The sequence below is a fragment of the Oryza glaberrima genome, chromosome 3, assembly GCF_000147395.1.
Source record: "Oryza glaberrima chromosome 3, OglaRS2, whole genome shotgun sequence".
Classification (NCBI taxonomy): Eukaryota; Viridiplantae; Streptophyta; class Magnoliopsida; order Poales; family Poaceae; genus Oryza; species Oryza glaberrima.
Window position 1 is genome coordinate 7862221 of NC_068328.1, and position 50570 is coordinate 7912790.

Here is a 50570-nt window from a genome sequence, read left to right on the forward strand (position 1 = left end):
GACTTGCATGGGATCTACTCATGGATTGCATCCCAACTACAAGGTGTTGTACTCCATCTTTTGTTGGTCTTTGCTTCCAAAGGTTGGAGATGCTACTGCTTTGCCATCCAAGCATGCTCATCTTCTCAGTTGCATGCGCTACAATCAGCCTCCCTTCAGTGTGATAAAATTGATTTGGTATGAGATCGCCAACACCATTCTTGAGCCTAAGTGGGGTTGCATCTATGCTCCTTTCATTATGAAGATGATTGAGACAGTCACCGGGGTATTCTACATCAAAGATGGGCACCATAATTCTTTTCGCCCTCGTGCTCCACCTTCCTCTTCTCCAGTGGTCCCTCGATCTGTTCCTTCTACTTCAGCTGGTCCTTCTACTAGTGCCCCACCAAGTTCCTCGAGTTCTTCTCCCATCAAGAAGGCACTTCAGGCAATTTTTCTGTATGTGTGCTAAGACTGCCAAAAAAGTGAAAAAGATCGAAAGGCATCAGAAGGAAGATAGAAGAGAGGCTGGGAAAGAAGTGTCAGATGATTATGAGGATGAGATCTATGTTGATCCATTTGAAGCTTATGAGGCAGCCCGCAACGTTGCCGGTGAAGGTCCATCCACCTTCTTCAATGAAGAATCTTCCCATTCTGTTGATGATGATGATGATGATGATGATGATGATGATGGTGATGAGGGTGACACCGAGGCAGCTGCTGAGGATGCTCCCACTGATGTTGATGAGGGTGACACCGCTGCTCAGTCCGATGAGTCTCATCTCTCCGGCGATACCGAGATTGTTCCCTCTGATGGAGATGAGTGATCCTCTTCTCTTCATAGTTTCTCGCCTTTTTGGTGCCTTGATGCCAAAGGGGGAGAAATTGTGAATTGAAGGGGGTCATTTAAATCCTTATCCTTTTTGCTGCCTTGACTGTTGTCTGGTCATTTGACCGGAAGTTCCGGGTCCTATGATCCGGAGGTTCCGGCCAGGCAGATTTCCTCTCTATTATCTCTCTCTATATGGACATGTAATCGTATTCTATTTTGGTTGGATGTAATGTCTGTTAGATGCTTTATTATCCTTTATGTCAGTAAGTTAGACCATATGGATGTTGCATTTTGATGTGTTGTTGTGTTCTTTTCATCTTTTTTGAGTGATTGCCATGTCATCTAGTCTTTCTTTTTGCATCACTCATCATTCAAGCACTTTCATCTACATCTCTTATTTGATGAGGGCAGTGTGAAGTTTCTTTTGAGCTTTCCTTCATCTTATGCATAATGTTTTCATTTCAAGTTCTTTATATGCATATCTTTAGGGGGAGCTTCACACTTCTCTCATCATTCAAAATTTAAATTCTATTATCTTTTTGTGTGCTTTAACCATGTTGTCATCAATCACCAAAAAGAGGGAGATTGAAGATGCACTTAAACCCCCTAGTGGGTTTTGGTGATTAATGAAAAGGTGGTTAAAGAGGACTAACGTGTTTATCAAGTTTATTCACAGGAGTTTAGTCCCAAAGCGAGTTGTGATGGCTAAGAATGCAAGGAGACCCCCCAATTTGAATGTTCCTAAGTGCAAAAAACACCGAAGGTGATTAGACTAGGTTTTTCACTTTCGAAATTGAGTTTAGAAAAAACCGTACTATTAAGAGGGGTTTCAAGTGTGGTTCTAGGGTATACAAAGTGCTCTTAGTCATATCCATAAGTCAAAATATTTTTGGAATCATTTTTGAAAAATGATTTTCTCCTCGGGACAGAGAGGGCTACCCGGAGGTTCTGGCCGGAACTTCCTGGCGCCGTTTATTTGCAAAAAATTTCCTAAGTACTGCCCGGAAGTTCCTGGCACTTTTGCCCGGAACCTCCTGGCAGGTTTTCAGTTCAAACTTGTGAGTAACGGCTAGATGACGTCACCTAGTTGTTATATATATGGATTTCGTCCCCAGGTCACCCTTTGGCCATTCCACTTCTGCTCATTCTTGTTCTAGGGTTTTCTAGCCACTCCCAAGCTTCCTTTACTTCCTCCACTCAAATCTAGAGCCTATCTTGTGAGATTGAGAGATTAGATGAGAGAGTAGGAGTGTTTTGGAGATGGCTTGAAGATTAGGTTTGATTGAGCACTTTGGATACCTTGTGGGTTGTCACTTGGGCTTATTACTCTTGGAGATCTTCTCCTAGACGGTTAGGTGTTGCCCGTGAGCTTCCAAAGATCTTGTGGATGTCCCGGGAAAGTTTGTGAAGGTTTTCCTCACCTCCGCAAGGAAACGAGGTAAGTGAGTAAAGATTCTTGTGCTGAGTTTTCAGAGGTTGTCCTAGGTAGAGCAACTTGCACTTGTGGTCTTTTCTAGAAGAAATTTTGAGTTGGATCTTGGTGGTCACTCAATTCTAGAAAATGACCTAGAAGTGTTGAGTTGAAGGCTGTGGACCTCTTCTGGGATCTTTGCATAAGTGAGGCAAGGGGTTAATCGAGACCCGGCTCTTTGGAGCACCTCAACGGAGAGTAGGATTCATGTGATCTAAACTTCGGGAAAAAATCGTCTTTGTCTCTCTTGTGCATGATCTTTGTGTGAATCTGCTGATATTCTGCAATCTTCATCTTGTTCCTCTGTGTGCCTAAACTTCTCTTGCTAGGACCTGTTTTTCATCTCTGTTTTAATTTATCTCTGCTACCCGGAAGTTCCTAGCTCAAGAACTCCGGAAGTTCCGGGCTACTCATCCTGCCCGGAAGTTCCGGTGTTCATCACCAGGAGGTTCCGGGCCCTGTCAATTTAACCGCTGCGATTGTTGAGAAAATTTCAGGAAAGCCTATTCACCCCCCCCCCCTCTCTAGGCTACATCTCTGATCGTATTCAACCCCCCCCCCCCCCTCTCTAGGCTACATCTCTGATCGTTCAGACTTAAACCCGGGTGCTTGCATTTACGTCCAATTATTCTTTCAGTGGTAAGCAGCCGATAGTGAGGCGTTTGTGAACTCTATCAATTTGAAGATATGCACCTGTGTTTTTGTTGTGTTTCTGAAAGAAAAATCACTGAAGCAAGTCGTATATGTCAATCCCAAAGTCAGTACTAAAATTTAGTTGCTTCTGTACAACTGGAAGATATGATGAACCCATGAAAGACGTTGAAGGCAGCAGGTAATTGTTGTGATAGCGCCTTTTGGTTTAACTATTCTCTACATACATCCAATGGCGCAAACCAGGTAAGTCAATGTTTCGTGGTGAAAAACACGATTACCTGAGAAATTTACAGATCATGTTTACCTAGAGCTATGGATGTTTGTAGAATCAACGATTTATGTAAACACCACCACCAACCTCTTTTTCTCACATGATGATGCGTCTCAGACTGAGCAACATCTGGAAATGTTACAACTTACAATATACATCATCCCCAATCCCCATCTTCCAAAGCAGGAGTGAAATAGCTTATGTAGCGTCCATCATATGTGCATTGCTCACATTTGAGACCAAACAGTGCAAAGTTCCGTAGCCTGATAATGATGCCATGTTAAAATTCTCACTTCTCATGTGGAGTCTCTCTTCGGAGCTGGAGCTGGAGGCCCTGGCGGGCGAGCCAAATCTAAGTTCTGCATCTCACTTGCAAGAATCGCCCTTCTTTCTTTCAAGAAATTGAGTCGACTTGTCAGCTTGGCTAATGCAGATGGTGCCCCGGAATCCTGAAATATAATAGCAAAGCACATACGTTTAGCATAAACTTCAATCCACCCAAGTGGCACTAACAACCACATTTCTATAGAAGGACGCAAAAAAGAAGGTTCATGTTGGCCAAAGAAACATACCATCTGGCCGACTAGCTAGAACTGATATCAGTTAAGGGGTCAGTGAGATTTACCTCTGTTCTAGATCCAAGCCTGCCTAATAGTGGATTATTTGAGTATTGTTTCTGTGCAAGGTTCCACTTTGATGCCAATGGATCTTGGCCATCCTTCACAATCTCACCCTTAGAAATCAACATTCTTTGAGCCTGAAATGTGATATGAAAATAACTTAAGCTGTGTTCAGGAGTATTAGTTGGCAACTTCTTCCCCTCGCACGCAAAACGAAGCGACTCATTAACGTATGTTTAATTAAGTATTAGCTAAATAAACTTGAAAAAAATATCGATATGATTTTTTTAAAGCAACTTTCTAATGTGGAACATTTTATAAAAAAAAATACACCATTTAGCAATTTGGGAAGCGTGTGCACAGAAAACGATGGAGTAGAAGTTGGGAAGAGGATGTATAGAACACACCCTTAATGATAGAATTGAGACCATTAATAACATAAAACACACCCAGAACTGATTGCATGCTCATTGTTAACTTCATTGAGCTGGATCTTTGCTACGTAATCTCGTTTTATTCCCTTGTTGTCTACAGAAATGAAATATGAGAGATTGTGATGTAACAAAGATATTTAGTTTTTTTCCTGCACATTTGCTACTGGGCACCTCAGACACTTTAGGTCTTTATGCATATTCAGGCAGACATAACTAATGTGACTATCTTGGTTACACAGTTTCAAAAACATCTGTTATGATTTCCATTTCCAAATGTTGGGATTATCATAGAGCACTCAGAGACATGCACATGCAATAGTAATCCCAGACTAAAGAGTGTTTGGCTCTCATAGTCTTACCATGTGTGTAGCCGTTACCATGTCAGATATAGAATTGGGCCCAACATTTGATGATGTGGTACTCTGTTCACCTCTGGAGAAAGATAGTCCACAAGTACCCTTTCACATTACTCAACATTCTAATTGAACAACAAAAAAGAAAACGACATACAGTGCTAAAATATCACAGAATGCTCTGGACAGAAATCCTTACTCGGTTAGCTTGTCTGTATTTAGCAGTCGTTTGTTGCATGAGTCACATAATGAGGCGGAGCTCATCTGGACCTGGTTGTTGAGTTGTCCACGGAGATCAGAACCCTTTTTTTTCAAGTTCAAAATATCAGCTTCAGCAGTAGCAACTTCCTCAAGATCAGCCTTAGTCTTTTATTAGCAGAACAATTTTTTTTTCAAATGGTGAAAAAACACTTGCACTTTAACTCAATAATAAAATTTTAAAAAGAAAACCTTGTTGTCAATTGTTGATGGGAAGGACGCCTGCCCTCTTCGCAAATTCATCAGCCCTGACTCCAATGAGACCCTCAAATTTCTCTCCTTCTGTAGCTGATCTCGCAAATTTTCCACCTGTTGAGTGCAGAAACAGCAAAAACATTTTCTTGTTTAACAGTGAACAGAGAATGCATGTTTCAGGCAGATATTGAAGATGTATAAAATTTCTGGTGTGCTTGACATAGATTTAAGGATTTCTTATGGATGTAGAGACTAAATCATAAAATCTACCTGTGCGTTCTCTTTCTAGAAAAAAATATAATACTTTTCCCATAGTTTGAGCTCTTACTTCTTTTTCGAGTGCTAATCGGCGTTTATGCAATTCTACTTTCCTCCTTTCGAGACTTGCTTGTAGGATTGAATTTTCTTTCGCCTGAAATAGACAGCACATCACCTCATGTGTAAGTATTTAATGCTACAGAATCTCTCATTGATTCCAGGGAAAAGTCTGTACCTCCTTAGTAATTTTAGATTGGAGATCTGTCTTGCTGTTCTCAAGCTTCTCAATAAGAGTCCTAGTTGAAAATTTCGAATTAAAAGAAATATCTCAAAATTTAACAACAGTGTAAAAGCTGTTTGATATCTTCTCTTAAAGTTTCCAACTGTTCTTGATTTGATATTTTTAAATATGTTAACCAAAGATAAGAGACAAACTCTAAACAGTACAATACAGAAGCAACTGGAAAATTCACCAATCATGCAATGGAAGAACCAAAAAATTCCAGGAATGATTATGGAAGTGTGCTTTTATTTTAACTTCACAAGCACTTCTATCCACTACTAATCCTAATGGGAGTGGAAGGGAAGTTCAAGAAAATGTTGGGGCAGGAGAAAATGGGAAAAACCTTCTATAGCTTTTGATACCATATTAGCATAACATAAGATATATATATTTAATTGTTGCAATGAAGACAAACGGATGACAAGTAAAAGCTAAAAGAGTAAGCAATATCACTTATTTGCATTATTACCCTAACAAAACTCAATTTCCCATTGTTGGTCCACCATCAAAGGAGTAGTTAGTTATTGAGACAAAAAGGAGAGCAAAGAGATAAGGTAGAATCACAAAGGGAAAAATAATTCGGTGCTTCTAAAGGATATGTCTGGAACTCTTCCAACAGCACAATACAATAATATATAGCTGGATACTTACTCGTCATCACTGCAATAGTCAATCTCCTCTGCTGACAGGTCTTTTCTTGCCTGTAAAGAATGTATTTACCCAAAATTATGAGATTGCCCTAGTCTCACTAATGTGTAAGAGTATGCAAATAACAATTGCACGCACTGAAGTACGGCCCCATAAGGTCTTTTTGCTCTTATTTCTTGAGCTGCTTGATTTCTCCATAAATTTTGCTCTTGCTGATGATGAGCGAACATTTAACTTTTCTATTTGGTCTGTGGATCCATTTGATTCGTATAATTCTTGTTTTCGATTGGATGGATCATTGCTTTCAATTTGGCAGGTGTCTTCCCTTACCGCACCATGTCCTGTTCTTGCTGCTTTCTTAGGAGGTTGTAAACCCTGATCGTTGCCATTAGATGCTGTGCCAGAGTTATTGCTTTTAACCTACAGAGTGTGGATCAAGGCATTGTAAGGGTGGCGTAGAAATTGCATTTGCATTAAGTCAGAGACACAAAGATGTAATTCTGGGTAATCAGTATACTTAACCACGTCAGTTACTTATTCAAGGTTTCTACAAAGTTGTGGAGATGTAGTCGATGGTCGTGTTCATTTTCACATCTCACATCATTGAGCTACTGTGAACAAATCGTTCTTTTCATGTCAGAACAAAGTTACAAGCATCCCTATGAAAGATTTGCACTTCAATTCTAAGTTAGCTTGAAATACTGATTCAACTTTGGGCATGCTTTTTCAGAGGTAACCTAAGAATTGCTCATATCGGTGATCTAAAAGCATAAAAACCTGTAGCAGACAGTGGGGTAGCAGCTACTGCAGTTCTTTGTACAATTGCAGCAGCATAACAGTCTCGTGCTGGCTTTCAGTATATTCTAGTTTGCATACATTTCAGGTTCACCATTAGCATGGTCAAACATTTAAGCCTATTATTGGTTTAAAATTATAAACTAACATGTTCTACTATCAATGTTATATTACGTTATCAAAAGTGGAAAAATGATCAAACTCGTAAAAACTTCTATTTAGGAGTGGAGATAGTATAAGAAGTTAATCCAAGTATGCTAACCATTTAGAAGGACAATTACAACACAAATTCAGCAGTTAACCACTGAAATCAACAAAAAAACGCATCGGCGGATCATAAAAGGCAACACAAGGGAAGCTCCCTCGTTACTGGACCTTTAGACACAACACATCTGTAATGCTTGAAATCAAAACGATGACTAGTTTTTTGCCAGAATGACCGAAGGAGGTCATTCAATGTAATTAAGATTGGAAAAACGATGACTAGTTGAAGTACCTTGTCATCAGAGACACTGGTCTTAATGTTGTTGTCACATTCACTGCCACCAGATGAGTGCTCAGTATCATCATCCATGTCTTCTTCAATGTTATCTTCACCAGAATCATAAGAGTCATCCTCTTCAGGGCCATCGTTATCTGTGGAATATTCCTTGTCAAAATCACCGTCTTCGGACTCAGTATATGCATCTGAAGAGTAGGAACCGTCTTCCAAGTCCTATACAGGTAACTGCTGAATTAGAATCCATCAAGAGTCAATGCAGTATAACTTCAAATGGAACTTGACTGTGTAGAAAGGAACATGTAAAGGAAAAAGAGGATACATCAAATATCTGATCGTATTCTTCGAGCATAATGATGACGATTGCTTGAGCATGGTTGGCAGCAGCTGCAGCTTGAAGCAGCTGGAATGAACCATCCCCAGCCATACTAAAGTCGCTATCAATTTCACATTCACCGAGAAGAAGAGGTCGGAGAAGGAGTGGTGCCATGCAAGCCGCCAAAGCAGATTGAGACATCCTATTCACAGCTTTGTGTGATTCAACAATCTGCATCATCTTAAGAGTCCTAAAAGAAAACTAGTGAGTTTTGGAATCCATAGGTGGAACATGAAGCTACTCCATCCGTTTCACATTATAAGTCGTTTGTTTTTTTTCTTAGTCAAAGTTTTTAGGTTTGACTAAGTTTATAGAAAAAACTAGCAACATCTACAACACTAAATTAGTTTCATTAAATTTAACATTAAATATATTTTAATAATATGTTTCTTTTATATTGAAAATAATACTACATTTTTCTACAAACTTGGTCAAACTTAATGAAGTTTGACTAAGAAAAAAAATCAAACGACTTATAATATGAAACGGAGGGAGTATTATTGTACTACAGTCTAATCTAAAGCTAACTCATACATTCATAATAAAATGATTGAGAACTACAAAAAATGAGAACTGGTTCTTCACAAATGAAAACCTCAGACATACACAAAGTGTGTAATTTCAAAAAAAAAAAAACATCCAAGGTAGATACCTCTGCAATAGTTGTCGGTTTGGTTCTGGGAAAACTTCATAAATTACTCTATTCATAGCATCAAGCCTTCTTGTCTTGTCAGTTCCTGTACAATCACACGTCTATATCAGTTTGTAATCCTAGGAACATCAGCATGTTTTCAGGTTAAGGGCATGCGCTGAGCTGACTTTAGAAGATTTACTTATGCATCAGTTAAATGCAAGACTATATTGATTGATTGTTGAAGTAATATATAAAGTAATGTGGATGGTGTTTTTAGCCGGAGTTGTGGCTTAGAGTGCCTGTTTTTGCTGTAAAGTAATGTGCATCGTTGTAACAATAGCGGTTGTACAGCTCTTAGCCTCCATGGCAGCTGTATCTGTTGTACTAGTTTGAACCTCTTCTCAATCTTAATAAACTTCGGCCGCGTATCTTACGCCGGCCCGGCGAAAAAAGAAGTAATATATAAAGAAAAATTGAAGTCAATCTTACGGTAAGCTCCAACCAGTGCAGTGCAACATGGTGCAGGAACTGGAGATGAAGGCATCTCTCGAAGAACATACTGTAGCAAAGAAGAACTGAAGATATGTTACTGAAGAATGTGGTAACTCTATGTTGTCACTATGTAGTCAACGTTTGGCAAAAAAAGATTACCTTGATGCAGTCACCAATAACATGTGCATCCTCTTCTGGGGAGAACTCATTTTTCCCTATAAGATCACATTAGTGATTTAAATGGTATTATTTATCATGTGAACAGGACATAGGAAATTCAAGGATCTGTTATCTATGCTTAACGGCTTACAAGTGACATAAATATCCTCAGGAGTCATGAATAAACATTTTATTATTTGATTAGAGTACAGCTCTTGTTAGAGAGAGAGAGAGAGAGAGAGAGAGAGAGGGAGAGAGAGAGAGAATCACCCTTTTCATAGTCCCGAACTCTTCGTTTGACTTCTTCAACATCAGCAGACTGACGTAGGATTCCTTCCACCTTGACACCTACAAACAGAGTATGTTTCTGCTCGTCACTAAACTACAGATTAATAAATATACATACAATGAGTTATTGTTTTTTAGATAAATATCATACTTCTATTTGACTGTTACTGATATTCACCAGGATAGCATGAAATTAAAATTTGAAAAAAAAAAACACTCACCATAATCTTCAATGAACTTTAAGGCCTTCTCCAGGAAAGCTGGACTACCATCAGCATCTACAAGGGCAAACTCTGCAGGTCTGCCAATGATAGATTTATTGTCCGCTGCAATGGAAACGATAGGATTTGCCTGTTCAAGTAGAATGTAGGGTCCCAACCCCCTAGCTGAATCTAGTACTTTAGATCGTGGGCAACTGATGAAAGTTATCTTAACTTACACTGTTCAGCTGGAGCTTCAGCAGGCTCTGCTATGTCAGTGCTGAAAATTGGATTTTGGCCAACAGTATTTGCTACAACAGGTGCCTGTGCCAGAGCATTCTCTAGTGCACTTCTCCATTCATTGAGTTCTTCTGTAGTTTCTGCCTGCTCAATGAAAATCATTCCATTACAGTACGATAGGCAGGTGTGTCAAACATGAATGGAACAACTCGTAATTGCATGATCTAATCTCAACCAAACAGTTGGTCTGCCGGAGATGATCATCCCCTCTCTCTTCCCTCGTCTTTATTGCTGCATTAATCGCTGCCACCCAACGGTAGCAGTACATACTGCAGATGAACGCCAACAGTATATTAAAAATCAAACAGGTGTGCGACCAACCTTGAGAGTGAAAGTTCGCCCATCGCGGCCATCAGGAAATAACACTGTTAAAAGTTTCTTGTCTTCTTTGACCACAACACTGAAATCATAGCTCAAGAATATGTTTATCAGATTACAGGAACTATAGCCTTTAAACAAACATTAATTTCTCAATGCATACCTTCCGGAGTTATTCAAGTCAATTCCACCTAGTGTAACAATCGGTTCATTTCCTCTGGGAGGTGCATTCTGAAATTAAAGCAGAAATTTGGGATGAGTTATCATGGTTATAAATACCTTAATCTTTTTCATTTTGAATATTATCAAATCAAGTAACCAACCCTCATGATATTTCAATAACAATCTGAAACGTACATTATTATGAACGAAAAATAATATGCTTAAGTAGTTCTTTTAATCATGTGATTCAAGTCTATCCGCTTCGACATGGCTACACTGACAGCCAGTAGTAGCCTCAGTGTTTGTTTTTTCACTTTCATATACAACTAATAGTATGTGAAAAAAATAAGCATTCCGCTTCACATTCAGGTCCGCGTATTTCTTTTTTCTTTTTCCATAAACTGTGTAGGCATAGGTGCTTAAATTATGACCAAACCAGAATGCTATTGCTGGGGTGTATGAATGCTGATCAGGTACGGATATTTTCTAAAAAAAAATCCTCATTCAAAGGTTCGGGTTTCCTATTTCTGAATATTCTACAATTATAATTCGATTTCTATATTTAGTGCTCAAAGACCAAAATGATTACTGTGTTTGTCAGGTGTTAAAATAATTTTATGATGACCAGAAATAGCGTATATCTATATCAAGAGGCCCCAAATACAGAACCTATCAAGACCTTGTCAGATTCTACCTCCAGTGATAATAATGCAATGAGTAAATATGTAAAACAACAAAAAGACTAAGAGAGACAGGTCAAAGCCATAGAGAAGACTTTTTTATCCCAGCAGTCAGCTAGCAGTTTAGCATTGCTAAAACTTTATTAATTTACAATGTAAAAGTATGAAACCATAGAGCATTCTTTGTTACAATTAAAATTATCTTAGCTTGAATAGCAAAATAAGTCATCCGCATCAGCTTTGTGAGTGAACAACTGATGCAAAGGAACATAACAAAGTAGATATGCTATAATACAGTATTACGTCAAAAAAGGAAAAGCACACAAAGAACTACTGTTATAATACAGTATTACGCCAAAAAAGGCACAGCACACAAAGAATTACTGTGATATATCTTACAGGATCACTTCTGAAGAACACCAATGATGCCCTTGTAAGAATAAACCAGCGCTTTTTCCATGTTGTCCAACCAATTCCTGTTACTTATCACTTTTAGTTGAATATGAAGAATACTGTAGATTCGAGTATTACAAACTTTTAAGAACTTTTTTGTTTTTTTAAAAAAGAATCATTAGGTAACCAAGCTTCTAAATTTGCCACATGCAAAAGATGGAACTAATCATTCTCATACTCCTATGCAAACTACAAGCAGAAGTTCACAACAAAATAAGTCCAAAATACTTTTGTTAGCTTGACTCTGTTCTATGTGGGGCTTAGTATGGTTAAGTGATTCTTAAGCAAATAGAAATTTGGCATTTCAAGGTATTGATTGTGTTATACTATGCTGAAACTTTTCAAGGATCTGATTTTTAGAGAGGCATTCCCTATAAGTTCTGCGGGTAAATAATAAACACATGGTATATTGATGTACTTTTTGTGCTCGATACAACATACAAGGCAGACTAAAATGAGTCATGGTTATCAATTTTATAATATACAATTCACCATATTAATAACTTAATTTATTAACTTATTATGGATCAGTTTTGTAATTTATTATGCTACCTAAACATCCATGACAAATGGCAAAACTGTCATTATTCATCAAGACATTGTCATAATTGTGTGACTTCAGGATAACATGTATTATTGGTTCTTGTGTACTTGAAGTGCATGGGGACGTTATGTTTGTTCTATTTAGCCCACTTCATGGACAATATTCATATCCATAGATATATTCCTGAAATATTTCTACCACAAACATATGTTTTCGATGTAAGGATGTACTCCCTCCGTCCCACAATATAAGGGATTTTCAGTTTTTGCTTGCAACGTTTGACCACTCGTCTTATTCAAAATTTTTTTTGCAAATATAAAAAACAAAAAGTTGGGCTTAAAGTACTGTAGATAATAAAGTAAGTCACAAATAAAATAATTAATAATTTCAAAAAATTTTGAATAAGACGAGTGGTCAAACGTTGCAAGCAAAAACTCAAAATCCCTTATATTATGGGACGGAGGGAGTATCTATTAATGCTAAAAACAGAATCCATGCAACCGTTACACATATTACTGCAAATCGTACCTTTAGATGAGAGCAGTAAATGTCCACTCTTAAGAACCTGCATCAGAAGAGTACCTAAAATTGGTCATGGAAACTTGTGCATGCGACTATGAAGCATAAAAGCAATCATGTCTACTTCTTTTTCCACTGAACATAGCTCTGAACTAATTATGCAGTTTTACGATAAGAATTCAACAAACCCCCCTTTCATATGCTCCCCAAAGCACAAATGATACATATCAATATCAAAAGTGAAGTTTCAAGTATGAATAAGCTGCAAATATGCATAGAAATGGAAGCTTATGTATCTATAGACAATCCGGTAATTTAGCTACAAACCAGTGATGTGTCAAGTCGTGTATCACTTGCTCAAGTAGCTTACAATAAGTCGTTCACCAGGTTATTTAGATAAATACATATCACAAGTTTTAAGTGCAAGAAATCTCACAAACCTGGCAATTAGGACAACTAGTTGGCGATTTATCACCAGTTTCAGATGTGTTTGTATTTGGGTCTCCTTCCCCACATCGGCAGATCTTGAACTGGCCTGCATTCTCAGTAGTCTGTGAAGATGATACCTATCAAAAAGTATGGAACAAAATGGAGTGAATACTCACTAATGCCACAGTAAAGTGATGTAATTGACCTTGTGAAACTTGAGTTTAGCAAAAATAAAAAACTTTTACATGATAGGTATTGTGTGCCCATAGTGTTTAATATAGTGTCATAAGGAGGTCTTGAGACAAAATGCTAATATTTTGCCAGAGAGAGGTGCTATAGAGCAATGGTATATTCATAACTTTGATTACCGAGACTGCTGAAAAAAATTGAAATGTTCATTTTGTTCCTTCAATGAGATTCACTCTTTATGCCTGAAGAAGTAACTGGCCTACTGCTAAAATATTGTCTTGAAATAACACCATAACTGTAATGAAACATATAACAGAAATTCACTCTATCAACAAAATGAAACCTTCACCTTACTTTTTTACTTTGAATGAATTGCACTAGTCCAATATTTCAATATATACTCAAAATCAACTGAACTTTTACTTAAGTGGTTAAATGGTGAACTATATACTGGAATGACTGTAAGGAAAGCATATCCCCTCTTACTTGCTGGTAAGGAATCCTGAACTCTGAAGCTGACATTGTCTTCTCTAAATGGCTGAGTTATGAACACACCAGAATGTTTCTTTTCCACCAATGAGTTGATATTTCTCTAGAGACTGATACAGCATACAAGGTTACCTGTGAAAAATTTACACCATATTTCTTACAAAAATATTATGTGGCACAATGATATTATCGACTCAAACATCAATAGTCTTAAAAAAAATCAAACTTCAATAATTAATCGCTGAATGCAGAATGATTCTCTCCATTCAGAGCTAAAGTGAAAATATACATGTGATTTAACCATTTGATTGGCCCAGTCTCTTCCTTAAATACTACTAGTAAAGTATATGAGGTGACAGGAATCCAGAACGAAGTGAGTTCCCGTGAAACTCAAAATTCAACAATAGGAATAAGGGTTTACCACAAGAAAGTGAAGCATGTAGACTTATTTATTAGCCCCTCATGCAGTGGCTTCAAATCTGTTGAGTTGGCTTCCACATCCACCCTAAATATCAGCCTATAAGCTATTAATCCGTTAGTTGGAGGTGGGTATGTTCAATAGATAACAAACAAACATAAACAAAGTTACAGAGTTACAGACAGAGTAAATATGGCAGGCTACTAGCATATGCCCTACAGTTTTGGTTCTGTTATGCCGCACGTAATGAGAACTCTGTTTCATAATGGCATTACGGAATGCATTTATGTTCGTGTATGTAGGAACCACATGGAAATTTCTGCCTCCAGCAGATAACTCAAGTTATACAGAGATCATAGTACGTAGTTATGCTAAAAGCTCTAAATAGAATTCATCAAATGAGGCACCCCACTTGAACAGGCACCAAATTCGCAGCGAAGCACATATTATAAAATATGAAATGAACAAAAGTTACGATGTACACCAAACAATCCCAAAATTATCACAAGCAATTAAGCAAAACACACGCCTCCTATGGATCAAACCTTCGGACTGCACCCCCAGCGATCCGCATGCAGAATCAGATTCACTTCACCATATCAAGCAGACATGCGAGAAGTCAATCCCCCCCCCCTCCTCCCCCACAAACTAAGGGAAACAACAATGCGTCATGCGGTTGAAGAACACAAGTGGAGGCGGCGGCGGCGGCAATGCGGCTCACCTGCGACCACGAACGCGATCACAAATCTCACGGAAGCACGCGCGACGCCATCGATCCCACCACCGCCTCCTCCACCACCACCACCAACCTCCCGTTTCTCCCCTCCTCTCTCTCTCTCTCTCTCTCTCGTTCTATTTCGGTATTTCCTCCTCCCCTTCTCACCCGCACTTTCTCCGGGGACTTCTTTTGGCAGACAGGGGGGGAGGGCGAGGCCAACGAAATCGCTGACGACGCGTCCCACCCCCACTGTAGCGTGGGCCCCACGTGTCAGAGCAACGTTCCAATTCCATTTCCTTTCTGCCGTTCCTTTCCGACGGGGTCAAGCGATCTGGGCCGTGGGTTTGGGAGTCGCGCGACACGTGGCATCCGATCGAGGGGGGTCCTGCCGTGCGTGCGGACGTAGTGGGAGGCATGTCGTGGACGGGAGGGACAGGTTCCGTTTTGTGGGGCCCATGGACGGTATCTATGGTTTAGCTGGGCTCCACTGCTTTGAAAAATCTTGTCTACTCCCCTAGACTTTTGTTCCTTTTGTTCGTGGGCATAGGCCCAAATATCATACTACTGCCTTTTTCTTTTCTGTGCTTATCTGTCGCGATATCTTTGGAGTTTGACTTTTGGCTGAAGAAGAAATGATCAATCCAGGATTCTCAAATGATTTCCAGAGCAAAGTACATGTTTTTCTTCGACCAACCAAACGGCCAAAGCTTCATGATGATATTGCTCCGTAACAATTGGATGCTTTGGGTGCTCTTGGAGAAGAAGCATTTTACTATTGTGTAACACGGACACGTTGAAGCAGTTGTACGGAAGCATGCACAGTACTCCTGTTGCAGCTTGGTACTGTAGATTGGTTGCTACTATCTCTGTCATAAAATATAAGAGCATAGAACCAACATGGCGACATATACAGCCTGCTTAGATTCATGGTACTCGAAAATATCCAATCCGAGCCCCAGCCCCAGCCTGCTACCACCGCTGATCCTTGAATCCTCGGTAGATACGCATGTTCCTTTGTGTCCTGCACAAGCCATGTGCGAGCCGAACGAGCTAGATGAGCCCCCCCGGCCTAAGCCGGACCCCATTCACGAGCTCACGGTCGCAACAGAATTGAAGACACATAACCAGACAAGCTTTGTTCAGTGTGGCCGTACAAGCATGGCAAATAGTAGTGGCAGCAGCAGAGACAAGGACTGCACTTCTTACCAGAACCAAACCGAAGTGTACAATCCCTCCAGGGTTTTTGTCGGATGCAGCAACAAACATTACGCTAAACACTTGATTAGGAGTACTTGAATTCTTGAAACATCTTGCCCACGATTCCACAAACCACATTGACTTAACATTAGCAGATTACTGAGAATGTCAGACGACTGTCCAAGGTATACGTAATTTTTGGATGCAATTTTGGCGTTTGATGGTAACCACACAGTCACGCCTTCTTCGAGGTTTCAAAAGCGAGGTTTCAAAAGCTAAGGAGGGAGGAGAACAAGGGCCAGCCAGCCACTGCTACCACACCATGACAAATGTGCCTCTGCTTTTAGTTGTCTCCACTTGGTTCGTCGTCCTCGTCCAGATTGATGCCAGAGATACTCATTTTCCCTATATTTACTGCAGTGTAAAATAGAATGAATTAGTAGTAGAAATTTTTCAACAGGTTGCACACTGCACACAGTGGAAACTTGCACTCAAATGTAAGCTGGATCAATGATAAAATTGGTGCGGAATAATTAAACCATCCATCCTTTACTAGTGTGGTGCCGATATACATGTCCTCTCTACAACCCCAAGTCCCCAACACTTCTGCAGGAACTAAAATACTATGGTGGAAGGCCAAGAATCTCTCTTGCGCACTCCCCAAACAACAAAAGACATAGTATGTGCTTACCGATGGCATCCATTCCGCTTAGATTTGGCATATACTTGCTAATGTGCTCATCTGCAGCTTTATCAGCCTTCAGTGTCTCACATTCGAAAGAGATCGAGAATTTCCGATTCCCATGTTTCTTTTCAACCAAACCAACAATGTCATCTTCCCAACTGCACAAAATATTTATTCCTTCAGGAAAATTGAGGTTGGATTAAAAATTCACGCTCAGCATAAAACAAATAAATGATAGTAAAAAAGCACCGAGTCCCCAGTTTCCTCAGACTATAATTAACCATTACCATCATTCACCGGAGTCAACCAAGAGAGACCCTAGATCTCACTCTGCTTAATCCCCTCTTTACTTTTTTTACACTTCCTTTACTCATTAGAACTTATGCAAGACATCTAATTACAAAAGATGTGCAATCCTTATGTGCATTCTCAAAAAGATATCTGATTAAAGATAAGACAATCAACACACATCATAGCATTTTGGGAATATGAAAGGTGTTACAGCATTAATCTACAACTCCAACTTCATGCCAGTAAGACCCAAAGCAATTATGCATTAATTAACAGCATTTTGGTTGCTTGAAAAAGTACCACAAAGAACCAATGCCACAGCGAAACAGTGTGTTGCATCCAACAGAAATTTTAATGAAAAACAGAGAACAAAGACACACAAGATAGCACTAATAATTGGTACAATGAGCCATTTATCCTTTTCTCGGTTTTATTCGAAGTATGCTACTATAGTATGTTGCTTTGGTGTTCATTGTAATCCAATTATGTGCCTACAGAGCCTCAGAAAATGAGTATTCACAGTATCTCAGTACGATCCTCTTATTTGAGAAATTGTTGATAGATAGTAAATTCTGCATTAGTTCTAATGAAATCCATCCATGACAAAAAGTAGTTACCCATGCAAATGGTCAATGTTTTGCAACCGAGCAGCATCATGGCCCCTGCATTCCACCACAGCCACCTTCTCTCGCTTGTTCTGTCAAATGAGCATCGCAGTTTCATGAGGATATTTAACTCTTATGAGCAAAGATACTTCTTATAGATCCAACTCCAAGGAAATATATAGCAAAAAAATAGTAGATGCTTGATGGTGGACAAGTTAGAATTTCTCACCTTAAAATCAATTATGGAAAGCTTTATCAGGCGGTAATCTTCTCCTCGACTGCACTCCCTCTCACAAGATATCGCTTACATGACAGACAAGAAAAGGGAAAGAATAATGTAAGTTAAATTTATTTTTTTTTTCTATCTAGCAGATACAGATGGTGCACAATTCCACCCACTTTGATTCTCTTATACTAGATAGAACATATTATCTACCTCAGAACATATTATCTTACTGTGTATCACTCAAGCTTCCATTACATGTCGATAAGGCACCAGCAGTTAATCATGATTTTTTTTCATAAAGCACAAAACAAACCCCAATTTCCTAGATAATAACAGGTCGTACAATTTTATACACATTTTCTTTTGAATGACACGCTAGTAAAGGGCATTGTCTAATACGATTTAGCACGTCTTATCTCACTATGCCTTCTTTTCTTTTGAGCAAGGGAGGAGACCCCTCCCCCGATTCCATTACCAGAAATTTAAGTTTAACGGAATCCACAGTTTCATCCGGCAAAAAATAAAGAGTAAAGTGCATTGGCGGTCCTTAAACTTGTATGGTTGTCTCATATAGGTCCCTAAACTCTCAAAATGCATATCCAGGTCCCAGAACTTGTAAAAGTGTATCATCTAGGTCCCAAATCGACACATCCCCTCTAGGATCCTACGTGGCGCTGATGTGGCATGCCACATGGATGACGTGCCATTTTCTTTTTTTTTCTTCTTTTCTTTTTATTTTTCTTCGTTTTCTTCTTATTCTTCTTTTTTTTTCCTTTCTTCTGCTCGGGTCATAGAGAAAGGAGAAGAAAGGGAAAAAAAGAAAAAGGAAAAATTTTTAACAGGACCCATTTGTCAGTCAAAATGATGCCACGTCATTCCGTGTGGCATGCCACATCAACACCACGTAGGATCCTGAAGGGGTTGTGGTGATTTGGGACCTAGATGACACACTATGACAAGTTCTGGGACTTGGATATGCATTTTGAGAGTTTAGGGACTTAGATGACACACCAGTACAAGTTTAAGAACCGCCCGTACACTTTACTCAAAAATAAAGATAAAAGCTTTTTTCTACCCTTTATCAGCTGCTGCAATAGTGCCATCCCACTATTTCAGCTGACAAAGTGGAAAAGAGCAAAAGGACCACCAAACTAAACTTACCAACCTGCTACAAGACCAAAAGGAAAGTTCCCAGACCACCAGAATAATCAGTTATCCATAAGCAGTTTTCCAGCCTCAGTAGTTTGTAAAACAGGAAGCAGCAGCTAAACATGATAAAAAGAACCATCAGTAGCATCTTCTATCTTCTTCTTATAGGCATCATCTCCTCCAGCTGTTGTGCTCTGCTCCTGCCGTGTCGTCTTCATTGCAAACATCTGGAGCTAGAACACCACCCATGTCTTGCATTATACACTTCCTCGGCTACTTTTTTTTTTTTTGAAACCTAAGTCAGCCTTAGCTGATTTTATATTAAGCAGAGGAAGAACTGTACATAATCACCCGCGGTGATTAGAGAGGAAAAAAAAAAAGAGGAAATACAAGAAAAAACAACTTGCCACAACGAAAAGTTCTAATGTGCTATTCTCACAATGTCTTTAACCCCACAACTTCCTCAGCTACTTGCTTTAGTAGCTACACCCCCCAGAGTAATCTTCTTTCACTACGCAATCATGTATCCTCGGAGATTACCAATGTGTAAGTAAGAAAGGCCAACTGCCTGATCAATACTACATTTTTCTAATAGCATAAAAAGACTCGAATTTCTTGTGCAAAAGGGTCATGTCATTTTGTACACACTTAGGGGGTGCTTGGGAGAGAGGGGCAACATAAGTCCCGGCTAAAGTTTAGCCCCTCTCTCCCAAACACCCCCTTAATCTTTGCAATCAATTTTCCTTCTGGGACAGAATGTGGGCATTTGCAATGATTCCAACACAGATTTCGACAACAGAAAAAAAAAGTATATCACTTGCTTCTCATTAGGCGATGAGCAAGAGAGGGTTTTGGTGAGAGCAAAAGGGTTTTTGGGTGAGACCGCAGACGATTCAGGCTATAAATATGCAGTAAGAGCCAGCCCCCCATGATCAGGCACCAGCAAGTGCAGGAATAGGCAACGAAGAGAGATGGATACGTGTGCCGTGGAGACCGTAGCAGACGGAGTCTGGGAGGCGGATGAAGTGGCCGGAGATGGCGCCGGACGGCAGTAGCGCGATGGACGCGACGCCTTCCATCGTCTCACCCGCATCCGCCTCCTCGACTTTCACCCCAGTGTCCTCCATCTCCGCCGCCGGCGGCCGGTGGTCGCCGTTCGCCTGGGGGTCCGAGACTGAGCTCATCGTTGTTCCCCACGCGCCAAAGAACCGCGGTGCGCCGCCCAGGAAGCGGAAGACGGGAAGACGGTGGGTTTTTTTTTTTATTTGGCACCGAAAAAACGGTGGAGTTCTGCACTTTTGCTAGGCTGTGTTTATATCCAAACTTCCAACTTTTTCCATCACATCAATCTGTCATACACACATAACTTTTCAGTCACATCGTACCAATTTCAAATCAAACTTTTAACTTTTAAAGAAACTAAACACAGCCTAGTGTAACCCCCCTAATAATAAAGATTTTCTTCAGAAGCCCCATTGCCCCATAATTCATCTCAAAACATTTTGAATACTAGTTCTTTATAAATTTGGAAATAAACCCGCTGACATAAAACTTTTAAAAGTTTCATTTTTTTAAGAATTACGCAGTACAACACAAGACACCCACAATACACGCACACTCACCCCTATAAACACACGCACGCAAACCCTACCCCTATGAGCATCTTCGAAGACTGGGTCGACAAATCCTGGAGATTGACGAAGTCACCACAGACGCCTCGCTATCGACGGGATAAAGGCTGTGTTTAGATACATGGGTGTAAAGTTTTGGCGTGTCACATCGAATATACGGAAACACATTTGAAGTATTAAACGTAGTCTAATAACAAAACAAATTATAGAATCCGTCTGTAAACTGCGAGACGAATTTATTAAGCCTAATTAACCCGTCATTAGTAAATGTTTACTGTAGCAACACATTGTCAAATCATGGCTCAATTACGCATAAAAGATTTGTCTCGTAAATTACACGCAATCTGTGTAATTAGTTATTTTTTTCGTCTGTATTAAATACTTCATGCATGTGTCTAAACGTTCGATGTGATAGCGTGTAAAATTTTACCAGACAATCTAAACATGTCACACCCCGATCCGGCACTGCCGTACAACGGCACCTGACAGGAGCGTGTCGTAGGAAAAACGGCGCGAACCGCTTCCTACGAAACCGCGATCTCAGTACCAGTCCCAAGACATAGCGCTGGTACCCACAGTGACAAATATGAATCATTGCAATCCTTAAAATAAATAGAGGACTTATTTACCTTAACTTAGGTTGCAGCTCAGACAGCCCGAAAATGCAACCGACGACACGGACGAGGCAAACACCACCAACAGCAACAGCAACGGAACCAACGGTCTAACACCCAACACCACAGGCGACGGCTGGGAACCAGGACGAAACCCTAATCTTCATTTCACTTCATCTTCACTTCACGACGGAGGAACTATATATACATATATAGAGCAAGGGTGAGTACTTTCGTACTCAGCAAGTCAAGGGAATTTAGGTGTTTGATGCAAGTTTGGAAGAGAGGCAAGGTTGTTTTGGTAAATCTTTTGTTTGAAATCATTTTGAAATCACTAAGTGATTTATTTCTTTTTAAGTTCGGGTCGAAAAAGAGACTTGCGTCTCAAATTTCAACAACTCAATTGATAATGTACCGACCTCCCGGGTCAGATCATTACTTCTCGGCTCCTAGAGCCATTTTACTTGATTAAATCGGCTCCCAGAGCCTTTTTCATTTTCTCGGACTCCCAGAGTCCAGCTGCCCAGCAGCACAACAATCCACTTCCACTCGGGAAGCCTAGTCTATGATGCCCGCAGACATCCCGAATCACACAGATTCGTTTCTGACCACTCAGGTCATCCATCTGCCACATAGGCTGATTCTGGTTACGATTCCCACACCACAACAACTTTTCACAAAGCACAAGCAAACAAATCTACGCAACGGGAACCACCTCACATCCGCCCAGACCGTGGGCACGGCTGTTCGAACAGTTAGTTAACCTCTGCAGAGGGGTACACTTTACCCACAAGATACGAACTTATTCCGAACACCCGTCGGTATCGGAGGTTCGCAACAAAGCCTTTCCCAAGCCGACCCAGGGTTACCTCATGCCACATAGAAGGATCAAATCCTTCACATAAATATAGGCCAGATCAGTTTTCACAAATCAAACTCCAACCACCTTGATCGGTAATCTGGCAAGCTTCGCGTTCTTGCCTTACCAAGAACCCGGGTTGGCTCCAACCGACCCCGCCCTAGCGTTCCCCAACTATTGGCATGCGAGGTTTCCCTGAACCGACTAGTTACTTAGCTAGGGTGTCCCATTCCACCTTGTGGTTGCACTTTGTTATGATTGATGAGTTTCCCACAGGAATCGGTCCTTATATGCGAATACGGGACAACGCCACGCAGGCACCACCCCCGCATCGTGAGTTTTCACAATTCATTTTATTTTTAAACACACTGACACCACATGTCGGGTTTTCAAGGCTTCTCAAACCCATTTCCCAATTTTTCGACAATCAACGATGTATGTGGGATATTTGGTATACGCGCTCAAAGAGCATGGATACTGAGGTACCACAAGAGTGGAGCGACAAGGAATCAGGGTAGTACAACCTATCGGAATTAGTGCGACTACTGGGTAGGTCCGTCGATTTGGCACGCAAACCGAGGCCAAGCAAGTTAAGTGTGTGATTCTAATAATGCAAGTTGCAAACAAAATAATAATGATTTTCCAATTATAGGAGGAATTGGTCAAAGGGTGACTTGCCTTGCTCAAGGTCTTCACGGAGCTTCACGAATCTTCGAGAAAACCCGCGATCGGCGAAAATCCGGTAACCGCAACTATACGCAAACAAACAAAAACCTAAACAAAAGACCAAGAAAAAGACCCTATTTAGACTAAATAATAGTGCCATTAAATAGATCTCAATTTTACGGAATTACTGGAAGTTGAACGGAGTCAATCGGAAGGGCGGTTGGGAAGATATGAATTTTGGAAGTTTAATTGGAATTTCTGGAAGACGAGAAATGGTTTATGGAATTTATAGAAATAATATTCTCAAGAATATTATTGATAGTCACTGACGTGCGGGACCAAAGGAAAATGATTCATGGAATTTTGGAATAAAGAATTTTATTTATGAAACAAAGGAAAAGGATTTATTAAATCCCTTGGAAAATTAAAGGGATGAGGGATGTGATTTGGACTTGTCTCGGGTGGCATTGGTGCGGCCCAAAGGGTTGAAGGAGGCTCGACCAAGCCATTGGGCCGGGCGCGGCCACGGGGAGGCGGCCCAACAGAGGGGGCGCGGGGGAGAGAGATGGCCCGGTGGACCGATTCCACCGCGCGGGGTCCCGGGTGGGGCCCGCTTGTCGGTGATACGGCCCACGGTGGGATGGGCGCACGCGAGGGCGGTGCTAGGGTTCGGGGGGGAAGCGGTCCACGCGCGGCGCGCGAGTGGACGCGGTGTGCGGTGAGCCCACGCGCAGCCTGTCGGCTCTCCGTGGACCGCGCGCGAGGGTGGGGGACGGAGGGAGGCGGCTGACCGAGGTCAGCTTTGACCCGGTCGCGTCGAGGTGGCGCCGACGTGGCGCCTACGTGGCAGCCACGCGGGCCGGGCGAGAGGAGGAAGAAGAACAGGAGCTCCAACCAACGGTGGCCGACGGCGGGGTTTCACCGGAGCATGACGCGGCGATTCGATCGAGAGGGAGTTCACCGGTACAAAGGGGAGCACGAGAGGGGTTGAGCCAACGGCTCGGATCCTTCGAGGAGGGGCCGACAACGACGAATCGCGGCGGCGCACGCCGGTGGCGAGAAAAGGGGGAAACGGCGGAGGGGTGACGGGGATTCAATTCAAGGCAGTGGGAACGTGTCCGGGGTTCAAGAAATCTGTTTCTGGCATTGGATGGGGCGGAGGAGCACCGAGGAGGGCTAGCGACGGCGGCGGCCTCCGGAAGCGGGCGGCAATGGCGGCGAGGCCATGCCGAGCGGCGGCGGAGCTCGGGGCGGCGTCTACGCGCGTTCGAGGGGCTAGTAGAGCTACCACGCAAGCTAGAGAGGGCAAGGGAGAATGAGGAAGGAGAACGGAGGGAGTCACTACCGAGTCGGGACGGCACGGTGACGAGTGGCCGACGGCGCGGGAGTGAGTTCTCCGTTCTCAGGCCGGGGAAGGGGAAGAAGGGGGGTGCTCGGAGTCCCGCGTTACGCGTCCTCGCACGCACCGGCCTCCCCAGTGCTTGGCGACGAACGGCGACGGCGAGAGCGGAGCGAGCAACAACAATAGCGCGGTGGTGATGGAAGTGAAACGAGAGGAGGATTCGATGGGAGGGGCTCGGGTTTTATAGGTGGCCGGGTGAGGAGCTTCGAGGGGAAGGAACCGACTCGGGAGAGGCGGTCAAGGAGAGGAGCTGGCGGTCACGCCTGTGGTCCAGGCGGTGGCAAGCGGTCACGGGCGGTGTCGGGCAAAATGGAAAAAGGAGGGGGAAAAGAGAGCTCTGTTCTTGCCGAAACGGGAAATGGGAGAGGGAGAGGAGAGCGCGTGAGGCAAAGAGACGCACTGCCTCCACGTCTTGGACACACGCGCGCACAGGGTGGGGGCGAGCGGCAGGGCGACATGGGCGGCGGCGTGGCGCAGGCGGCCAGGGCTGACGCGGCGGCGACCGGGCGGTCTGCCACGTGTGGGCGAGCGCGTGCGCGACGCGAGGGCGCGGCGGAATTCAGAGGCGGCGGCGGGAATCGGCGCCGGGAGGGGAGAAAGTAGAGAGAGAGCGAAGACGGGAGAGAGAAAGAACGAGAGAGCGAGAGAGCTCTCTTTCGGCTCGGCTCGGCGCGTGCAACGCACGTGCGAGGCTGAGGGAGGAGAAACGGCTGAGAGAGGGAGGTGGGCTAAGGGGGGAAAACGGCCCACAACACCCGAGGGAGGTAAAATAGACTTTTGCAGGGAAAGCTGATTTGGAGAGAATTGGGATTTGTATTTGGATTCAAATTCGATATTCGAACTCAAGGTTTCAGGGAGGAATCAAGGAAGACTCAAGGTAGGGTTTGATATTTTTCGGAATTGGGAGCGAGTATTTGCCGAGGATTCAAAGGATGCGATTGAATTTCGGAATTTGATTTGGAGATTTGAGTCGAAGGAGGAATTTTGAGGTGGAGGATTTTGATTTCGATGAGAGGGAACAACGGGATTGAATTGAGATCCTGGCACGACTTAGACTCTCACACAAAGAACGAAAATTTTCACAATTAGGATTTTGCCGAATTAGTTTTTAATGTCTCACGAAAAGCGGAGCGTTACAAAACAGGGCCAAAATATCGCAGTATGGTTGCTTCTAAGATTTAGATAAAGATGTAAAAAAGTTAAAATATTAGCACATTCATTCGATGTGTATTGACTTTTTTTGAACTCCATCATGTATGTTACTATTCCAAATCGTTGATCGAATTAAAGATCATGTATTATCGAGTGCATAAAATAATCAATTATATAAAGCATGTTCCATGATGATCCACAGTTAAGTCGTTTGCTTTATGGCTGATAAGGTGTAAAAAAACAAAACTTTGTATATATGTTCTTAGCAAATTAAAAAGGAAAAAAAGTACGATTTACCCCCTGAACTATCGTGGTCGACCGAATTACACCCTTCTACTCGAAAACCAAACATTCTACACCCTCAACTATTGAAACTGGACAAATAAGCCCCCGAATATTGTTTTGAGTGGTTTTGACTTGACCTTGCACACATGACGCCAACATTGCAATCCAATCAGCCAAAAAAAAAAAATCCCTGGCCCACATGTCATACCTCTTCTCAACCCATTCCATCTCTCTCACGCTGGGGCTAGGTGGCGGACGACCATTGGTGGGCGGCTGAGGCGGAGCGGGCGGCCGGCGGTGGAGGCAGAGCTCCCCGTGCGGCGGGCAGCGGGCAGCTGAGGCTGAGGCGGAGGTGGAGCTTCCCGGGCGGTGGGCGGCTGAGGCTGAGGTGGAGGCGGAGCGGGCGACCGACGACGTCGTGGAGGAGGGCGGCATCGGCGGCGACGAGGGAGCAGGCCTCCGTGCCGCCGCGCGCGCCACCTCCGTGCCCCGCACGTGCCGCCCCCTCTGCGTCCCACGCCGCAGCCCATTGCCCGCCTGCTGTTGCGCGCAAGAGAGAGGAAGAGGAGAAAGAGAGAGAGTGATAGTAGGACAAAACCGCTCTAGATTGGGTCGAGGGGGGTAATTTGTCCGGTATTGAAAGTTTAAGGTGAACGATGTCTGGTTTTTGAGTTTAGAGAGGTAATTCGGTTTAAGTTTCAATTCTAAATTTAAGTTTCAAACTTTAAATTTTTTGTTGCAGTTGATAAGCAAAAAAAATAATATATGTGTTTGGAAGATTATAATATCTATGTTGATATGTGTTTATACAACTTTTAATTATCTTTATCTGTGTTGTCCATCATTTAACTTTATATGGAGCAAAGTAAATAATCTTCCAATTCATGGTTTCACTATTTTCTTATGTGTAGAAAAGTATTATCGTTTGAACTGACCTACTACGGACAAAAGGTCAAATCACAACGGCATTTTGAACTGATTAATGACTCTTGATTTGATTTGGCACTGACACTTTGACAATGGACATGCACATTGACATTAGACACTCTAAGGGTCCAATTCATAATAGGATTCTCCATGAGGGTGGATGTGTTAAATTGACAAAAAAGCATTGTTTTAGCTCGTCTCCGCGCTTAGGCGCCTAGCCCATTAGGCATTAGCCCAAGCATCTTTCTGGATTCAGGAGAGCTCTTCTCTACTCCGTTCTCTAGCGTACAAAAAGCATCCGCGAGGAAGCGCATCCATGGTAGCGGCGGTGGTGGCAACACCGACGAGATCGGAGGCTCTGACCCTTCCTCCGCATGGCATGGCAGTTATCCAACTACAACATCCACGAGTACACGCGCTGCCGTGTGCAGCGGATGCCTTCTGCGAGAACCGTGCCCTTGGCGACGGCGTTCGCGGACGGGAAGAAGCAGCTGGATGTGGCAAAACGGCATGCGGTGGTGTACTCTCTGTACACCCCAAAGGCCAAGAGCATCATGGAGATGAAGCTGCAGTGATCGACGAGAGAGGTTTCGTGCCCTTGCTTGCTCTCCTCTTACTAAGGATTTCTTTCTGCATTGTTTATATCATCATGTGATAGGTTCGAGGGAAATTGGTGCGATTAAAACTGAAATGGTATTATGTTTGCTGGATAATTTCCAATGACATGTTACTTTGAGTTCAATAAATTAGTCAATTCCACGATTCTGGTCTCTTGTGTTCAACATGCCATGCCCCATGGTTTCCCAAATCTTGAACTTTAAAACCCAAACAAGCTGCGGTTGTGTAGAACTCCTTGATACTTTACTTGTGAGGGGCTAGAATAGATTGCATATGTACTAAGCGTGAGTTCTGGAGATCAAAACCCCTAGACCATAACTCTAGCAAATTGGTCTTAGCACGGTGAATTGTCAAGGGGCTAAAGAAATATCCCCTAAGATAGTAGTATTCTGTCAGCATGTATGCCACCAAGTAATTGCACTACTGCAAAAATCATGCTTCCTTGGTACAATAGATATGAGTACAGAATAGTGGGTTGCCCTTGATTGAAAGAAACCATGTTATTCTTGTAGCATCACATCTCCATATATTTGCTTCGCCTTCTTCTGTGGCTTTTAGTCCTATGCTATTGTGCCTTTGTAGGTTGCCACCAGTGAAAATTCATAAAAAAAATCCGCATTTAGTTTGACTACCAAACATCTTATGATAAGTCGGAACCTCTAGCTAAATTAGACTATTAGGGCAATTTCATCCCCCCATTAATGGGAACTAGGCGAGCACCATATAAAATTTCTACAAAGATAGTTCAAAGGTTCTTAGTAAAAAAAAAAAAAGTTCAGAGGTTCATCCTACAGATATTTTTCAGAGATCGTTTAAATCTTCAATATATACTGTGGTGCAAACTTGATAAGTCACTAAGTCACTTTGGACCAATTTCTCTTTTTCAAGAATAAAAGTTTGCACAATTTGAAGGGAAAATAAAAGAGGCATTGTACAACTGCCACAAGAAATCTGCGTGTGCACTGTTTGATTTGTTAGTAATTTACACTTTTTCACATGTACAATCATAGTTAGTTGTTACAATTTGAGATGGTCTCAGAGCAAGTTTATCTTCTCGTGAGCACCGTTGCTTCCCCACCCTAAGTTTCAATGACCAGTAATAAGATATTAATCAGAGACAGAAACACGGTCGTCGTCTTGAGTACTATGATCTTCCGTCCAAGCTGTTCTTGCATGATGTGTTGTGCTCAAGCTCCCCATGGCATCAGTCTTCTCCATCCTTGACCGCATCTTGGAGTTCAGAGAAGTCCACTACAATGTTGTTCTCCATGGCGATCTCTTTGGTCACCTTCTTCTTCAGCTCCATGCTTGTTCAATTGCCAGAAAACCTCCACACCAACTGCAAGATCCAACTTTGTTAGCTCTCTATTCTTCCATCTTTACAACTGCAAAATTGACTTGTGAAATGACTGGACAATATATGCTATCTAGTACCATTGGATCAACAATGCCGGTGCCGTCCTTTGCCGCCTCAGCGAAGTCACTGCCAAACTTGTCCGCGAGGATGGTGCGCGCGAACGGCAACTCCGGCAATTCGCCGCACCAACCGGCGACAAGCATGACTGCCGCTGCCGCCTCACGTATCTCATCGGTGCACTCACTGTACACACCAAATACAATTGTCATGTGACCGGAAAAGAGATAGAGGACGCGATAAAGTCTGGTGTGAGGAAATGAAATGTATGTACCCAGGCTTGTCCAGCTTTGCAGCATTCTCGATGAGTCGCTTGTAGTACATCTCTATCATTTCGAACGCCTCTAACATGTTGCCCTCCCCTATGACTTGTTCTGCCTGTGAGGAGAGAGCAAGACATTGCTGGCATTAGCATGGCTTGCATTGGAGCAACCTCTCTTCATCAGAACAGGTCGTAGATACTTACCCGGTGGATGGCGCGATCGAGGTGGCCGAGGGTGAGAAGCTGGCGAACGTCATCGGTGGCAATGGACTTGCGAGCTAGGCGAGGCCGGCGCACAGCAGCGATGCGTGAGATGGCGAGCCCTAGGAGGGTCTTGAGCTTGCCCGTCTGCTTGGAGGTCTTCCGATGGAGGAACCCCATTGTTAAGTCGGTTCTCGTCGGTGTTCTTGTACTAGGTTAGTAGGTTGTTGGCTTCGACGTTTGGCTACGAACTCCAACCTTGGCAACTGTGTATGGGCAGTTCCTTTGCGTGATGGAAAGGAGGAGTATGCGAGTTGCTTGTGTGAGCTGATGAGGAAGTCTGCGTGGAGGGGCAAAGATTTTGTAGGGCCATTCTGCTTCTATTTTGGGGAGTCTAATTTTTGTGCTCGTTGCTTCACTTCGGTGTACATGAACTGCTGAACTCCTTTCTTGCATATGGAAAATGGGGGGTGGGCATCACGTGCGGCATTCCTAGATAATGACAATGAGCAAAGCATGCACAATGCTATGAGAAGACTGCAAGCCAAACGTGCAAAAAATTTCACCAGAGATAAACACGAAGAACATGCATTACCCAGGGAAAACACGATGCCTGATATTGGAGGATGCAGAACTTGTGCTGGATGAGAACGATTTTTGAGATGGCATAGCGAAGACGAACGCAGTCATGCTGTCATGCATGCTCACAACCTCAGCTGCTAAACGGCGGGCTTAGTATCCAGCTCTTGGCAAATAAGCAAGCCTTGTAGTCTTCGGGAGCTCAGACAAGTGCATTCTTCTTAGCGATTAACCAGGGTTGTTAAGTATTTTATGCCCATCATGGAGGCCCTCATGTAAGGAGGCCGACACAACTGCGGAGTCCAGGCGACGCCCTACACTTCCTCGTCGCTCTCATCGAACTCGACACCCATCTCCCCTTGTGTAACCAAGCCGTGTAGAGCTTGAGCAACTTGCTACTTTCCTTGCAAGGAGGCTAGAATAGATCGTGTATGTACTATATACTAAGTGCAACTTTTGGAAATAAAAACCCCTTGATATTACTCTAGCATGGTGAATTGTCTAGGAGCTGAAGAAAGATCCCCTGAGATAGTAGTATTTTGTTGAGAAAAACTCCGAATTAATTACCTTGTTGAATTATTGCGACGGTTCAATTTACACCTCTAAACTATAAAACCAAAAATTCTACCCACTCAACTCTTCAAATCGGACCAATAATACCCCCTATCCCAATACAAATTGGATTTGATCTTATGTGGCATCAGACGCGGCGATTAATTTTTTTTAATCTACATGACAGTTGGCCCACTTGACATCGATTTTTTTTATTTTTTTGAACATTTTTATTTTTTAATTTTAAAATAAACTCTTCAAAATATTATTTTCAAAATCTGAATCTTTTGGCCATGCCAGCCCGCTTAGAGTAGCAAAACAACACTGACATGCCACACAACAAGCGTGACAGTTTTGTACCGTCGTGACCAAATAACACTGCCACGCCATCTAGACCGGCATGACAGTGTTGTTTTACCACGCCAGTCTGGCTGGCTGGCTTGGCTGAAAGGTTCATATCTTATAAATAAGTTTTGAAAGGGTTTATTTTTAAAATTAAAAAGTTCAAAAAAAATCCCTTGATAGCTCTATCTTCTCTATTTTTTCTTCACAGCCCAAGAGAGAAAATGGGAGGGCAGGGAGGTAGTGGGTCATGGGTGTCCACGGCGAAGTCCGGCGAGTGACGACGCTAGCGAGCAGCGGCGCGGTAGCAGGAGTCTAACACCGAGGCTCGAGGAGGGGCGCCTAGCGGACAGAGCTAGAGAAGGGGGCGCCGTCGTGCTCACTGGCCAGGAAGGCAGGTACACAACTAGATCTGACCACGGGTCGTCAGTGCCTTCTGGTTGCAGATGTGCAGGTACATCGTTCCCGTCATTGTGCTGCCGCACGTGTAGCTGCATCCAGCATTGCCATCTAGTGAGCTAGCTAAGCTCAAATACTCAATCGTGAAGGAGGAAGAAGCTTATTAATTAGTTGGCTCACCGGAGAGGCAGAGACGATGTTGGCCGTAGCTGCAAGTGACATGGTTGCACCCGCTGCTTATATACTTGTTGCCAAGGCCTTCTACTCCTGCCTTGTTGGCTTTGTTGCCTTGCTCTTGCTGCTTCTGTTTCAGGACACCAGGCGGTGTCCTCCTTGCCGTTTTCAGATACGAAGAAGAGGAATTGGCTCCGCGGAAACCAAAAGATTGGTTGACATGCTAGTACATTGCTACTGCTTCTTGCTCTTTGTTGACATAATAAGCAAGCAAAAGATAGTGAATTGGGCGATTTTGCCGCAGCGGCGCTTGGACTCAACGCATGAAAGCGGCGCTGGTGAGGTTTAGATCGAAAAGTTGTCGTCGAGTTACTTCCCCTCCCTCGTCGCTACATCGAGGTCGAGAGAGAGATAGAGGGAGAGATATGACATGTGGGCCCACTGTTGCTTTCTTTATTTTTTCAGTTGGAATGCCACGTGTGTACTAGTTTGTGCAGAAAACAACTCAAAATAGTTTTTAGTATTTGTCCGGTTTGAAGAATTCGGTACACAAAATGTCTGGTTTGTAGTTCGCGGGTGTAAATCGGACCGATGCAATACTTTAAGGGTGTAATTCAGACTTTTTCATATTCTGTCAAAATGCATGACACCAAGTACTACAGAATCATGCTTGTTTAGTACCATAGATATGAGTGTAGAATAGTGGGTGGCCCCTTCTTTATGCAGAGAAACCATGTTATTCTCGTAGCACCATATTTCCACATCTTTGCTTAACCTTCTTATGTGGTTTTTATCCCTATGCTTCTGTGCCTTTGTAGAAAGCCAGCTGCGATACTGCACTACCTCTTTTTCATACTTTAATTCGTTTTATTTTTTTTAAGTCAAAATTCTCTAATTTTGACTAAGTTTATAAAAAAATAGCAATATATTCAACACAAAACAAAAAAACTACCAGAATATGTTCAATGTTGGATATAATGAAACTAATTTGGTGCTATAAGTGTTGTTATATTTTTCTATAAACTTGGTCAAACTTTTAAAGCGTTTGATTTAAAAAATCAAAAGCTACTTATAATATTAAATGGAAGGAGTAATTCATAAAGAAATCCACATTATTTTGACGACCAAACGTCGGAACCTCTGGCTAAACTGTAGAGCACATTCATCCTCCACTAATTGGAGCTAAGGAACACCATATGTAATTGTTACAAGTATCGTTTAAATGTTCATCATACATATATTATAGCAGACATCATTTAAATCTTCAGTATATACTCTGCACAAACTAAAAGTTTGCACAATTTGAAGGGTAAAAAAGAGGCACTGTAACTGCAACGATAAATACGTGTGTACTTTGTCTGATCTGTATTTGCAATTTACACAGGGAGATGGATTCTAATCTCTCGGGTGGACGTCCACCCGTTTCTTGCATGTCACCTAAATGATTATGAAAAAATTTCAAAAAAAAATTGTAACATAGGTTAATATGTAATATATTATTTCACAAACATGCAAGTTCAAATTTGACTCTTACAAGTTATAACAAAAATAACAAATTAAACTTTTAACTAGTATATATATATTCACAGTCAAATTTGTTATTTTTGTTACAACTTGTGGAAATCGAATTTGAACTTGCATGTTTGTGAGATGATATATTACATATTAACCTATCATGTTATTTTTTTAAAAAAAAATTCATAACCATTTAGATGACATGTAAAAAACGGGTGGACATCCACATGTATATTCACAGCTTGGTAATCTTGGAGTGCACACACAGCACCTAGTTTTTTTTTTTACATTTTTGAGCTGGTATCAAAGGAAGTATAGCTTCCTGTGAGCACCGGTGCTTCCCCACCTGACTTGTGATATACACTAATAAGATCCATCAGAGTTAGAAACAGGGTTGTCGTCTTGAGTACTCTGAGCTCCCATAGTTGTTCTAGCATGATGTGTTGTGCTCAAGCTCCCGATGGTATCAGTCTTCTTCATCCTTGATCGCATCTTGGAGCTCAGAGAAGTCCACTATGATGTTGTTCTCCATGGCTATCTCTTTCGTCACCTTCCTCTTTAGCTCCATGCTTTTCGCATCACTGGACAACTTCCACATCAACTGCAAGACCCAACTTTGTTAACTCTCCATTCCTCCATCTTTCCAAATACAAATCATTGACTCGTGAAATGAATGGATAGTATATGCTATCTAGTACCATGGGATCGACGATTCCGGTGCCGTCCTTGGCCGCCTCGGTGAAGTCGCTGCCAAACTTATCCGCAAGGATGGTGCGCGCGAACAGCAACTCCGGCAATTCGCTGCACCAACCGGCGGCGAACATGACCGACGCGGCAGCCTCTCGTATCTCATCGGTGCACTCCCTGGACACACCAAATAGAATTGTCATGTGACCGGAAAAGAGACAAGGACGCGATCAAGTCAAGTGTGAAGAAATGAAATGTATGTACCCAGGCTTGTCCAGCTTCGCAGCATGCTCGATGAGTCGCTTGCAATACATCTCTATCATTTCGAACGCCTCCAACATGTTGTCCTCCGCTATGACCTGCTCTGCCTGTGAGGAGAAAATCAAGACATTGCTGGCATTAGCACGCCTCGCCTTGGAGCAATGTGGATCCCTCTCTTCATCAGAGAAGGTCGTAGACACTTACCCGGTGGATGGCGCGATCGAGGTGGTCGAGGGTGAGAAGCTGGCGAACATCATCGGTGGCAATGGATTTGCGAGCAAGGTGGGGCCCGCGAGCGGTGGCGATGCGCAAGACGGCGAGCCCCAGGAGGGTCTTGAGCTTGCTCGTCTGCTTGGAGGTCTTCCGATGGAGGAACCCCATTGTTAAGTTATCGGTTCTCGGCGGCGTTCCTGTCCTAGGCTGTTGGTTATATGAACTCCGACCTTATCAGTTGTATGGTCAATTCCTTTGCGTGGGGGAAAGGAAGGAGGAGAATGCGAGTTGCTTGTGTGAGCTGATGGAGGAAGTCTGCATGAAGGGGCAAGGGTTTTGTAGGGCCATGTTGCTTCTGTTCTGGGTAGTTTAACTTTTGTGTTTGTTGCTTCACTTTGGTGTACATGAACTGTCGTACTCCTTTCTTGCATATGGAAAATATTGGGTGGGGGAGCAATTGAGCATCACCTAGAGAATGACAATGAGCAAAGCATGCAGAATGCAATGAGAAGACAGCGAACCAAACGTGCTTACGTGCAAAGAAATTTACCGGATGTAAAACGCAAACAACATGCAGAAACACCAAAGCCAGGGTAATGTGCTGCTCTGCTTCAAGCAGTTACGAAAGGAAGCACAATTTGTGCGTGGTGAATTTTATTTTAAGATGGTACAGTGAAGACGAGCACCGCATGCACGGCTGAGATAGCAACTAGTTCAGTAGTTTTACTCGCAGATAACAAAGCCATTACACATCTAGGCACTTATGCAGAGTGCCATTTTTCAGGTGTAGCGCAGCAGCAGCAGCAGCAGCAGCCGTGCATCGATCCAAACTTTGTGCAAATAGCGTGCAGAGTTGTGCAATTCATCGATCACCCCGTAAAGACTCAGTTAACCCGTCTCCTTTCGCAAAACGGTGATTACAACTCCTTTGTACAGGACAATAAAAAAAAGGGGGAATATATCACCTCTGTAATTTGTACATTCTCTTTCGTTTCTAGCGCAATCCATTTTAATTACACACATTTGATTTCCCAGAGACAGAATATTATATCAGTATCTCGGAAGCAGATCCTCTGACTTAACTGCACATACAGTTGAGTCACTGACATGTGAGTCCCACTTTGCTATGACCCACATGTCAGTGACTCAACTGCACAGCAGTTAAGTCAGGGGATTCCTTTCCCTGTATCTCCAGGGATCCCGCGCGACGAACCTCCGGTTTGCCGGCAAAAAAGCAACGGCCCCCAGTTCTCCTGCACCGGAATTCAACAGCTGAGCTGACTGACCAATGCGCTGCGCCGCGCCAAAACCAACGACCGGAAGACACCACCTCATCTTCGGGTGCGCACCGAGTTGAGCCTCCCCTGCTCCTGGTTCAGCGGCGCGCGCCCCGGCGCGCCGCCGGCGCCGTACACCCTCTCCTGGAGCACCCGCTCGCCGGTGCCGATCCTGCGCACCTCCTCGTGCCGCGCGATGTGCTCGTTGCTGCGTTCCAGCGCCGACACGATCCGAGCGTACGGCGGGTGGACGTAGTCCGAGCTCTCGTACGGTCTCGCGCCGGCGCCGTCCGGCTGCCGCCGTTGCGCCGCGCCGGCGTTGATGTCTCTGTAGGCCGCGGGGTCCCTCCTGTAGGGCGGGTCCCTGTACTGGCCGCGTTGGGGCGCCAGGGACACCAGGGGCTCGCGGGGCGCGCCGGCGCCGGCGCCGAGCTCGGAGGCGTGCCTCCTGTGCGGCGGGCGCGGGTGTTGCGAGTTGTTGTACACGCCGTCCTGGAACGGCTGCGGGTCGGCGCCGACCCTGCCGGCCTCCCCGTTCCACGCGCCGCTGCCGATGCCCATAGTGGAGGCCCTCCTGTAGGGAGGCCGGCGCAGCTGCGGAGTCCAGGCGACGTCGTCCACTTCCTCGTCGCTCCCGTCGAACACGACGCCCTTCCCCTTCTGCGTCCCCTCCGACCCGACCGACGTCGCCGTGCTCCTGTCGCTCAACGACGGCGACGGCGATGGCGACGGAGGCTTGTGCGGCTTCCAGGAGGGCGGCGCCTCCTTCTCGCCCGCAACCGAATTCTGCACCGGATGCACCTTCTCGTAGCCGCCGCCGCCGCCGCCTCTCGATCCCTTCCCCTGCGACTCCGACCGCGAGAGCTCGACGGCCGCCCTCGCGGCCATCGCGGCGAACGATGCCGACTTGAAGGCCGCCTCCGCCGCCATCCTGGCGTCGGCGTACTGTTCTTGCACGCTCAGCCGAGCAAGTCTCGGGTTCACTTCTTCGTCAACAAACCTCTGCCTCCCCTGAACCTGTTACAATTTGAATCCTCGACATTAGCCATTAGATACTACAGAAAAAGAAAAAACTGCCATGATCTTGTACAAGTGCTAGTACCTCGTGATGCTCCCTCTTGACCTCATTCTGTTCGACAAATTGTTCAGCTCGGACGTTCTTGGCTTGTTCATTCTGCTTGCCCTGCATTGCACAGTACAGTAACCATACGATTCCGTAACTTCGTAAGATAAAACCAACGAAAATTCTCAACAAACAGGGATATTACATCGCGAGGTAGCGCAGATTGCAACCAACCTGATCGGTATCTCCGGTGTTCTCGGGAAATTCCAGTAAGATATCGTTCTCGGCGGCGATCACCTTAGTCAGCCTCTGCTTCTGCTCCGTGCTCGCCGGCGCGCCGGACAACTTCCGCACCAACTGCAGCGGCAGAGCAACCGTGTCCTCATTAACTCCAGTTCGTTCCGGTCCATGTCTCGCGCAGTTGGCGAGCGACATGACACGGCATGTGTTGGGTGGTAGTAGATGGGTTTAGTTGGAGGGATCAATGATCAATCTAAACCTACCGTGGGATCGACGACGCCGTGGGCGCCGTCCTTGGCCGCCGCGGCGAAGTCCCGGCCGAACTTGTCCGCCAGGATGGCCCGCGCGTCGAGCAGCTCCGGCAGGTCGCCGCACCGCGCCGACGCGAACATGAGCCCTGCCGCCGCCTCCTTGATCTCCTCGCCGCACTCTCTGTATACACCAACCCAAAGATGACAAAAGCTTGCTGATGAGAGGCGATGAAAACGAAGAAACAAGGCAAGGAATTAATCAACCGAGGAGTCAAGAACACGGCTGTGTGCTCTTGCATACATACTTGGGCTTATCTAGCTGCGTGGCCTGCTCGATGAGGATTTTGCAGTAGAGCTCTACGATGTCCAGCACCTCCAGCATGTTGTCCTCGTCGATGACTTGCTCTGCCTGCAGAAACAGAACACGGCGGCTACTGTTAGCGGAGGAGTCTCTGCGCGTGTCAGGCAAGGCAAAAGCATGGCATGGACATACACGGAGGAGAGCGCGGTCGAGGTGGCCGATGGAGAGGAGCTGCGCGACATCGCCGCGGGCAATGGAGCGGCGCCCGAGGCGGGGCCGGCGGGCGACGGCGACGCGCGCGGCAGCGAGCTTGATCAGGGACTTGAGCTTGGCGGTCTGCTTCGAAGAGGCGCTCTTGCCGCCGAAGAGGCCCATCGCCCCCGCCGCGACGCGCTGTGACGGCGGTGTTCGATCGGGTGGTGAGTGTGGAGGCGGCGGGGGTGTAGCCTCCTACCCTCTCTTATACCGCCCGCTCTGGAATCTTGGATTGGTGCTCTGTGGCGAGCAGCGGCGCGTGGCGAGAGCGCGAAGGAGAAGAAGATTGAAGGCCAAGTTGCTTGCTTGTTTTGGTCTCCGTCCATTCGATGGAAAAACGTTGGGCCGATTTTGGTCTTTTTACCGTGCCAACACATCAAGATAAATTGGTAAGGATGGAATTGGCCGTTGTTTTGTTTGCTATGATTTTTTCTTTAAGCAACCACTACGAGTTAGTGCGATTTTTCGTATTAATGGATCAGTTAAAAAATTACAATTCTACATCTTATAAAGGCTATAACGAACAAAAAGAGAGAAAAAAACACTACCCCAGGCGGTTTGCTTCGATTATATCTTGGTAACATACTCTGTACATTTGTTGGTGACGCGTGCTAAACAGGCAGCTAACAGTCTTGTTGACGAAAAATGCTTGCCATGATCCCAAGGAGAAAAATAGCAGCGGTTTGAAACCCGGCAATGTGTACCTGCATTGTTCTACTCAACTGAAAGCTCTGATGTTCCTGCTTAAAGGAGAACACTTTAGCACATGTATTTATTCCGTATGACTTTTCGAAGAAAATGAGTATTAAGTTCCTGTCCTATAATATTTCTCCGGCAAATCATCTACTAGGTGTCATTATCTTTCAACCGTAAGGTACAAGTACAACCAACTAGCCCTGTTACAGTAAACGAAAGCTCAAATTCTACGGCGAACGCCTTCATCCGCAGTCTGCAGGTGCCGTGCCGATGTCTTGCCTGTTGTTCCTCAAATCTTTGTCTACTGCTCTGCAGTTGGACCGCCAATCACGTTTGGTGATTTGGTCCATCTGACAGGTGTAAAGCGGGGATTCATAGCATGTCGCCGTATGCAAAGACACGACACAAACCACGCGATCCAGGGGCAAATCACTCCGGGCTGCTCACGGAAGCTTTGCATTTGCAGAGGCGGGTCAGCCGGCTTGCTAGATCGATCGACACGGAGCAGAAGCGACTGCTGTAAGAAAAACCCTCTCGCGTTGCTCTCCCGAGGGGCGGACCCGGCCGTCCCTCTCCCCCACTCCCACCCCCTTCTCCGCCTCGCCGTCACCCGAGCGGCCGCCGGTGAAGCCGCGCGGCCGCAAGGACGGCGGCGGTGGGGCGCTCCTTGTCTCCTCGCGCTCGGGCGGCCTGGGGAGCCGCCCGGAGTGGCGACGGCGGTGTCCGCCAGATCCGCGCCGTTCCGGCCGGATCTGGCGGGATGGGCTGGCGGCGGGGACGGGCGACGGTGGCGGTTGAGGTGAGTTGCACCGGGTGGTGTTGTGGGTGATGGCGACGGCGTTGGGGTGGCAATGGTGGAGGCCGCGGATCCGGCGGTGGTGCACCCGGATCCGGCGGCGGCGCGGCGGCCGGTGGTGGTCAGAGCACGCAGGCACCCCATGGCTACCACTGGCGTCCTCCGGCGCCCCTCTAGGCGTCGGCCGGCATTGGTGGAGAGGAAGACGGCCGGATCTGGCTCCTTGCCCAGATCCGGCGCGTCCTCGGGTGGGAACCGAGTCTGGTCGTCGTGCAGGTGGTGTGAATATCGCAGGTATCCTCGGTGTGCAGGTGACATTTGGTGGCTCCCGTCGTGGATGCTATGGTTGATGGGTGCTCCAAGGCGAAAGTCTTGCTCCGCTCTCGGTGCTAGCAACGGCGACGCCCTTGGGCGCCGTTCACCTTCTTGAAGGCGTTGCTACTGGAGCCCTCGTTCAACTCCACTTCAAGAGTTTTCTCCGGGTGAAAACCTTGATTCGTTAGGATCGGACGATGTCGCCGTTGTCGGCATAACCTTCTTGAAGGCTTCGTTTTAGGAGTTTATCTCATGTTGGACGGCTGTACTAGGTTCAGTTTGTCAATGTCGGGGTTTTTGTCGGTTTTCCTTTAATTAACCGTGCTGTTGTAAAGTTTTTGGGTCCGGTTTCCCTTATAAACTGGATCAATTCTCTTCTTCTATAGTGAATTGCAGGAGCTCTCTGCCTGTCCCCTCGAAAAAAAAACACGGAGCAGAAGCACCGGCTGATCAATGGCCACTCCACTCGATGCAATTGCAAGGTGAAAAAAAAAAGAAATGGTTGGTAGTAGTTACAGTTGTGCTACATTGACCAGTTAAAACTTTGTGAGATTAAAGTCGTTCGAATCGTCTTCCATGATATTCCTCCCAAAATAAAAGGCTACCATATTCAGTGCAGAATATTTGGTTGTTCTCGACCACTTTGAGCATGGATCGATTCAGGCTGGCGTTCATCCGACGCAGCTCTAGTCAGCTTGAGACTCAAGTTAATCCCTTGTGATACAATACCATTTTATACCTCCAGAAAGGAAGAAGGGAGAGCCCCTTTACAGCTAGAAATTTTAATCAGTGACCGGTGACTAGGCAGCTGCATGGTAATATATATTAGAGGATATAAAAATCTGAGGTGCTCTTCGATGATTCGAGGGATTCTGATGGGTGGCCGTTAGCTAGGCAAAAGTGAAGCATCATGGCCCATGAAGGGCGGCCATGGGCGTTAACAGTCATTAGTCCACTTAGTTTAGTCCTTTGCCGTTCCTTTCACCGTTGCTTCTCACAAGCGCCTACTTGGCTCGACCGATCGTTCGATCATCCACGACGTAATTGTGATTAGTTTTGGCTGTTTGACGTGTTGTTGCTGTGGTCATGGGTTGTACTGCAGCAAAGCAAGGACAGGGGGCGTTGCAAAAGTTGTACTGAAGTTGATTTTCAGGAATCCTGCGTTTGGACTTTGGAACCGGTCCCTCTCATGGTAATCACTAAAACCAGAAGTTCAGCACTCAACCGTGTCAATGGGACTCTAGAAAAAAAACAGGTGCAGAAAATAAGTATGTATCATGAACTCATGAATTCTAGTACTCTAGAAAAAGGTGTAGAAAATACTGAAAGTGGAACGTCTTTACGGCATGGTCGTGGTTAGGTCGATGCAGCAAAGTATTGATAATGAATTATTGCACCTTAGTTTTTACATCACACACCACAAAAGTCCATATAGACCAAGATAATAACTGTAGAAAACTATTACAGGCAGTACGGTAATCCGTATAAAACATGGCAGATCGTTCTCGCAAGTCCAAATCGCCAATAAACCGATCCAAATCAGACAAGAAACACATAAATAAGCGTCAAATAAACCGGCGGTTAATCAGACCGCTCCATCCATCCAGAAGATGACACACGCATCAACACAAAACGAATCCAGGACGGCCGGATGCACGCTATCATTCGTGGGAGCAAGGTTAGCAAACAGAACAAATTAAGCGTGATCTCAACCAATCATTATTATTTGCACAGAAGAAAAGAAGCACGGATGAGCCGGTAGGATTAGGAAATGGTTGCTTTTGATGGCGAGACGAAAAGCAACGCAGCGGGAGTAGTATTCTCCAACGCAACGAATACCTGTGAATAACCTGTCACTGGAGTCCACTGACGAACACAGACAGAAACGGCATAATAATTGAAAAGCCATATGCCAGTTCTTTACTGAATTTTTTTTCCCTCTTGCGGTTTCTGAAGGTTCTTCTATGTGGAAGATAGCGATGGCGTCGAGCCCACACGCGCCCGTTCTGATCCTCATCCAGAGTGGTGGGCGGAGGCGATCGGGACAGGGTTTAATTTGCAGTTTCTTCTTATGATCTTATCCCGTCGTGGAGTGAGCAATCAGCTCGAGTTGTGTACTTGTGTCCGTGATTCTGTCGCCGATGGAATTTGGGTTCGTTTCTTGTGGAAACTATCCTGATTCTGACCTGTTTTTGACATGATCAGGCAGGACGTCTCGGCACTACGTGCAGGCTAGCTCCAGCCAGGCGTCAGCTACCGCAAAACCATCAGAATCCGATGCGCGTACGTGTTCAAACGCAACTGATGTTCAGTATCATATCGAATTCGGCTGGATGTCTAGTGCAGTGGACACCTCTGACTTGGCTCTGCTGCAACCTTGATCCGTAAGAAAACACATGCACCTGCAGTCATTTTAGTAGCAGACAGTAGTATCTGCTTTTAACCTTGGTAAGTTAGTGTTAAGTCAAATAACCATGCATCAAGAAACGCTTTTCTTTTTTCACCAAACACATTGAGTGTAGTACGGAAACACGCGGCCTCCTACGGCGATGCCATCCGGCATTTTACAAGGGTAGGTTGGTGCCAAAAGCGTCGAGCTTGGCTGGATGCTATCGTCAGTTGGTCTCCTTACCAACTTGATTAGTAGTAGTACTAGTTTGATTTTGTCCTGGTTTGGTCGTTGATGGTGAACGAATTGGAATTATCCGCCTTACAAAAGAGCTGTAAGGATCTCGTGCGATTTGGTGAAGCTACGAGCAATTCCAGAATCTCCAATCATCAGGTCCCATGTGAAGAACCGAAAACCACTACAGTGACACGAAGAAACATTCCTTATTTCATCAGGAGGTACATAATCATTATACTACCATAATTCATGAATGGCTACGTGTCAGATATATGAGTTATATTAATCTGTGTAGGTCTAACTACGCCGAGCATTCACTCCAAAAAACTCCTATCTCTAACCTGATCAATTCAGAGAAACATCTTTTCTGATTCAGTGGTGATCCTGGCAGCGACTCTGTACCTGTCTACTGGTCTCAACTCTCATCTATGCTGCTTCATGAGAACTTTGGCCATTTTCAACAGTTCAGCAAAACTTGCTTGGTGAAGAGGAGAGGGGAAAAAACCCATATAGGCTGATGGTACACGGCCTGTTGGGCCAAATGAATTGGGCCTTTTTGGGCCGACCAAGTTTAGCCCATTTGCCACTTCCTCTCCCTCGCCCACCAACGAACAGGGGAAAACACAGCGAGACCTTCCCCGTCAATGTCCGCGTCCCCTTCCAAGGAAGGAGTTAGGGTTTAACTCCGACTGCACGATCCCCCCCGCCGGCCACCGCCCTCGCCGGCGTCGATCCGATACGGCGTGCGCCTGGTCGCTGCACCATGGGGTACCTGCAGGAGGCCAGGGAGAATCACGTCAAGAAGAAGGTCGAGGAAGGTGAGCCCCCGCATCCTTTGCCTGTTCAAGCTTCCGAATTCGTTGATTTGGGGGGTCTTGAGGTCTGCAAAATCGCCTGATAGTTGCGTAACGGGTGAGGTACTGACGAAAAATTGCGCTCCGCTGGTGTTGCTTGTTGAAATGGGAACACAATCCTGTGTGAAATGAGTCGTCAAACGAGGAGGTTAAGGAGGTTGGCTGCCGTTTGGCTGGCCGAACCATGTAGACTTTAGTTGAGAAGTTATGTGATCTAGTGCTTTCCGGTATGGAAGCTGAATCATTAGTTGATTAAGCATGCCATTCAGATTTCATAGTTCATGTACATCTCTCCCAACTGGTTAACACTATCTGATGATGGTAACCGGTATATGCTGTAGTTAATTTGTTTACAGAATGTTGGATCTTGTGTGATGTTATTTATTCGTGTATCATTATATAGCTCGGTTTACTAAATATTATATTATGAGCACTCAAGTACATTCAAACTTGTGAGACAGCCCTGTAAAGAATTTGTTGCACTGAGCATCAGTCCTTTGATTTTTTTGAATCTTTAGGAGAACTTTCTTGTGAAAGACAAACTATATGCACAGACTGATTGACTGAACGAACTTTCCTTATAATGTTAGGAGCTGCTGAAGACTGCTGTACAGAATAATAAAGGAAGAACATTCAGAAAATTTGAACATGTGCCTTTTGTATTTCAAAAGAGTTTTCTCAATTAGTTGTTCTCTAGTGTTAGGTTAGAATATTGTACTTAAGGGGAAATTTTGTGCTTTGCTTGACAATATCCAAGTTTCTTGTACTTCACATCAGAGAGTTAATTTAGCCCATTCTATTTCACTTTTCAGCTTTGCGGAGCAAAATGAAGCAGAAGGCCCTTAAGGAGTGTGATTTCTACTGCTCAAAATATGCTGAGTGTGCTCGAGGTAGAACTTTTTCGGTGGTATGGCAATGCCGCAAACAAGCAAAAGAGTTGAATGATTGCCTTCATCAATTGTAAGTTGATCATTATATGCCAGTATCCTAATAGTAATTCAAGCGGTATTCCGGTTCGTGTTTGAACATTGTTGATTTTTGTACAAACCAGAGCTCCAGAGAGTTCCATAACATGCTATAAGAATATATAAGGAAAATTGTGCATGGAGCCTAATCACAGAAACTGATTAGCTACTTTGTACTGTTCATTCAGTAGATACTTATTGTTAAAAACATCCACGCACTAATATGAGCAGGGAAGTCTGCAAGATATTTGTCAACATCTTTACTCTCTAATCTGTACATATATGAGGGGCGAGGATTTCCATTGCTATCAAAAATATCTTCCACTATATGTTTAATCATTGTATGCTGTAGTCTGGCTGTTATTTCAAGTTAGGATCTAACTTATTGACCAATGAATACATCAGTATTTCCTGCAATATTACACTGACAGTAGGAACCAGGCTTATTTTGATTTTTATTTGGTCAGTCTTTATTTTGCTATGTAGTACATTGTTAGGTATTTGATGGAGTCAAGTTCAGTGAATTCTTTGTTTTAGAATCCCAGTCTAAAGCTACCTGTAACTGTACTAGCATCATCCTTTAGGAGCGTAGTGCTGAAAGTTATTTCTTTCAATGCATTTGGGAAATCTCTCTGTCAAGCATTTACTGTTACATTTTTTTTTTCTGAAGATTTCCTGATGCTTTGCTTGTAGACTGGTATTGGCCAGTGCATGATAAATACACCGCGGTTCTTTTAGATGTAATAACCATGCTATATGTGTGTATGCTTGCAGCACAAATGATGCAGTCCTGGAAGAAATGAAGAAGGCTTACATGGTTGAGCAAGAGAGCAAGGAAAAGAACCAATAAGCATTATGCAATGGCCAATGGCCAATGGGTTTCTCCATGCTTGTACGTACATTGCTCCTTTTGGAATTTGGTAGTTGCTTATTGGTCATCTTAATTGATTTGATGCCGAGTTCCTGGAGACTTGAAAACATTGATTTTGTTCCACATGCATAATCTGGTATAACATCAAGGTCCCTATGCGAATAACCTTGTGTTCCCGTTCTAGCTACCATATGTTGTAATATTCGCCCAAATAGATAGCATATGAATGCAGAGAATGTGGTAAGCCTTCCTATATCATGTTCTTTAGGGTTAGTCATGTTTGCCATGATAGTATATTATCATGCCATAGCCCATAGAGTGGTCAGCATGTTATTATATTAAAGGCATTAAGACTTATAAGTACAAACTTGTTAGATAAACATACAGAAAACTAACAAGCAATGGTAAACCACAAGTCCTCATCATCTTCCTCCTGAAAGATCAGACCCAGGGCCAACTGTTGTTGCCAATGAGGATGCTTCCAGCATGGCGTATGACTCAACCCTTTCATTCTGCAGAAACATTAGTGTATCATAGTCCAAGTCTGTCGGCAACATCTCTGGTGCCAGCACAGTGCCATTAAGGTACTGCAGGACTTGCCGCATGCTCGGCCGTGCACTAGGCAACGGCTGCAAGCAGAGGAGCCCCAGCTTCAGCACCAAGTTCGCCTCCTCGGCAACATACTCACTGCTGAGCCTGGGATCCACCACGTCAAGAATTTGTCCTCTGTTCCAGTTCTCAAGCACCCAATCCAGTAGCACGACCTGGTTGTCCTGGAGGTCATGCTCCAGAGGCCTTCGGCCACAGGCCACCTCCAAAAGAAACATCCCAAAGGCAAAAACATCAGTAGCTGGTGATGCCTTCCCTGTGCGGAGAAGCTAAGGGGATAGGTAACCCATTGTGCCTACAATATGTGTAGTCCTTGGGTTGGTGCCATGGTCGTACAACCTTGCAAGGCCGAAGTCGCCCAAGCATCCATTCATCTCATTGTTGAGAAGCACGTTATTTGCCTTGATGTTTCGATGTACAACGACTTGTTCCCATTCCTCATGGAGGTACAATAAGCCAGATGCAATCCCTTTGATGATGTGAAACCTTAGGTTCCAGTCTAGAACAGGATTGTTCTTGTCATGTAAGTGCTTGTCGAGGCTACCATTTGACATGTATTCATAGACCAAGAGAAGTTCACCCTTGCGTCGGCAATAGCCAAGTAGCTGAACTAGATTCTTGTGCCGAAGGCGCCCCATGTTGACAACCTCTGCAATGAATTCCTTCACCCCTTGCCTAGAGTCATGTGACACTCTCTTCACCACAATCTCTGAGTTAGAGTTGGATACAGAGAGAACTCCTCTGTACACTATCCCGAATCCTCCAATTCCAAGCAAACGCTTGCTCCCAAACCCTTGTGTGGCATCGAACAGATCTTTGTAAGAAAACCTTTGTGGTCCAAACTCAACCTCCCAATCTTCTCTCAGCTCGGCATGCCTAAACCATCTCTTGACAATCATGAACCCCACAAGAAGCAATCCAATGACAAGAGCAGCCGTGGCTATCGGCAGCACAACCACCAAAATTTCAGATCGATGGTGCCTCTGCTCTAGTTTTGGCAACACAGGCAGCTTAGATGGGTTGAGAGCAGGGGCAGCTCCATTCAAGCTGAAACTCCAGCCAAGAACATAATGGTAGGCAATGGAGAGGCCCGTCGCCGACGAGAATCCGATGTAGGCAATATCCTCCACTACCCTCGATAGGTCGAGGCCGGTTGGGAGCAGAGGTTTCTTGGGCTTGGACACACCCAATGGAGCTAGCGTCACATTCAGAACCATGGCCTGCCCATTGTAGTCCACCCACACCTGCATGGCCTTGCGGCTTATCAGTGTCAAGTTCATGAACGCGCCGGTGCTGTCATCATAGTAGCCGGCGGTGTGGGACTGTATGAATTGCAGGCTGTTCACGTCAATGCCGACATGGTTGCTGTCTATGTCGTGGAGCTCCGGGCTGAGGACGGTGTCGAGCTCGACGGCAAAGACGTGGTTGCTCGCCTTGCCATTGTCGCTGATGTTCATGAGACCCAAGTGCTGCGCCCCTGTGGTGGCCGAGAGGTTCTTGCTGGGCGCGACCAGGAACGCGAGGCCGTGGTCGCTTAGCTCCGCATGCTCGGAGACGATGGCGAACACGAAGGTGGCAGAGAAGGATGCAGTAGCGCTGCTGTTCGGCGTCAAGTGGAAACTGACAGGAGTAGGATAGAAGGCGTGGCCTTTGATGTGCTTGTCGTTGGTGAGCTTGAGCAGGCCACTCGGCGTCACGGCGGCGGCGCCGTCGAGGCTGAGGTTTGCTCCGGCGAAGCCTTCGAAGGCGAACTGGTTTTCGCTAGCAGATGGCGCCACCAGCTTGATGCAGTGGAAGACAGTGAGTACAAGGAAGCTGGAGATGGGCCTGATGATCACCATGGCTACCGTGACGCATGAGCCAGGGCAGAGCTCTCAAATTTTGTCACTTCCGTCTTCAGTGGATGGGTGAAGTTTCTGAACAAGCAGCTTTGTGGCTTGGTCTTCATCCAAGTCAATTCAATACTAATGCATCATCATCAGAAACAGTACCCTGCTAGAAAGGACAGAGGGAGAAACAAGGATGCCGTAGTAGTGAGATAGTCAGACTACTGGGTACCAAGTTTCTAGGGGATAGGTTTACTAGTGGAGTAGTGGTCTAATTGCTTTGCCGGCCGGCCACGATCCGTCAACATTTGACTCGTTCGACAACCTTGCGTGGTGAGAAGGAGGTGTTTGTTTACTAGTCTGTGCATCTGTGGTCACTCAAGTTCCTTGGTTTCAACTCAAAACACATTGTATATTATGCTTGTCATTCATAGAGATATACACTGTACACTAAGAATCAGACTCCGGATGTTTCCCATGCGAAAGCAAAGTCTTGATTTGTACTCCTATAAAACTTCCATGTCTACCACGAATCCAGTCTACCAGGAATTTTGCTGTCCATTACAGATTTACAGTACAATTTTTCATTAGCGCCACTAGTACTACTACAATCATACTCCTACATCATTTGTAGTAAATATCATCTGTCAACACAGAGAGAGTACTAGACATAGTACCGATGCTTGATGACGATGTCATTGCGTATGACATAGCATCGGTTAAGCCCCTTGTTCTTCAGCAGAGTCGCCATGCTGAAGCCCATTTGCGCTGCCCTCAGTTCCGGGAAATCGCTGTCGCCGTTGAGGTACTGCACAACCTGACGCATGCTCGGCCTTGCACTAGCCAGTGGATGCGAGCAAAGCAGGCCAAGCTTGAGCACAAGCTCAACCTCCTCCTCGGCATAGCCATTTCTGAGCCTTGGATCAACTGTTTCCATGATTGAACCGCTGCGCCAATAGTCGAGCACCCAATCGACAAGCACCATAGGAGCTTCCTGCTCAACAGGCCTACGCCCACATGTAACCTCGAGAAGGAATGCGCCAAATGCGAATACATCTGTATATGGTGTAGCTTTGGCGCGGTGTCCAAGCTCAGGAGCTAGGTAACCCATTGTGCCAACTACATGAGTGGTGTTTGGTTTAGTACCATGGTCATATAATCTTGCAAGTCCAAAATCGCCCAACCGACCGTTCATCTCAGCATCGAGCAGTACGTTGCTGGCTTTGATGTCTCGGTGGATGACTACTTTCTCCCAATCTTCGTGGAGGTACAACAAACCTGATGCGACGCCTTTGATTATCTAAAGCCTTCGAGCCCATTCTAGAGTAGGTTTGTCTTGATCATATAAATACTTGTCGAGACTACCCATCGGCATGTAATCATAAACCAGAAGGAGCTCTCCCTTCCTTCGACAATAACCGAGCAATTGCACGACATTGCGATGCCTTAGGCGACCAAGGCTCACAACCTCAGCAACAAACTCTTTCATCCCTTGCCTTGACTCATGTGAAATCCGCTTCACCGCAACCATCATCTTAGACTTTGGAAGCATGCCCATATACACCTTCCCAAATCCTCCCATCCCAAGCAACTGGCTCTCTTTAAAACCCTCGGTAGCATAGAACAAATCCTTGTATGAAAAGCGATGTGTCCCGAAGGGAACATCCCAATCCTCACGCAACTCAGCAAACTTAGCCCGCTGTTTTGCTACGGCAATAGCCATTGCGGCTGATGCTAGAACAAGCACCAGAGATACAATGGGCAGAACAATCACTAGGACCTGTGATCGGCGCTCGCTGATCATAAGTGGCAAAGCCGGCAGAATGGAAATGTTGAGAGGTGGGGCTGTGCCATTCATCTTGAAGCTCCATCCAAGCACATAATGGTGTGAGAAGATTATCCCTGTCGACGACGAGAAACCAACATATGCCGGTTCAGTGACCACTGCTGAGAGATTGACAATGGTGGAGATCAGAGGTTTCTTGGGCTTGGTTATCTCAACGGGAGCCATGGTCACGTTGAGCTCCATGGTCAGGCCATCGTAGTCTATCCACACTTGAATCGCCTTGCGACTAATCAAGCTCAGGTTGCGGAACAATCCCATGTCCTCGTCGTCGTAGTAACCGGCGGTTGCGGCTTCGATGGAGGTAAGGCTGTTGATGTCGACACCGACATGGTTGTCGTCGATGTCCTGGAACTCCCCGTTCAGTACGGTGTCGAGCTCGACGGCGAAGAGGTGGTTGCTCGCGTTGCCGTTGTCTCCGGCGTTGACGAGGCCCAGGAAGTGACCAGGCAGGGCAGTGGATAAGTTCTTGCTCGGGGACATGAAGAACGCCACGCCCTGGCTGCTCACGTCGGCGTACTGGCCAACGATGGCGAAGACGAACGCCGTGGAGAAGGACATCACGGCGGCGCTCCTCCCGTCACGCGAGCCGTGGAAGCGCAGAGGAGTCGGGTAGGACGCGTGCCCTTTCATCACCGTGGAGCCGTTGGTCAGCATGAGCAGGCCGCCCGGCGCGACCGCGGCCATGCCGTCGAGGGAGAGGTTCGCGGCGGAGAAGCCATTGAAGGTGAACCCCGCGCCGTCGGCCAAGGCGGCCACGATGGCTAGGTGACTGAGTTTGAGAAGCAGCAGAAGTGAGCTTGCAGAATTCAGACGCATGGCTTGAGATTGATGTTCAGAAATGGATGGGAGATTTCAGAGAGTTCAGATTGATGGTGAATATATTGCTCGCCGCTCTACTTGTGCAGTCTCCTACTCTTCAGTCTTCACCAGACCAGGCACAGGAGCGACACATCTGCACTGGCGTATTACTTCTGCAGCTTCCACCAACTCGTCTAGTCTTCGTGCCCAGGGATGGTGATTTGGATGATTCCCTTCAAGCGACGGATAGTAACATTCCTTGGCTAGAAGGTCATCATTTCCAATCAGTTGTTGTAGATTTCCAATCTGTTGCTGGACACACACTAGTACTATTTCGAAATAGTTACACTTTGTAAATTTTGACCAAGAATTAGCCAGATTATAAGTATATTTAGTGCATAAAAAAGTTACACCAATAGATTCATCCTTCAAAGAGCTTTCATGAAACATTGGTTTTGTAGATATTATGAATAAATTTTATGCACAGTTAGTAATCAAAGTCTTGTCTTAAAGACTTCATTTTTTAAAAATAAAATACGTCCTATAATTTTCTATGGTGGGAGTACACTGTATTTTTACGCGACGTGAGAGATTGAATTTATCGGCTTCAGTAGGATCAAGAGGACTATCATTGATCAGCCGCAGATATTGCACCAATTATTTCCTTTAGACATATACTACGTCCATGCAGTTATGGTATTCCGTGTCCAATATTTGATCGTCCATCTTATTTAAAAAAATTATGATTTTTTTTAAAAAAACACACATAAAGTACTATTTATATTTTGTCAAGTAATTACAATAAAAATGCTAATAATATTTTTTTTAAATAAGACGGACGGTTAAACGTTGGACACGGAAACCCACAACTGCATTTATATTGAGACATAGGTATACTCCATCCATCCCATTATAGCTGCAGCTATAATTCCATGTATAACGTTTGACCGTCTGTCTTATTTGAAAAATTTATGAAAATATTTGAAAAGTTAAGTTACGCATAAAGTATTATTCATATTTTATCTTCTAATAACAATAAAAATACCAATCATAAAAATATTTTAAATAAAACGGATGGTTAAAGTTAGACACTAAAACCCACAATTGTATTTATTATGGAACGGAGGGAGTACTTCAGTACTTCAATGTCAGTAGTT

The 50570-nt window shown here is 44.6% G+C and overlaps 5 protein-coding genes and 2 pseudogenes across 11 annotated transcripts; 1 reads left to right on the forward strand and 6 right to left on the reverse strand.

Moving 5' to 3' along the window:
• Positions 1-3006: 3006 nt before the first annotated feature.
• Positions 3007-15063, reverse strand: LOC127766552 (rho GTPase-activating protein REN1-like). 7 transcript variants are annotated; one of them, XM_052291626.1, is made up of 26 exons: positions 14922-15062; positions 14746-14848; positions 14204-14299; positions 13780-13914; positions 13116-13241; positions 12685-12721; positions 11559-11635; positions 10481-10548; positions 10321-10399; positions 9939-10083; positions 9721-9825; positions 9482-9559; positions 9212-9267; positions 9050-9119; positions 8579-8663; positions 7873-8116; positions 7548-7766; positions 6395-6676; positions 6260-6309; positions 5561-5621; positions 5396-5479; positions 5065-5181; positions 4814-4980; positions 4621-4693; positions 3833-3964; positions 3007-3656 (listed from the first exon to the last, which is right to left on the reverse strand). In XM_052291626.1, exons 4-26 carry the CDS (start codon positions 13813-13815, stop codon positions 3504-3506), a joined length of 2544 nt encoding a protein of 847 aa, XP_052147586.1. In that variant the 5' UTR covers positions 13816-13914; positions 14204-14299; positions 14746-14848; positions 14922-15062; the 3' UTR covers positions 3007-3503. The 7 variants fall into 7 exon arrangements, with proteins under 7 accessions (XP_052147586.1, XP_052147587.1, XP_052147589.1 ...); XM_052291627.1 differs by lacking the exon at positions 14746-14848 and having other exon boundaries at positions 13780-13892; positions 14922-15063; XM_052291629.1 differs by lacking the exon at positions 14746-14848 and having other exon boundaries at positions 4814-4884; positions 14922-15063.
• Positions 15064-15236: 173 nt separating this feature from the next.
• Positions 15237-20336, reverse strand: LOC127766553 (uncharacterized). Its single transcript, XM_052291631.1, has 5 exons — positions 20051-20336; positions 17926-17999; positions 17709-17788; positions 16807-16958; positions 15237-16529 (listed from the first exon to the last, which is right to left on the reverse strand). The coding sequence occupies exons 1-5, from the start codon at positions 20253-20255 to the stop codon at positions 16459-16461; spliced, it is 582 nt and encodes a 193-aa protein (XP_052147591.1). The 5' UTR covers positions 20256-20336; the 3' UTR covers positions 15237-16458.
• A 7731-nt stretch (positions 20337-28067) lies between these two features.
• On the reverse strand, positions 28068-29312 carry LOC127768653 (uncharacterized; annotated as a pseudogene).
• A 3562-nt stretch (positions 29313-32874) lies between these two features.
• On the reverse strand, positions 32875-34092 carry LOC127768366 (uncharacterized). The gene is made up of 4 exons (XM_052293925.1): positions 33816-34092; positions 33615-33718; positions 33362-33527; positions 32875-33264 (listed from the first exon to the last, which is right to left on the reverse strand). The coding sequence occupies exons 1-4, from the start codon at positions 33990-33992 to the stop codon at positions 33130-33132; spliced, it is 582 nt and encodes a 193-aa protein (XP_052149885.1). The 5' UTR covers positions 33993-34092; the 3' UTR covers positions 32875-33129.
• A 612-nt stretch (positions 34093-34704) lies between these two features.
• LOC127765725 (uncharacterized) lies at positions 34705-37557 on the reverse strand. The gene is made up of 6 exons (XM_052290670.1): positions 37149-37557; positions 36961-37064; positions 36668-36836; positions 36399-36521; positions 36204-36284; positions 34705-36118 (listed from the first exon to the last, which is right to left on the reverse strand). Exons 1-6 carry the CDS (start codon positions 37329-37331, stop codon positions 35156-35158), a joined length of 1623 nt encoding a protein of 540 aa, XP_052146630.1. The 5' UTR covers positions 37332-37557; the 3' UTR covers positions 34705-35155.
• A 4711-nt stretch (positions 37558-42268) lies between these two features.
• LOC127768210 (uncharacterized) lies at positions 42269-44499 on the forward strand. The gene is made up of 3 exons (XM_052293747.1): positions 42269-42462; positions 43311-43458; positions 44238-44499. The coding sequence occupies exons 1-3, from the start codon at positions 42408-42410 to the stop codon at positions 44311-44313; spliced, it is 279 nt and encodes a 92-aa protein (XP_052149707.1). The 5' UTR covers positions 42269-42407; the 3' UTR covers positions 44314-44499.
• Positions 44500-44619: 120 nt separating this feature from the next.
• Positions 44620-49720, reverse strand: LOC127768211 (L-type lectin-domain containing receptor kinase SIT2-like; annotated as a pseudogene).
• Positions 49721-50570: the final 850 nt, after the last annotated feature.

Coding starts and splice junctions, on each gene's coding strand:
- LOC127766552 (XM_052291627.1), bottom strand. CDS start 13,815: ATGTCAGCTTCAGAGTTCAGGATTCCTTACCAGCAA. Junction 10,400..10,480: donor GACTTGAATAACTCCGGAAG/GTATGCATTGAG, acceptor CTATGATTTCAG/TGTTGTGGTCAAAGAAGACA. Junction 6,310..6,394: donor CCTTATGGGGCCGTACTTCA/GTGCGTGCAATT, acceptor CATTCTTTACAG/GCAAGAAAAGACCTGTCAGC.
- LOC127766553 (XM_052291631.1), bottom strand. CDS start 20,255: ATGAGCTCAGTCTCGGACCCCCAGGCGAACGGCGACCACCGGCCGCCG. Junction 16,959..17,708: donor AACATTGACCATTTGCATGG/GTAACTACTTTT, acceptor TATTTTGTGCAG/TTGGGAAGATGACATTGTTG. Junction 16,530..16,806: donor AAGCGGAATGGATGCCATCG/GTAAGCACATAC, acceptor TTTACACTGCAG/TAAATATAGGGAAAATGAGT.
- LOC127768366 (XM_052293925.1), bottom strand. CDS start 33,992: ATGGGGTTCCTCCATCGGAAGACCTCCAAGCAGACGAGCAAGCTCAAG. Junction 33,719..33,815: donor TCGATCGCGCCATCCACCGG/GTAAGTGTCTAC, acceptor TTCTCCTCACAG/GCAGAGCAGGTCATAGCGGA. Junction 33,528..33,614: donor GCGAAGCTGGACAAGCCTGG/GTACATACATTT, acceptor TGGTGTGTCCAG/GGAGTGCACCGATGAGATAC.
- LOC127765725 (XM_052290670.1), bottom strand. CDS start 37,331: ATGGGCCTCTTCGGCGGCAAGAGCGCCTCTTCGAAGCAGACCGCCAAG. Junction 36,837..36,960: donor ACGCAGCTAGATAAGCCCAA/GTATGTATGCAA, acceptor TGGTGTATACAG/AGAGTGCGGCGAGGAGATCA. Junction 36,285..36,398: donor ACACCGGAGATACCGATCAG/GTTGGTTGCAAT, acceptor TGTGCAATGCAG/GGCAAGCAGAATGAACAAGC.
- LOC127768210 (XM_052293747.1), top strand. CDS start 42,408: ATGGGGTACCTGCAGGAGGCCAGGGAGAATCACGTCAAGAAGAAGGTC. Junction 42,463..43,310: donor CAAGAAGAAGGTCGAGGAAG/GTGAGCCCCCGC, acceptor TTCACTTTTCAG/CTTTGCGGAGCAAAATGAAG. Junction 43,459..44,237: donor AATGATTGCCTTCATCAATT/GTAAGTTGATCA, acceptor GTATGCTTGCAG/CACAAATGATGCAGTCCTGG.